At 39.1% G+C, this 72,089-nt stretch overlaps 2 protein-coding genes, 1 long non-coding RNA gene and 1 pseudogene across 5 annotated transcripts; 1 reads left to right on the top strand and 3 right to left on the bottom strand.

The window, feature by feature from the left end:
* Positions 1–2,853: 2,853 nt before the first annotated feature.
* LOC122647776 (F-box protein PP2-A13-like) lies at positions 2,854–5,854 on the bottom strand. The gene is made up of 3 exons (XM_043841095.1): positions 5,430–5,854; positions 5,207–5,325; positions 2,854–3,448 (listed from the first exon to the last, which is right to left on the bottom strand). Exons 1-3 carry the CDS (start codon positions 5,745–5,747, stop codon positions 3,043–3,045), a joined length of 843 nt encoding a protein of 280 aa, XP_043697030.1. The 5' UTR covers positions 5,748–5,854; the 3' UTR covers positions 2,854–3,042.
* A 20,794-nt stretch (positions 5,855–26,648) lies between these two features.
* On the bottom strand, positions 26,649–68,833 carry LOC122672035 (E3 ubiquitin-protein ligase BIG BROTHER-like). Of its 3 annotated transcripts, none has more exons than XM_043869547.1 (7): positions 68,564–68,833; positions 68,209–68,461; positions 65,737–65,795; positions 65,591–65,635; positions 53,966–54,093; positions 29,094–29,202; positions 26,649–26,813 (listed from the first exon to the last, which is right to left on the bottom strand). In XM_043869547.1, the coding sequence occupies exons 1-7, from the start codon at positions 68,822–68,824 to the stop codon at positions 26,775–26,777; spliced, it is 894 nt and encodes a 297-aa protein (XP_043725482.1). In that variant the 5' UTR covers positions 68,825–68,833; the 3' UTR covers positions 26,649–26,774. The 3 variants fall into 3 exon arrangements, with proteins under 3 accessions (XP_043725482.1, XP_043725487.1, XP_043725492.1); XM_043869552.1 differs by having other exon boundaries at positions 65,737–65,783; XM_043869557.1 differs by having other exon boundaries at positions 65,737–65,774; positions 68,564–68,832.
* On the top strand, positions 47,296–66,567 carry LOC122672056. Its single transcript, XR_006334430.1, has 3 exons — positions 47,296–47,462; positions 64,024–64,033; positions 66,556–66,567. It is a non-coding gene; the product is annotated as an uncharacterized LOC122672056 (long non-coding RNA).
* A 1,930-nt stretch (positions 68,834–70,763) lies between the features above and the next one.
* LOC122655152 lies at positions 70,764–71,475 on the bottom strand (annotated as a pseudogene).
* Between the last annotated feature and the right edge of the window lie 614 nt (positions 71,476–72,089).

Below are 72,089 nucleotides of genomic sequence, written 5' to 3'. Positions count from 1 at the left end.
TGGCCCTATATCATGGCTTTCACAAGGTTTATGGGACTGGTCAAGACACATGTTTTATGATAAAAGAGTCAGTTATGTAACCGCAAAGCACACTTGGAGGACCAGAAAAAAACCCGCTCTGATACCATGAAAATATTCATTCCATACACTAAAACTATTGGGTGGAAGGATTCACAAATAAAGAGGGGCTGCAATGCTGAATCCAATACCCCCCCTCTTCTTTTCTTCCGCGATTTGTGGACAAACAACAATGACTGCTCAAAGGGGCAGCCACGGGTATTGGTCAAGCGCACACCTAGCCGCAACTGGTTGTTCTCTCTGAAGAAGAAGAAGAAGAGAGATTTTAAAACAATAAATGCAACCAAGCAACAAGCATTCATACTCAAAAATAGAAACCACCATGGCCGTCATCTAATATTGAAGGCAACAACTTATTAAAGGTTTATGTTGTTAGTTCAGGAGCCGTGCTCTTATGCCAATTGAACGCAACAACGGAAGCGATACATCAAAGGGATGCTAGATATTTCAGCAAATGATGATCTCGACGAACATATGAATCAGTGACAATTAAGAATAGGGAAGATTGGGTTACCTAGAACTCACTAATGGTGAGTTTCTCCAAAGAAATGCAACACCTGATGACCGATCCCAGTCGAATTCTCCTTTTCCAATGGCCACAACCCAGGGAAGACTATTTCTTTCACTTGTTGTATTACATCTATTGTAGAATTAGGTTTAGGTTTGAGCTTTTAAAACAAAGTCAATGCTTGGAGATTACAATCTAACGATTTCGATCATCCCAAGTGGTGTGATCTTAAACGGTAGTTCTTGAATTATCCTTAATAATAATAATAATTCTTTTTGCAAACTCTTTACAAAACAAGTACCATGCCTCAGATTTCGACCATTCATAGTTAAATGACTCATTCACTTGGTAATTCTCCCTAATGTGATGACAACATGCGGTTGCCGAAAGTCCGTCACGTATTCTCTACCTCACCCTTCTTTCAGGGGAAGAGAGAGACGAATCAAAATTCGTCACTGAGATTAAGGTCTAGAACCCACATAAAGCACCCAATAGGGAATTGGTTGAACCACCAGTTTTGAGTACTGGTCAAAGTTGCAATTCAGGGAAGGAGTTAGACACCCCGGTCTATCCAATTAAACCAATTTTTCTATTACTATTATAGATATTTATTGTAGCAATACTATTCACGAGTATTGTTCATTATTCATTATTCATTATTCATGTACTTTTTACTACACATTTGGATTATTTTGTTTATCCTTTTATAAAAGGGATGTAAGTCTCATTTAATAGCATCGAGTCCAAATAAGTTGTAAGAGGTCTTTCATCGGTTGTTGAGACTTAAGGGCCTCTCCTCTCCTCTCCCTTTTTCCAAGTCTCTTCCATAAAAAGGATGTGAGCCCCATTTAATAGCATTGAGTCCTGATAAGTTGTAAGAGGTCTTTCATCGGTTGTTGAGAGCCTCTCCTCTCCCCTCGTTCCTCTCAAGTCTTCTCTCCTTTTTTCCAAATCCCCTCTCTCTCAAGTTTTTCTTCAATGTCTCTCGTGTAAGTCCATATATAACTATTTCAAGTCTATAAAAGTTTCTTTATGTATGTGTTCTTTTGTTTGAAGTGTTCACTCTCGTAGCCTTCTCTTCTCTTTTCTTCTTATGTGAAAGCTCTTTCCTCTTTAGTGATATAGTGGTTTCCCTTCTCTCTTTCTCTACACATACATAAGGTCCTTTTTTCTTTGTAAATGGTATCAATGCATTACTATTTCTTTGTAAATAGTAACGGAGTTGTATTTTTTCTTCATCTTTAGATTTTTGCATCCAGTGAATCTTGTAGTTCTTTGTTAAAGGATTGTTGTAAAACCTATATGCATATTCATATTCCCCATACTGCCTTTGTTTGTTGTAATCCCGTTGAGTGAAGGCGTGAAGGCAAGTTGTTGAAAACCGGTTTTAGAATAGATAAATGTACCCTCAATAGTTTAACGGTAGGGAATCATCAAAAGACAATAATAGAATGCATGAGTTCAAGAATAGGTAAGTGTAGTGATGACTTTAATCATGAATTGCATATAGAAAAAAATCACAAAAAAATGTTAATTTGACAGATGATGAAAGAGCTTTCTTGATCAAGCAGATGCGAGACATGTATTCATAGAATGAAAAAATTCTTAATTATTTTGTATATAGTATGGAAGAATATTTTGTTTACTTCACTAACAGACAATCAGTTGCTTCTCTGATGGTCAACAATTTTGAACCTACTCTTCAAGAATAACTTTTATATGACTTGAAAATGGAGTAGATCATTCCTTATTTACGCAGGTGATAGGACTCGAGCCATTGCAGAGATTTTAGGATAAAAATCCTCTACAGTGTAGGCATCTGCATGCGGTGCACAGCAGTGCGGGCTGGCCCGAGAGCTCGACATATAAAAAAAGCTTCCTCCAATGATGTGAGCTCAATGTGAGATCTTCCACGTGTTGAGGAGAGCTCAACACTGCAGTGCCCCGCAAGATTAGAATGTAGAAGATTTTTTTTCCAAGATGATTCTATAATTTAAAAATGACATCCAATCCAAGGTTGTTGACGTGTCAATTAGCTTGGGCCTATGTCAAAGGCTTTCCTCTTCTTTTTAAGAGGTTGGCGTTAGAGACACTTGTGATAAAGGGAAGAGATCAAAAAAAACTAAAAAAGAGAGAGTGAGAGAGACAACTAGAGGAAAGCTTCGTTGTTTCATAAAACCAACCAAAAAAATGTACTCCAAGATCAAAGCCTTTGGACAAAGACAGAGAGAATAGCATCGACAACCATTTGTCGATGAACAAATTAAACAAACAGAAAGCAAGATACATACATACACATTCCATGCTTTGCTTGCAAACCCTGTATCTCCTCTGTGGCTTAGATGAACCAAAAGAACCCAAGCCGTATCTGATTCTCTTCTACATTTTGGGGCTACTCCCACCATCTGTGTTCCTATACAGGTCAACTACAAACTAAAAAACGTGTTAACCTCTCTCTAAAGTTTAGACCCACTAGGGCATATCAAAACTGAATCTACACAAAGGCCCCCTTTGGTGTGTGTACAATCGATCTGGGTCATTGAAAACTTGATTTTTGTTGGCACATTGGGGTTCTCCACAATGAAGTCTCCAGCATAACAGTGACTCCAGTTCCCTGGTTCACTCAAATAGCACTGCGACTGCGCATGCTGACCGTCTGATGTTGACAGCTGGAAACGGACAGGCTTTATGTCCCAACCATGGACGTGCTCCGGGTTGCAGATTCGGCGGCCAAGTCTCTTAGAGGCCCTGCCCAGCTGAACCCTGAAGAAAAGGCTATATGTTCCCACTGGAAAGCAGAACTCAACTTCCCCTCCTACCTCAAACCACCAGATTTGATGAAGATAAGCCACCGTGCGGAATCTACAAGCAACAAAAGATTACCCAGATCAATTCTCTTATTTTTCTTTCATTCCACAAACAAAATCTAGAAGATGTGTAACTGAGAAGACTAGAATCTATTAACATTTAGGAACTTGGATCCATAATTCCAACTGAATAAAAAAAGGAATAGTTCCAGATCAGTCGATAAGACCCAACACAGTTTCTCAACAAGTAGGCAAGGATATATTGGTTTCCTTCATGAGCATCCCTAGTTACTAAAACACATGGCAGAGAGGAATCCAAATTCCAAGCTAGCATGGTATAGAATGAATTTATAAAAAGAATGACTAACAGTTTCATGTTTCCCATCTGGAATTGTTCCAAAAGTATCTGATACTCATTCCCAGATAGCCGTACGATTTGAAAGATACCAAAATGTCCTCCCTCTCTAGGCACAAACTACTCCATCCAAACCCACCCAGTTCATCCTTTTCCTTGTTTTTCAGCTTCTAGTGGAATCTAGTCCCATTAACACATCTTAATCTGGCCTCTTGTATTGGGAATCTGTCCCTTTCCCTTTATTCTTCCTAAACTTGGAAGACGCCAGTCATTAAAAAAGAAAATTATTTGCCCTTCTCTACAATGACTGAAATAAAATAATTAGTGTTCTTTCCAACTTGGTAAATTAATAATTGAATTCTTCCCTGCGCAGCAAATCAATTTACGATCCTGCAACATACCGGAATTAATATATCTTTGAACATATTTCAACAGAAGAATTCAGTCAAATTATTCATAAAAAAATTAAAGAAGAATGATTGTTGAGGAACCTAGAAGTGTTGAATACGTTATTACATTAGCAAAGTCAGTTAATCGGTGAGGTTGGTAATCTTGAAACATAGAAATGTTGGATGTGAAGGAAAATTTTCTGCACATAATCATTCTTAATACAGGGATGTGACTTACTAAATGGTGCAGAATATTGAAATGAATGTTTAAACCATCATCAGTGTTATAAAATCAGAAGAGCTAGGTGGATTTAAGATTAATATGTGCTTCAACCCTAAAATTTAATCAACTCAAGCCATATGATGAACAAATGGAAATGGCTTCTACCATTTTAATTTTTTCAGAAACAAAATTTGGGGGGAAAAAAAACTGAGCACTCTATTGCATTTGGAACCTAATATCATAAATATGAGAAAATGCTGATATATGTGATTCATCTAAGCTCATTCTAGGCATAACAAAGGTAGGTCACTCCATTACATGCAATATGTGATTCATCTAAGCTCATTCTACGCATAACAAAGGTATGTCACTCCATTACATGCACATTTAAAAGACAATAGTCCATTTTTTATTAACTTCACAACTTGACCAATTCACAGAGCAGGCTAAGGCACCAAGCAGCCAAGAACAGAGACTGACGCTATATACAGTAAAAGTTATTTTCCAAATAAACCACCGTTAGATATTGCAAGTAACTTTCACATATAATGGAATTTTGGTTTTCTTCCCCAAAAAGAACAAAATATTTTTCTTCCTGAAAGCAAAAGGGAAAAAGAAAGACATTTTCCTATTAGTTTTAAAGGCTTTTTAATGAACAAAATAGTTGATATTCTGCTTGGGCTCATGATTTCCCATCATATCGTATTTTGGCAGGAACTCAACAAACAAAATTATCAAGTCCATGACTGAAAGCTTTAATAAATATTAGGGAGGTTGAGAAACTAAAATTCACCGGATTTCTCGGAAGAATTTTAAGAAATTGTTTTTTGGGTACTTGTATGGTACCTAGATTCCTCAGTTGGAATGTGACTCCAATATCTCCGATCATCTATCCCGGTTATTCTCAGCGCCTTGGAAGAAATCGACAAGAAAATCGCGTTCGTCCTCGGGTCCAGCCAAGCCTCCTGAACAAAATCACGATTTCCCAAACTGTAATGACAACTGGGGCGAAAAGATCTAAAACTCAAACAGCCATTCAGATTTCAGAGATGAACGATGATAACCGTACCTTAGAACCACCATCAAAACGGTTGTGGTGACAAAGTCTGGCGTAAATATCCTTCTTAGTCAAATTCACGGGAACCTTATCGAATAGTTTGTCGATCAGGTAACGATAATTTGAAGGCAACTTTGTTTCCCAGACGAAATCAGCGGAGGAAGCACCACGAAAGGCTCCATTCAACCGTGCCAATTTACAAATATCAGGTGGATCCAAATACATAAGAATTGAAGAAACACAGCTCTCCGGTAAGTCTCCCAGACCAGGCTTCGGAAGAGAATCACCTCCTTCACTTTCTGCTGCAAAACCAGAGAATCCAGCCCCCATTAACAGAAGAAATAAACCCTAGAAATTTCCTAAAGCTCAAATCCAAGCCCAAATCTTCACTCCTGGTCGAAGTTCCTACATTGGATGGGAAGAGATGGAAGGAAAGGGGGGAGGAGGAGGAAGAGGAGGAGGAATTGGCGGCGGGGGTGGTGGTGGTGGTGGTGGCGGTGGTGTGTGCGTTTTCTCCTTTTACGGACGCGTACCTTGTTCTCTGTGTTTGTTTCTTCTTTTAAGCTTCAGAGGAGGAGAGAGAAAGAAGGGGCAGCGCAAGTTGGTCCGAAAAGACGTGTAGAGCGTACACTTCGCTCCACAGACAACTGAATTGATAGAGACTTACATGAGAACGTCTCTAGGATCGTCAGATCAGAATAATATGTAGGACCCCAAAGAAAAATTATTCCACAAGAACAGTTTTGATTGGATTTCTCACATGAGGTGGTCGCTTTCCTTGTTAAATGCCATTTTTTTCTCATTCGATTTGGATTAATGATATTTAAGATTTCGATTAATGATGTGTAAAACAGGATTAGGATAAGTTTAGTAAGTTAAGGGGACAGTGGAGGTTAGTTAAATGACTGAAATACCCTTTCCTTTACTGTTTGCAACTTGCCAGGTGTCCTTCCTGTGTACGAATCGTCTCCGTTGGCGGTTGGCCCGACTGGATAATAACAACTACTGGATCAACAGTTTTATTCTATTCTGAATTTCTGATATTCACTCTCACCTACAGCTATAACCCGAATCCGAACCCGAAACCATAACCCGTTCCTATCACGATTCACGCCTGTCTGTCTTGCAGTCAGACCAAGATATTATGACTCATCTCCGCGTCGGCATTAACTAACCCGGTCAAATTTATTTTTGGGTAATTTACACATACCCCCCTGAGGTTTAACGAAAGGATATTTTCAACCCCCAGGTTTGGAAAATTCTGCATACCCCCTTGACGTTTGCAAATGGTAACAGATAGGTCCATTCCGTCAGTTCATGACTAACACTGTTAAAAAATAGACTTGAACTGACGGAATTGCCCTTACACAAATTAAAAAAAAAAACACCTGCAACTCATCTTCCCCAAACGATTTTGGGGAAGATGAGTTGTAGGTTTCAAAACCCTTTCAACCCTTATTGAAATTAGGGAAAATTTTCAAATCCACTCCACCTGCAACTCATCTTCCTAAGAGGAATCTCATCAGGAATGAAGTGAAGACATGAAAAAAGAGAGAATTTAACAACTTCAAGATTGCCATGCTTGACACAAAAATCAAAACAGATAGAAGTAGGCCAATGTCAGATTAAGAAATAGAAGAGCCTTTCCAGAAATTAGAGATTAAGAAATAGAAGAACCTTTCTTCTTCTTCCTCGATGAAAGACTAGGCGGTAGCTCCAAACCTCGAAGAGAAGAACTCCATGCTATGAGGTTCACTCGAGCAGAAATTTTGGACTCAAGTACTAAAACCCATCTCTATTGGAACCAGCCAACAAACTCGAGGTTCAGCAACCTAAAAAATCAAGGGGTTAATTTGGCAGGAAACAGCACCTGGCGGAAGATAAAGAAGAAACGGTCGCCATTAGCTATAAGGTTTTCTAAGTAGAAGATTTGGGAAGGTCAATCAAGCGATCGCAGAGATTTCAGAATTTGGAAAATCCAAAGCAAAGATTGCATTTTTCGTCCCTTTTCCTTTCAATTTGTGAGAGAAAGAGAACAGAAGAGAGCCCAAAAAACCAAGGAAGACTTATCCCTTTTATGAAATTCGAGATTCCTGCAAATATTGGAAAACCACTTAGCTAGTAAAAATTTACAGTGTCAGATCTCCAGTGATGTTGCCCTTTTCGTCGGTTAAAAGATCTTGGCTTTACAGTTCTTGGCTCAGATCTTTGCTTCCGAATGGAATGGGACTTATGGACTGTATCGAAGGATACAAACAAACCGTTAAGGACCCACTGTTTGTGAAGGGAAAATATCTTCTCCCACGGGATCTGACCCTCTGGAATGGAGAATGACATTTTTTATTTTTGGTGAAGATGGACAAAGATATTTCAGACAATGATCTTGAATCCAGAATAGAACGACTGCTTAAATAGTAGGTGGCGATGGTGGAGCAGCAATTCGATTAGGTTTTAGAAGAAGAAGGAGAAGAGGTAATGAAGGGGTGAAGAGATTCAATTCATTTATTTAGTTTTGGAAGCTCCCAATTTTAATGGTTTTTTCCTTGAATCAGTGCATCAACACCGCAAAACCTGCAAATCATCTTCCCCAAAATCAATTGGGGAAGATGAGTTGCAGTTGTTTTTTTTTTTTAAAAAAAAATTTGTGTAAGGGTAATTCCGTCAGTTCAAGTCTATTTTTTAACAGTGTTAGTCATGAACTGACGGAATGGACCTATCTGTTACCATTTGCAAACCTCAGGGGGGTACGTGGAATTTTCCAAACCTGAGGGTTGAAAATATCCTTTCATTAAACCTCAGGGGGGTATGTGTAACTTACCCTTTATTTTTTAATCCAATTCAATATTCAAGTTTAGAATATAAATAGAATAGGGAAATCATTTTTTATTTTTTTTGGTTGCTACAATGGTGTGTGAACCTGGGATCTTCGGCTTGGCTAATTAGCGAGAGCATCAGTGTAGATCCCATGGGTCATGGCTCATTACGTTAGATGCTACAAAAATGAATATCTATTCAGACGCCGTGAGGATTTTCTATTGCTTTTTAAATATATCTAATATAAATCTATTTAACAAAAAAAAAAAAGAATTCCAAGAGATTTCGATACCATTGTATGCGATAGGGTTCGTGTTAGATGTAAATTTAAAAAAATCCATTTTTTTTGCCAATATTCTTGTTTTGTGTCGATATCCTTTCAGTATTAGATAGGCAATATCGATGCGTATTAATCATATGAGCGCTCCTTCCCCTTCTTCAAACTTTGATTCATATTTTTCATATAGAAATCTTATCAACGATAAAACAATATAGGATTTCTTATACGCATAAGTTTGTTTTATTGGATCAAGTTTTTGGTGATTCTATGATCCATATCCAAATCAAGTACCATTTTTATTTTGATCTACTTCTTTATTTTCTCTATGGATTCATAGGGAATAGCACATGCTCGATTCCGGTCATTGTCTGTCTAACTGCCCATGATCAACAAAAATTGTATAAATAGAAATCCAGGAAAAGACGGACAACTAGTCTAAATGCATTAATTTGCGAAAACTTATGAAATTAAAATTGCTTAAATTTGATTACATATTCCTTGGGGAAAGGAAAAGACCTATTCCTTTTGGAAATATGGGATTTATATAGTTTAATTACAACTCAAAGAAGAATAACAAACCCACCCACCACCCTTTTATTAGCTTAGTTGCTTGTTTGTAAACTATGAAAACTAAAGAGTTTAAGCTCTCTTATAGGGCATTGGATTCGCTTGCTAAAAAATCCCACTTTTGATGAACAGATGTCGTGTTCAATTATGATTCATACTCAACTACGTGAATAGAGTTTATGCACTAATCATTTCTATACATTCGATATGATACGGATACGGTATACCTTGGTCCATGAGCACAGTTGGAAAGGTCTCATGTTTGAGAAAGGAGTTAATATTTTGATTAAACCTTTTAAATCCCTGTTTTAATAAACTCTTTTGGTTTATGGAGCCTAACCTAGTCCCAATACAACATGTTTTAGACTTAACCAAAAAAAAATGTTTTAAACTTAATACACTAATTAAAATCCTCTCCCTCCAGCCCAAATTGGTTTAAGAAAAAGAAAAGAACAAAAGAACAAATAAAGTGGAAAAGAGAAAAGGACCACAGTGGTCCTTTTCCTTAATAAATTCAAAGTGGGGCCAAATTTCCTTCCTTTCTCAGTTGGGTCCACTGTGGATTCTTCTTAATATATTCAAACAAGTGGGCCATATTTCCATTTTGGCTAATTCTATTCTTCCAATTTTCCCCCTTTTTTTATTTAGTTTTTTGCCCAAGTGGTTGGATACTTGGATAGGATTATAGGAACCCCATTTGATTAGCAACAAAGCAAACCCAGTCCTTCACTGGATGACTCAATCTATGGCATATAAGATTGGATTGCTTTTCGCTCCGTCGATCAGGGTTCTATATACCCAAACCTTCTATTGATCATGCGACTTATTTTTTTTCAGTATCTTTTTATGTATCCTATTTTTCAATTGGTGTTGGGCGTACATAAATGAATAACTCTGTTATCTATCAAAAAAACAAACCCAACCCACTCATGAACTGTGGAAGGCAAGAAAAAAGAAACAAGAAAGAAGAAAGAAACCAATTGTACCCAGTGCACAAGACTCTCACCACTGTGAGTTTGAGGAGGATTATTATGTACACAGCCTTACCTCGCTTCATAGATCTTTTATCTGTTCTCTAATCTTTATCTATGAAAAACGAGGTTCAAGATATATATATATTATCCATTTTAAATTGATGTAATGGGTGGTGGTGTCATGGATCTTAAAATTATTAATCCATTTTGTATATAGAAAAATAAATAAATAAAGACCATATGAGTAGGATAAGAATCAAAAGGAGCTAAAAGCCTAAAACCAATCCTACTCAAACGTGGATCCAAGTCATCATCACATATCCACCACGTCACAGTCTAAATAACAAAGCTTCCATACATGTGCCCATCCAATGCAAAAGAGAGAAAGAGATTGGTTGTCTCCATTGACTCATTGATGTTGAGATGTTAGGAATTAAAGATTTATATTTTTACATCGGTTATTGTTGGGATCTTTTTTGAAACAGTTTTTTCGCAAAGTGGGGGTAAGACTACGTGCATTATCACCCTCCCTAGATTCGCAGTGGCGAGAGCCTTTGGGTACATCTTTTTTTTTTAATTGTTGAGATCTTAAATGTGTTTTAATATACCTTTGAATTATCTCCACTTTATGGTTTAATTTTTTGAATTAGAATCCTTATGTCGTGGACTTTATTTAACCACATTAATGCTGAGAGCTATTGAGAGTATGGTTATCATCATCAACATCAAGCGTGGGGTCAATTGTCACGGTCACATATGAGTTGAGGGAGTTTACCCAAAAACAAAAAGAAAAAGAGTTAAAAAGGGAGGAAATTGACCTTAATTTTATTGAAGGAGAGGATTCTAAAGAGTGCACCAATAAAAAGCAACGAAATGATTTTGTATATGGGGTGAGGAGGTCATTTCATGTGAGGAGAGAGAGAGAGAGAGAGAGAGAGAGAGTGTGTTATGAATTTTCATCATCTCAAGTGGGATGCTCTGCCTAGTGCATCACACTTAAAAATCCAACCATAAAATTATGGGCAGTTGCGTCTTTTTATCCTCTCAAGTGTTGGGTGTATTTATATTCTTAATTGTGGTGCATTGGACAGTGAGAGGATAAATTTCCTGGGGTTATGTACCCATCATGATCAACTTGGAAAATTTTCTCTTTCATCAATGTGGAAACAAAATTCTCTGCCTATATGCAATATGCTAGGTTGCTAGCATACTCTCTCTATTTCTCTCCTCATCCCATAAAACAATATCTTTACCCCTTATTTATGAAACTGATTTGTCCTTCCTCATTGGTGCACTCCTATATGCTCGCTTGCTCAAAGAACTCTCATCGATTCATCCTATTTTAATAGGAAGGGAGAAAGAACGTTATTACCTGGGTGTGTGCGGTGCATTGCCCTTGCGTCCAAACACAGGGGCGTGCAAAATGACCGCCCCACCTCCAAGGAAAGGTTGAAATTTTTGGGGCACAACGGCCATTTCACACACCCTTGTGCCTAGGCACGGGGCAACGCACCACACATGCCCAGGTAGGATTTTCTTTTTTCTAATAAAAAATATAATAATAAGAAAGAATTCCCTACATCGCCAGTATGAGAGGACTCTCCCATGCCATACAAGTCTCAACATGACAAACAATTTCATCAACAATGGTTCACATGGCAAGAATGAATCAACTCACCATAGATCATCATGATTAGAAAAGAGAGTGTATCAATGTGGACTTCACATGATCAGAATGTAAGAGAACATAGGAAAAGATATTCCCACACACTTGGTGTGGGAATCTTTTTTCTATCAAAATAAAAGTGGAACAGTAGAAACAATGAGAAAACAGGAAACTCAAAAAAAAAAACCTTCTGGCGTCCATGTGGGGATCTTTATCCTCTCAAGTTCCCTGCCTAGTACCGTTCGTACAGTTCCTCTCATAGAGTAGCGGAAATAACCACCTTATCTCCTGCCCCCAAATGCACTGCTCGAGTGGGGTCCATCCCCCTCTTATTAGAAGCGCTAGGAAACTATTCCGAGCAAGAAACCTGAGAGGATAATTTTCCGTCCATGTGGTGTTGCACCGTCCCGTTCTTCCTCTTCATAAGAAATAGCTTAGAGTACGTCAAAAAGGGCTTTCCAAGTCTGAAACAAATGCCGACCATTAGATAAGTAAGAAATAGGGCCCTAACTAACTAACTTCCCATTTAAGTAGATTTAACAAGCTAATTAACAACTAATTTGTATTAAAAACGAGTTATGGTTTTGTAGTTAGTATAATCAAAATATCTCTGCCATGTGATAATATTGACCGTGTCTTCCTCATTTATCTCCAACATAACCGTGTACATTCCCTCGACCATATCACTGTTTTGGATAAGTCCTGATTAGTAGTCTAGATAAGTTATAGTTCATTCTAGATAAGTCATACACAAGTTCAGGATAAGTCATCACAGTTGCATCTTACTTAGGCTATGTTTGGTATGCATTCCCGATTTCGCATTTTCCGATCATCAGAAAATATAAAATCAAGTTGAAATGCATACCAAACGCAGCCCAGATTGAGGAACAAACTCCTCTTTACTATACATAAATACAGTTTACAATAATGAAAAGAGCATTGACTCAGTTCACCAAAGATTCCATTTTCACGGATAAGATTATACTAAAACAAAATTTGGTTGGCATGTAGACCACAAGGAAACCTATTCATATGATGAACGCCAACCACAATGTAGTTGGTCAAATGACAAAATAATATTGGAATTTTTATTTATTTTTATTATTAAGATTCAAAATGTTATTTTGTTTTATAAATAGTGTGTTAGAGGTTTGAGTCATTTTCTAATACACCTAAATAACCAATGAGTGTGTCTATTGGAAGACTTGTTTGAATGGTTACCAACCAAACCTTGTAGGAAAAGACATATTTTGAGGCATAACTTTCGTAGAGAAGAGCTCTTGCTTATTTTTTTAAATAGTCTTAAATTTTTGTTTCCTCTCTATCGTAGTATGTTTATGTCACTAAGTTAGTGAGTATAACCTTCGAATACTGTCTGATTGTAATCACATTTGGAGTGTTGCCTTATATGATTGAGAGTTGTTTTATTTTAAAGGTGAGAACGTACGGTCAACCCGATTTGCATAAATTTGGGGCATTCAAATACCTTAAGGAGAATACGTTTGATACGACTCAACTTTACTATCTTCTATTCCAATGATACAAGAGGAGGTATATTGATGTTGTCAATCCCTATATCAACTTCTATATAAGGATATTTGGATGGCATACAAATTGTCATACAAAACAGACAAGTCTTATACTTCTACCCATCTTATTATTTCCTAACAAATAAAAGTCTGAAATTCAATACATATAAAAGTATTTGATTGAATTAGTCTCTCAAATTTGATACGTGACAAATGCACATCATGGTCTATCTATACAAATTCAAAATCAAATTTGGATCAACTTTTGGGTGATTTGAATCAATCGATCCTTATCCCATTTCTAGGGTTAGGGCTAAGTATGACAGATTCTAGGGTGTCAATCGATTCGGATTTAACTTTTCAATTTGGTTCAAGATGTAACATGTGGAAACCAAAATTGAATAGGAGCATGTGTTTTCGAACTTGACTTGAATTTCAGTTCGAGTTTTATTTGCTTGTGTCCGTAATTCTATTGAGTTTAAGCCTTATTTTAGATGTTTGGGCAAACTTTTAGATCTTCACAACAAAAGAAACCCTTGTTTCTTTTGGTTTTTTTTTTTTATGAGAAAATAAATTTTATATAAAAACTAATTATAAATGTACATCATCATCAGGATTGTAAATAATCATGTGGCCTATAAACCCCTGCAGGGCTAAACCAGATAACCAAAAAATGACAGATTTGTCCTCAATCCATTTCCAAACAGTAACTTCCTGTACAAGGGTGTGTATGTAAAACCATAAAGGGAGAATATGCCACGGCCAAGCCACCTTCTCTGGTTTAGGGACAAAATCGAGCACAACTTTAGTAGTGAGTCGAATTTTCTTCAAATTGATCTGCATTGTTTTTGTTTGCTCCATTCCTTTGAGAATAGTCGTCACCTCAGGCTCCAAAACATGGTGCGCTGTCATATATCTTATAACACCCAAAATAATATGACCGGGACAAAAGAATCTCTGACTTTATCAAAGAACCCCTTGTTTGTTAAGGTTATAATTAATCAAACTTTTTTTCAAACATTTAATTAAAATATTAAAAAAAATAGAATTTGGGCTCATCCAAAGAACTTTTTGCCATAATTAATATTTGTCAAATACCATTCTTTGTTTGAAACATAATTATTGGCTAAGTATAATTAAGCCTTCACAGTCAAAACAAACTCTTGTATGTTCAATTAAGTATGTTGGTTAATTGTCAACCACACAATTAAGAATCCGTGGTTGGCCCTACTTAAGTCCTAATTAAGCAAAAAGTAAGGTCTATGTTAGGAATAGAAGAGCTAAGCACTACATAATATGCTCTCTAATCAATCGAATAAAAGCCAACCTAAGGAGGAGACATTACTTATTACCTTTTGAAGACATTTGCATCCACTCACTTCCACTAGGGTGCAGATGAAAGATATGAGCCTTTACTTTTTGGAGAATTAGAAAAATGTTAATTTTGATTAAAGGGTCTAATCAACAAATCAACAAGTATTAAGGGTACAGTGAATCTATTGATGTTGACTTCATCTTTGTAAATTGCAAGGAAAAGCTGAGATTAAGATTTGGATTTTAATATACTCTCTTTTTAATTATTAATTTAACCCTGTTGTTAATTGTCCGGTTGTGAGCATCAGATATGGGTTTGGATGTTTTGTATCACTCAAAACCTGTATTACAAATGAACAATTTGCAAGTCATGTAGAGCCCACATTTACTTAAAAGTTTAAAAGTATGACCAACCCTTCCCTACCTGTTTCAGACTTATCAGAGGTTTTTAATGTATCATAACTAAGGGTGTCAATCAGTTAGTTCGGTCCGGTTTCAGCCTGTTACTAGGCCAACCTGAAACCAAATTGTTAAGTTTTGGTTTGATCTGGTTTCTTACTCATTTTTTGTTATCAGTTTGTAATCGAGCTACTATCGGGTTTGGTTCAGTCCGGTTTGATTATACATATATACACAAAGAAATCAATGGGAAAATTTTGTTATTTCTTTGGATTTTCGCTTTCTTATCGAGTACTATCTGTCCAGTCTCAGTTTTTATTACGTGCACCGATATACTAGAGAGCAATAGGAGAAAAAAAATATACAAATAGAAAAAAGGAATAGAAGATAAGAGATAAATAAAGAATAGATAGGGTTGATTTTACGGCGTCCCAATGTAATTTGAAAATCGACAATTCTCTTCTCAAGATAATCTCAAGAGATAAATTTAGGATTTTCATTATTGTTTCTCTATTCGTAAGAGCCTATAGAAGTAGGCTTTCCAAACGGTTACAACTTACTTGATTACAACTACACCTATAACCCTTAATTATCTATATTTTCTTTCGGTCCATGTCAAGAATAAACTCGAAAGATGGTTGTTGAGGGACTACAAAATATTACACTTTTAAGTCATAATCATTTAAGTACATGTAGTTGTCATGTATATAATTGATTTTTTTTTAAATATCTCATTATAATTTATATTATATGGTACAAACACATACGTTATCTACATAGTATTGAATATTAATTGGATAATTAAACTAATATAATAAAGTGACCAAGATAGTTTAAAGCTTTTTTTTTTTCATCAACCAGATTATGATAGAAGTTTCATTTCAGAATAGAAGAGAGAAAATAATAAAGAATCTCATGTGGGAGGGAAATAGTACTCTAGCGTCAGGGGAAAGTTTTTTTTATTATCTTAATTTTTTTTATTGTATGTAAAAGGAAAAAGAATGTGGCTGGATTGCGTGGAGCTTGCATCCAAATACAAGAGCGCACGAAATTATCGCTCCATCCCCCTGAAATAAAAATTCTATCCATGTTGATGCTCTTACGCTACTGATATTGGGCCCAACATTGGTGCAAGGGACATGCAGCCAAACAATGATCTCTTGCCCAATATATAATTTTTCATTATAAATTTGGAAAGAGATAGCCACTCGAACAGAAGTTAGAACAAAGGTATAGATTTGTAGTAACTAGAAATACAAAAAATAAAAAAAAAGAAAGCATGTGTCGCCCTTGTGTAGAATCCAATATACCCCTCACAAGATAAAGAGTGGGGCCCTCATTGGTGTACCATGCAGATTCCTTCTCACACTAGCATCGTGCGAAACCCTCCCCCAAACAGGAAAAGGAAAAAGATCTCTGTCCGGGAGTATGGCCTATGTCAGCACTCCCATGAGTCTATCTCTTTCCTCCCCATGTGAAAAGACACATTTGCCCCCTTGTTTTAAGGAGGAGAGAGATAGACACATGGGAGTGCTGGCGTAGGCCACACTCCCGGACAGAAAACTGCTTCCCAATATAGAACTTTCAATTGGGATCCTTGGGATTCAAATTGGGACGGTTGGATCAGGTTGTGTCAATTCTAGCCTGGCCCATCCCATCCCAGCCTGCTATGGGAAAAATATCCCCATGACTCAGAGTGGGAATTCCTTCTCACAACCTCTCACATAATGAGCCATGGGTCCTACATTAATACTCTCTCAAACAAAATATGGGTCTTATTGAACAAAACTATTTCCCGCCCTCTCGTTGGTGCGGCTTCCCACTCTAGCATGGGGGGGGGGGGGGGGAGGAACCTCCTCCCTATATAACTATAGGCCAAATGTTCTCTGTGTAGCAGCACAGGTTGCACCCAAACACATGAGGGTGGGCAAAATGACCATCCTACCCCTCTGAATGGGCAGCCACTGTGTCTGGGCACAGCCTGCACCGCTGCACAAAGAACTTCCGCCCATAACTATATCATTGACATGCCAAATCCCCTACAATCACTGTTTTGAAAATTGGAATCAGATTGATTGAATCAATCCATTCAAATCGGAATCAGCCATGACTGAACCTAATTTTGGACGTTCCAGAACGGTCAATTTAGGGTTTTTGGGAGTGGATCACAGACTTCTCAGATCTAAAGGGCCAATTGTAGGGATTGGATCGGAATATGCAAGGATCAATTCTACCTCCGATTCTGAGTTTTAAATCCTTACCTACTAACTAGTTTTATTTGACATAAAGCACCCAGTGTTGGAGGGATTATTATCCTCTCCAATTCCCTACAGCTTGGCAGTGCAACAATGCTAGTGTGGATGTTCAACACGTGGCAGCTCAGACATCCAACGATCTGAGCTCAACATAGTCAATGAGCTCGGACCGTTGGATCCACACTAGCACTATCTCACTGCCCGAACTATAGGGAATTGGAAAGGATAATTTTCCGTGTTGGGGCCAGTTCGTTCTGAACTTTTCTCTGTTTGTGGATTTAAACTAGAAAATCAAATGGGGCATTCCTGAAGTTGGATTTCCTACTCAAAAGTCAAAAACAGCAAGAAAGCCGCCCTGGGAGGGCATTCAAAAGATGAAATATTCTTAAGTATGGTGAAAGAAGTGATGAGACTTCCACCTTCAGGGTAAGGGTATCAAAACCAAACCATTTAACATTGTTCGATTTTGATTTCAAAATTAGGACCGTTTAATTAAACGATTTAAACTTAATCAAACCATTTAAACAGGCAGTAAACCATTTAAAATGTTAGGTCATTCATGGTTAGAAATTAGAATAAACAATTATGATAAGAATAAACAAATCCCACTAAAAAATTAAGAGACATTCAAACCGTTTGAATAATTATAAAAATAAAACACATAATAATAACTAATTCAATTAATGTTAATTACTACGTCTATTTCAATGAAAAATTACAAGAAGACCGTTTGAATAAAAAATAAAAACATTTAAAACCATTTAAAACTAAACATAAAAAACTGTTTACTAAACGGTTCGATTTTGGTTTTACCTAACAAATCTGGCACCGAACCAAATCAAACCATTAAACACCCTTACTTCAAGGCTTCTAGAGTGGCCTTAACCAATTTCACCTATGAAGGTTCTACCATTTAAAAAGAATGGAAGGTGAGTTGCAATTTTGTGCAAGTGAACAAGTGATTTCATGTTGACAATATGACATCAGAAAAAATCCTTCAGGCGTTTCAAACACTTGTATATTTCCACACTCTCTCTCTATTAGATGATTCTGAAGTTATCCTGGAGTTCACAAACAACCCACAAAAAAATCCAGACTACTTCAAAGATCCAGAGAAATTTGAAGGAAATGAACCTGTGCTTTTTATACACAATGTGGTAAGAAGGTTTAGATGGGAGAAGAAGCTTCCTTATGAAAAAACTGTAATCAAAGTATAGACGTGCTCCAGCAAAAAAGGACTTCCAATTCTCATCCAATCTCAGAAATCATAATCTGCAAGAAAATGGAAATTTTCAGATTGCAATTGTAAGGAAATTATGGGAGTAACCAAATTCTAGATCAGCTTGCAAAAGCATGGGTGCCATGGATATCAACTCACTTAGTGTGACTATAGAACCTACAAACCAGAACATGTGAAGAAGAAGAGAAGAGCACAATGGAGATGGAGAAGAGGAGAGAGGGTGAACACGGTAGGAATGTAATGAAATACCTCTATTGTGGACAGCCGCTCTGCACAATATTAATGAAGCAACCATCTCTTAGTAGGAAGCCTACTATGAGTCTAAATCTAATTACAATAGAAAGTAATAATAACCAGGTCTAAATACAATAAAGGTAAATGACTAAAAAACAAAATATAACTCAGCATTATCCTATTATCCCACGGTATACAGTACCAAACTACCTCGTTACACAGTACCACACAACACACTTTAACAGTTAGGGAACTACCCATTGCCACTGTAGCTGTGGTGGAGAGTGGAGAGTTCTGTTTTGCATCTTTTGTGATACACAGGGTGAAATCTGTTGTTTTCCTTCTTTTAGTATGTAAATTGGCTGAAAACATCTAACATCAGAGACTTGCACTTTTTCTTGGGGCAGCTACCTACATGGTATCCTTTTAGGATTTTAAGCAATGTTTGGTGAGGATCTACCAACATACTCTTGGCTTTGACCTCTTCTGTGAACCAGGTTTGGTCAGGTTTAAACAACACTCAGTATTTTTTTTTTCTTTGGGCCAGGAATCATGGTTCTAACTTCTAAAAGTTGATTTTAAGTGAACCTAAAATCAAGTCATTTCGGAGTACTTCGAGAAAATAATCTGTCAAACCCCCTCTTCTCAACCACAGAAGATTGCTCATTAAGGGGAAAAAAAAGAACCTGTCGTTGGCCTGAAGTCAGCACTTAGAATCCAACTTCAACTCTCTAACATATGAACAGCTTTAACTCATTACTTATAAGAACAAAAAAAGATTTTGCTCATATATATGGTTTGCCTCCTTTTGAAACAGATGATTTTGATACAGTAGGAAACAACTGAAACAAAATTGAAAATAAACGGGGGGAAAAAAATTTAGTTCTTGTGCTTCTAGAATGAAAAAACAATTAAAAGAAAAAGGGACCATGGCAAACATGCGCTAGTGAAAATTCTATAAATGAAAGACTAAAACCCTAAGCCAGAGTTTAAGAATGAGACTTTGCCATCTTTTTGGGTGAACAATGGGAAAAATCATATTCACTCCCCATCAAGAGACATGAAAGAGTGCAAAGCAATTACACTTTGGTGATAAAATTTGTGAAGAGAGTCACTTTATCGGGTTTACATAATGTATCCATAAGTTAATAGGCCAAGTTAATTGGGGAGTCCTTTGGTTTTCAGTAAACTAGGTTAGCTTTAGGCCAGGCCAGAGTGTTATGAACAGCATTTGTACTACAATCCATGACAAATCCAGAACATGGGTGGGTTCTCATCCAGGTGCTTCTCAGTTGTTAAGGATGCACTGACCTGCAAGTACCTGCCTTAAGTAGTCCATGGCTCCCACTAGTCTATTACTAACAATGATGAGCACCATAAAATAAAACAGTATAGAAGCTAATATCTTCATCACTGGCTACAGAATTATTATTGTTAAAGTGTGTCTCGACTTGGGGAGGGGGGTCCATGGAGCTTGTATCGTAGGATCATGTCTAAGTGTTTTAGCTTGTTTAATTTTTTATCTTCCTATTTGTAATTAGACTTTAGGTTTAGCTAAGAGTTTTATTTCTAATTGACTTTTACGTAATAGGTCTTTGACTCTTAGTAGACTGACTACTAAGAGTCTGTTCTGATTGTTATAAATAACAGGGGCTGGTCATGATAGAGGGATACACTATCGCACAGCCTTCTCCATCCTCTTGATCTCTTCCATCTTCTTCCTCTCTTTTCTCTGGTTTCAGCCCTTGGTTATTCTAGTTCTGATATTATCTCATAAGATTGATCATGAGAGCTCTACTCCTGTGATATAGACATGGCACAACTGAACATGAGTCCAAACTATCGGGTAGAATGTTCCTTACTAATGGGTCCCCACCTGAAACTAATCAATGGAAACAAAACTTATCATCCAATCCAGAGTTATGGAATGAATATGGTGTAAAGTAAATAAACCATTATAGGATTGACAAATTAGCACATGGATGAACGTGGAGTACCTTGTGTAATGGGTAAGTTTGACTCGATGGTTCAGGATCATCTTACCTTTGAAAATAAGATGTAACTTAGATGCCATATTTCTCATTCTCAACCAAATAAAAAGTAAAGAAGCCAATGAATAATGAAAAACTCGTGAAGTAATTGTTCAGTCGTCACTATTACTGAATAATGGAAACCTTTTATATAATAATCTGCAGAGGAATCAACATCGACCTTTTTTCGATCAAACATCAACCCATTTAAGTTGTGCATAGAATGTGTGCTCTAATACATTCCCGGTTGTTAACAAAACAGGTTTGTGGAATAATGCTTGAATGATCAATGAGATCAGTCAAGCTCTCTATTTATAATAATAATAAAAGAGATTACAAGGGGAAACACTATTCACGACACTGTTCACGTGAACAGTGTCACAGCCCTAATTACATTTCTACCCTTGCTCATAAATACATAAATAAAACACCCAAAAGACCAGAATACCCCCATGGTATTCTGGTGTACATAATTTAACACTCCCCCTCAAGTTGGTGCAAATATATCAATCATGCTCAACTTGACTAGAATGGGATGGAACAATTTCCCAGATAATCCCTTAGTGAAGATATCAGCAACCTGATCAGCAGACTTCACAAAGGGAACACAAATCAACCCTTCTTCCAGCTTTTCCTTGATGAAATGTCTGTCCACTTCAACATGTTTAGTGCGATCATGCTGTACCGAGTTGTGTGCAATGCTGATTGCAGCTTTGTTATCACAGTACAACATCATGGGAAGATGAACAGGAACACCAAGATCTTGTAGCAAGCCTTTCAACCAAAGTAACTCACAAATGCCTTGTGCCATAGCCCGAAACTCGGCTTCAGCACTAGAACGAGCCACCACATTCTCGCTTCTTGCTACGCCAAGTGACCAAATTGCCACCTACAAAAGAACAAGACTCAGAGATAGACTTCCGATCCAGAGAACCAGTCCAATAAAGATCGGTATACGCCTACCCATAGGTTACCATTAGGAGACAGAAGAATGCCTTTTCCAGAGCCGACTTCAAATAGTGGAGCATCCGAAGAACAGCCTCCATGTGAGAAGAATAGGGATCATGCATGAACTGACTCACAGTATTCACAGCAACAGCAATATCTGGACGAGTGTGTGAGAGATAAATCAGCTTTCCCACTAGGCATTGGTACCGGCCTTTATCAATAGGTTCACCCTCCTTTTCTTTGAGACGAACAGTAGCCTCCATAGGAGTATCTGAAAGGTGACATCCTAACAGACCAATTTCAGCCAACAAGTCTAGGACATACTTCCTTTGGGAGAGAAAGATGCTTTTAGAAAATCTGGCAACCTCAATCCCAAGAAAGTACCGTAGTGGCCTTAGATCTTTAATCTCGAATTCCTGCCCAAGAAACCTCTTCAACCGGCTGATCTCATCCCCATCATTGCCTGTAACCACAATGTCATCCACATACACTATAAGAACAGTGAGCTTCTCACCAGCCCTCTTTATAAAGAGAGTATAATCAGCATTACTTTGCTTGTAGCCAACAGATGTCATTGCCTTGTGGAACCGACCAAACCATGCTCGAGGTGACTGCTTCAGCCCATACAATGCTCGCTTCAATTTGCATACCTTGCCTTCATTATTGTCAGAAGAAAAACATGGTGGAATATCCATGTAAACCTCCTCACAAAGTTCCCCATTTAGGAAGGCATTCTTCACATCCAACTGTTGGAGATCCCATCCAAGATTAACTGCACACGATAGTAAAACCCGAACTGTATTCAATTTTGCAAGAGGGGCAAAAGTCTCCTGATAGTCAATCCCATATGTTTGGGTGAAGCCCTTTGCAACCAAACGTGCCTTATACCGATCCACAGACCCATCAATCTTTTGTTTGACCACAAACATCCACTTACATCCCACTGGTTTTTTTCCTGGAGGGAGGGTTACAAGATCCCAAGTGTTGTTTTTTTCTAAAGCTCTCATTTCTTCCAACATAGCTGCCTTCTACTTTCCATTTGTAAATGCTTCCTGCCAGTTTTTAGGAATAGGAACAGAAGAAAGAGAGGACACAAATGCACGAAAAGATGGAGAAAGAGAACTATAAGAAACAAAGCGAGAAATGGGATGCAGGGTGCAAGTCCTAGTACCTTTTTGATGAGCAATAGGTAGATCGGAAGGAGAGGTCTCACCACAAGGAGGAGGAGGATCCGACTCCTGGGTTGGCAATTGGATAGGTATTGGTGCCACAGTGGATTGATGCTGCCCTCTGTTGGAGTGTCTCTTGTAGGTGATGATATTAGAGTTGTCAATTTTCTTCTGAAAGTCACTGATGGTTCTCTGGACTGGAGTCAACTCCCCCTGATAATGATCATTACTACCATTATTTCCTACATACTCCCCCGAAAGGAGTCCCTACAGGATGAAGGGACAAAGAACTAAAGGAGGCTGGACAGCATCGGTAGGAGGCTGGGCAGCAGGGTAGGAGGTCAGGCAAGAGCCAAGGAGGAATTTCAAGGGGAGGAAACACAAGCACATCTTCACTGGAACCAGAATTCTCCCCCTGAAGATGTGTAGACTGATAATAGGCAAGACTTTCATGAAAGACCACATCCATACTGACCAAAGTACGACGAGAAGGAGGGTGGTAACACTTATAACCTTTCTGGGTTGGAGAATAACCTAAAAAAATACACCTTAACCCATGAGGATCAAATTTGGCATTAGGTTTAGTGTCTCTGGCATAACACACACAACCGAAAACTTTGGGAGGAACCACAAAGGTGGAATTCCCATGTAAAATATCGGCCGGACTGCGGGAGTCAAGAACACGGGAAGGCAACCGATTAATAAGATAGGTTGCAGTAAGAATAGCATCCCTCCAATATTGGGAGGGAACATGGCGCCAAAACATCAACGCCCTGGCCACTTCCAACAAGTGTCGGTTCTTCCTTTCAGCCACACCATTTTGGGTTGGGGTATCAACACAACTTGTCTGATGAACAATCCCATTATCAGCAAGGTATTTCTGAAATTGAGTCTCTGTATACTCAGTCCCATTATCACTTCTCAAGACTTTGAGAGTAGCATTGAACTGAGTTTTGACCATGTTATGGAAATGCTGAAAATAAGAAAAAACTTGACTTTTAGTGTGTAAAAGATAAACCCATGTGTGTCTAGAATGACAATCAATAAAAGAGACAAACCAACGGTGACCAGAAACCGAAGTCTTACGACTGGGGCCCCAAACATCAGAATGTACTAAGTGAAAAAGTGAAGAACTCCTTTTATTAGAAATAGAATAAGTTGAACGTGTCTGTTTGGCCAGAACACAAGCCTCACAAAAGAAATTGGTCTTATTTCAATGTTTGCCCAAAGTAGGAAATAAAGATGTTAAGATGCTTAAGGGGGGGTGACCTAATCTAGAGTGCCACTGATAAATTTCAGAAGATACTAAGGAATTCTGATGTAGTGGTAGTAATGGAGGTGGAGTGGGACGTCCATCGTCAAGCAGGTATAGGCCACCATGCACTTTACCCAATCCAATCGTCTTCCCAGAGTCCAGATCCTGAAAAACACAATGGGAAGGAAAAAAGGTTACTTTGCAGTTAAGATCACGAGTTATACTACTAATAGAAAGAAGGTTAGCAGTAAAATTTGGAATATGTAAAACATTGAACAAAGGAAGGGAAGGAGTGCAGTTAATGATTCCTTTTCCAGAAATGGAGGAAAGGGAACCATCAGCCACCTTGACTTTGTCTTTCCCAGAGGTAGGAGAATAACGATGGAAGAGGCTAGAGGACCCGGTCATGTGATTTGTAGCTCCAGAATCAATGATCCAAGGATGGGAAGCTACAGAGGCACAATGACCACCAAACGAAATACCTGACCGAGCAAAGTGTGAACTTGAAGGAGTAGACGAAGTGGCAGTAGCTGGTGTAGTAGAGGCAGCAGCAGTGGAAGACTTTAGCACACGTAGGAATGCCTGTAAATCCTCCTGAGATAGGCCAGTGTCAGTAGTAGGGGCTGCAGTGACAGACTCAGAGTGATTGGCCTTGGTTTTTGGTTTTCGCTTGGCAGCCCGTTTAGCCTCAAAGTCAGCAGGCTTCCCATGAAGTTTCCAACATTTCTCCTTGGTGTGATAAGGCTTATGACAATGCTCACAAGTAATAGTGCCGATAGTAGTACCATCCACAGAGAAAGTGCCAACTGGTGTAGAAGGAGCCGGTACAGTAGTCTGAAGGGCTGATCTGTCAGGGACAGCAGGGTGCAACATAGCAGCTTGGCGATTTCCTTCAGAGGAGACCAAGGCATAAGAGTGCTCAAGTTTGGGAAAAGGGGAATGGCTCAACACTTGAACACGAATTGGGTCATACTCAACATTCAACCCAGCCAAGAAGTCATAGACCCTGATTTTATCCACATGTTTCTTATAGGCAGCTAGATTAGTAGCATTATCAGGTTGGTAATCAGAGAAGTGGTCCAATTGTTGCCAAAGGTTGCACAGAGTAGCATAATAATTAGAGACTGTTAAGTCCCCCTGAGTAGTATGAAGAACCTTCTTCCTGAGTTCATAGGCCTGTGCATCATTACCAAGTTGTCCGTACGTTTCCTTACAGGCTGACCAAACCTGAGAAGCTGTATCAAAAAGGAGGAACTCATGTGCAATGTCCGAAGTCATAGAACCAATCAAATAAGACATGAGAACACCATTGTTGGCAAGCCAGCGAGTCAGGGCAGCACCTAGGGCAGCAGGCATGGGAACAGTGCCATCAATGTGGCCAGTGAGACCACGGCCAGCAATAGCAAAAGAGGCTGACCAAGACCACAATAGGTAGTTGGTGCCATCAAGTTTGATGGGATTGGGCTGAAAAGTATGATAATCTGATTTTTCCTGTCCAGGTTGATTAGAAGTTGCAGTGGAATCAGCAGAGTCACCCATAGTTGCAACAAGGCTGTGGAGAATGAAAAACCAGCAATTACACCAAACCAAGAGCTGAAATCAAGATCGAGTGGGCCAATATGAAGGGCAAAACAGCTCCCAAAAAATCAGCAGCAGCAGAGAGATCCCTTCCACAGAGATCGGCAATGTCAGGGTTTTGGAAGAGAACCCGAAATTGGAGATCGATGTGGTGATGGGGATCCAAAAAAAATTGACGAAGAAGCTTGATCGAATCTGTCCAGGAACCTGTAGAGGATGTCCTTGATGAAGAGAAGAAGCTCCAATAAAAAAACAGCAGCAAACAACCCAATACCCAAAAATCGATAATGATCAGGGTTTTAGAAAACCCTAAAAAAGAGGAATCGATTGGGAGAAGGGGTCTTCAACAACCAAAAAAGGCTTGAGGGCAGCTTGTCCAGATCGCAGATGAGTGTCCAATATGCAGAAAACCAGCCTTCATCAATGGTAGTGGCTAGGGCTTCAAAATTCTGGAAACTCCAAAAATCACAGACAGGAACCAGCAGCAATCGAACCAAATAAATTATCTCATAAAGGGGAAAAATAGAGGTGGGAATAGGGCAGCAACTAGATCATATGATCACCTCTGTAGTGCTGCCCTTAGGAAAGGAGGAGAAGCAAAAGGGAAAAAAGGAAAGAAGAGAAATCGAGAGAAGGGGAGGAAAGAAAAAAACGATAGGAAGGGGGTGGGTTTTGAAAACTTAGATCAGAGAAATTTTGGCTCTGATACCATGTTAACAAAACAGGTTTGTGGAATAATGCTTGAATGATCAATGAGATCAGTCAAGCTCTCTATTTATAATAATAATAAAAGAGATTACAAGGGGAGACACTGTTCACATGAACAGTGTCACAGCCCTAATTACATTTCAACCCTTGCTCATAAATACATAAATAAAAAATAAATAAAACACCCAAAAGACCAGTGTACATAATTTAACACCGGTCACACCAGATATTTCATTAACATAGTACAGACAAGAGGGAACTTCCGAACCAAGCAATATGTATGTCAAATTATATCATTAGTTAATCCATGATTCTGAACATAAGTTGGAACTACAAGAACCATCATGTTTTACATACCAAATATGATCCACAGCTACCCAATATCAATATTCCAGGGTTAAGACCCAAATACTTCCTCATTGCACACTGGACATGCCTGAAACAAAAGAAGCACCAATTCCATAAGATTAAAGTCCATGGAATGAAAGGAATCTACATTCAAGAGTGAGCACTTCACAAAATGTTGATCAGTGAGGTGAGAAGCCTCCTAGCTCACACCTTATGATGTGCAACAATTGTAGTCACTAGCTTATTACTTGTTGGTTGGGAACACCAACCAAGGAATAAGAGGTATAGGTTGCTTCCTGGCTTCATTGATGGACTGAACATGAAGCAATAACCAAAAATATGGAGTTATTAAGTGATAACCAGTAACTATAAGGTAGGTGATCATACAACTTAATGTTTTCTTTCATTATCAGTAATCAAATTGGGAATTCTGCACTGTTTAAAGAGTATCAGTTTGGAAATTTGAACCAGATTGTGGTCAAAATGAGCTAATATTTTATACAATTAAAAGAGAACTTTAAGGTTATGCACAACTTACTCAGACAGTATTTTACATCAATGATAGTGATTTTCTCAACAACAACTAGAGTAGCTTCTCAGAAACGATGACTCATCTAGAATTTTTTTAATACATTAACAATTTCTCTTGTTTTAAATTGAAAAACTTGATAACATTTGACATGTAGTTTATCCACTGCTTCACTAATTCCAAAAAATAGAAAAATTTGTACAAATTACAGAATCAATAAGTTACCTGGCCGGCTGGGCTTCCAGTTCACCAACCTCATAATACTTCCTCCCCCCCCCCAACAACAACAAATTTCCTCACCACCAATGTTTCATTGAAATAATTTCAAGCATGGCCCATATGTTGTTCCACTAGTTTCTTTTTACCTTGAGATGAGGTAATTAATGAATAGAAGTCTCATCCACCGCTCTAAAACTCAGTCCATACAGACAGTCTTCATCCTCTCCCAATCACATTTTCACGTCATTTGGTTATTGATCTAAAGTTATCATAACCAAGACAAACTGTCCAAGATATCTGGTTTTATTTTGAACCAGTTAGACTTGGATGGTGAATGGTTTGGTTAGGTGCATGACTGATTTTGGATTTTTTTGTAAGGACAGACAAATTCTTTAAACTTCTCGATAAAAGGGGGCATTATTTAGCCCCTTGATTGATGGGGGATCAGTAGACAATCACTTCTCTATTGCTCCGTAGTTTCAAAACTTCAAATAGTTCATCTCTTCATTGGTAACATTAGTAAACATTTAAGAGAGGTAACATGTAATCTGCCTGGACTTAATGGGCAAATTTGCTGCAACAAACCGGGCCCCCCTCTTGGTTAACCTTTTACATAGGTTTTAAAGTGTTAAATTATTTATCCACTTGTGTCCCCCTTTGGATAGTCCGCTGTGTTAGAGCTCCTGTATGATATACATATTGTTTCCTCTCTTTCCTACAAAGTCAGCCTTTTAGAGGAAGCAGTTCCAACATAGTATCAGAGCAGGCAGGGGTCACGGTATGTCCCTCTGGGAGCGGGCAAGTGTTGAATTATTTATCCACCCGTGTCCCTCTTTAGATAGTCCACCATGTTAGAGCTCATGTATGATATACATATTATTTCCTCCCTTTCCTACAAGGTCGGCCTTTTAGAAGAAGCGGTTCCAACATAAAGCATTGGTCTTATCTACTGAAAAGCTAGTTTACTTTTTAGCTCATACTCTATTTTTTTTACTTGGTTTTAAAACCTGAAAATTTGAATCAACTCGACCTGAAAGTTCATCGAAACATGTGTATACATTAACTTCATCTGTACAACAGTTTATTTGGCTACGGGAAAGTCACTTTCAGTACCAATTAAATGATCTAAGATTCTCTCCCCCTTATTACATGGTTTCTGGCTTCTTGGAATGGCAGCAATGCCTCACAATTTGGCTTGGGTTACAAGTAAACAATATGGGGGATTCAATCTGATTGAGTCAACAAACTTTAGTCGAAGTATGATCAAAATACTTTTGAGTCAGGGTTGAGTTGACTCATCATAGTTATCTTTTGAAACAGTAATGCATCTCATTGCAGATGTGATTGAAATGAAAACATATTGGTTTCGATGCATGCCATCTTGGAGAGAGGTCCATAACATCTCTCTTGGTAGGGTCACAGGTTCAAACTTGCATAAAGGGAAAACATACTGGTTTTTTGTGATTGTACAAAGATTTGAGATTTTGTGATGTTCTCACTGTTCTGGCAGGTTTAGGAGGAGGGATCCCAGCAGGTATATCATGCCTCACTGGTCAGACCTGTCTTGCCTACACAGAAAAAATAGTAAAATGAAGTGCTGACATAATCAATGTGAACTACCTTATTTTGCTTCAACCACCGTGTGATGCATTTTGAATGATATTGGTGTTGGCATGGCAAGATAATCAACTTATCACGATTTTTGTATTCCATATAACAGATCACGCACCTGCAAGCACCAAACTGTCAGAAACAAGAAAAAAAAATCTCAAATAACATAAACAATGAACCGAAAAAATGGGAAGACAAAGATAAAATTTAAAAATAAAACCCTGTAACATCTTTTCATTTCCAAATTCACAGGACCTGGTCCTAGATGCCAACCATTGACTGCCCATAAAAGTTACCAAGCTTCAACTTTCTTGACTTATGAAAGGTAATAGCATACAACAGAAAATGATGGAGACTTTACACAGTATATAACAGTCCCTAAAATCATGATTTTAAACTTACATAGCAGCCCCCTAGCTTTCAAGATTAAAATGCTCAACTAAAACAAAACAATCCCACAATCATGGTATAAACTAAATCCTAGTATGCATAACTCCCATCTTCCAAAAGCTCTAAAACTTACATAGCATTGAGAATCATAAATCAAAACACTTTTCCTTCAATCATCAAAACATGATTCCATTCTTAATAATATTAAATAGCATATTCGGCATGTGAGTCATAGTATGGTCCCTTCTTTCATTTTAGCACAAAACAGCCCCATAAACATGCTATAAACCCAACATAGAGTGCTTCAAAAAATTCTAAAACATACATAGCATGTATAATAACATAAATCCTAGGCATGAATTCTAACAAAAATAAATAAAATCAAACATGCGTATGAAATTACTAGGAAACATCTCACGAAAAGACAAAGATACCCCATTTTACTAGACCATAGAAATGGCTATCTTCTTCTTCCTCTAACTCAACCTTCTCTTTCTTTTCTTTTCATTTTTTCTTCTTGTCTCTCTTTTCTTTTTCTCTCTCTCTTTTTTTTTTTTTTTGAAATCAGTGGCTGGGGTCACAAAAGACCCCACAAACCAACATTCCTCACATCGCGCACACGCACAAACAATGGGGGGAGGCTGGCCGGCCATGGTGGCAGCCAGCCATATCTCGGCTGGGCATGCTGTCCCAGCCCCACTCTCACTTCTTCTCCACATCTCTTCTTCTTCCTCTATTTCTCTTTTTTGAAACCCCATAACAAAAATTAAATTAAAAAGATGACTCTAATACTAACCTAGAATTTTGCAGCAAGAAGAAATGAAAACAAAGAATCAAGAAGGAAAATAGAGCATCGTACAAGGAAACAAGGAACCTAACCTCTCAAGAGGATAGCTCCTCCCAAGCTTGAGCTTTTCAAACCACAGTTCCACACTTCAACTGCAAGCTCCAATGTTGAAGAATCAAGTGACTTCTTCAAAACATCTTCTATGCAATCCAAAAATACACCCTTATTTCCTTCTCAGCTTCTTCTTCTCCCAAGCTAAACCTCAAACTAAAACTCTCTCAAAACCCAAGTGAAGAACACTCACAGCCCCAAAGGAGAATGCTCATAAACCTAAGTGAAATCTCTTTAAAAAATGCCCTCTCCCCTCTCGTACGATTTTCTCTTCCACCCCCTTCTCTCAAAAATTCAGTTCCTCTCCTCTCTAATTTCTTCACACAAGAGTTTTGAATGTGAGAATAATAGAATACTATTACAAGTTTGATTCCTTTCAAAAGCCCTAGGAAATGACTAAAAAAGTCCCCTTTGACCAAGTCTTTCCTCCCTTCTCAACCAATAGGGATCAATGACAAAAGGAATAATGGGTACCCTTGTCCCCTAGAAATTACCACTTACCAATGGTGCATTCGATCGATTTTGGTTTCGGAATGAAAGGATGGCAAAGGAACATGATCTATGGTTTGTAACCAAGTCGATAGAACATGAGTGTAAGGTGAGCATGAAGGACACTAATCAATTCCGGGTTTATGATAGGTTTGAGAATCTAAGTTGGCTCCCAATGTTGTGGTCGGATGAGGCGTGTTACCCGAGATTGGTGCGTCACTTTTATTGTAATTTGACCTACACAGAGGAGGATGAGGAAATCACTATCCATAGTCTCGTGAAGGGAATATTACAATAGAAGTGGCGCACCAATCTCGGGTAACATGCCTCATCCGGCCACAACATTGGGAGCCAGCCTAGATTCTGAAAACTATCATAAACACGGAATTGATCCGTGTCCTTCATGCTCACCTTACACTCATGTTCTATCGACTTGATTGCAAACCATAGATCATATTCCTCTGCCATCCTTTCATTCCAAAACCAAAATCGATCAAATGCGGATACGAGGCTGGGGTGGTCGAGGTGGAATTTTGACCATTAAATTACCATGCAACCACTTGACAAAAGTGAGAATGTGAGATTACCCATTCACCCTTGCCTTGAACAAAATATAACTTTGTTACCCTTTGACCCATGTGATATTACTTAAATGCCATTGACAAGTGAGGAACAAGTTAATGCCATAACCAGCTCCTACATGTCCCCAAACTACTATCCCAGACCTACTTACCCAGATCTCCAACTCGAAAACAAAAAAAAATTCTCTCAAGCTAATTATCAAAGCGGCATCATCTATGAATGGAACATAGATGGAATGTCTGATTACAATTTAGCCAATAAACTTCAAGAAATGACCATGGTCAGCAATGCCCATCGAATCAAAGAAATTCCTGACCAAGCCATTGCAGAAATACTTATTTCTGGATTTACTGGTAAACTCAAGGGATGGTGGGATAATGTTCTTAGCCAAGCTGAAAAGGAATCAATTTTAAATGCAATACAAATTACTGAAACAGGCCTTCCCATCATAGTCAATAATCAACCAATCGGGGATGCTGTTAATACTCTTATTTTCAGTATCACTAAGTATTTCCCAGGAGATCCTATCAGACTCAAGGATAGATCCTCCGAACAATTATCAAATCTCAAATGTAAAAAACTCCATGATTTCAAATAGTATAAAGACACGTTTATGACAAAAGTCCTAACCAAGGAAGATGCAAATCTTCCATGTTGGAAAGAAAAATTTATCACAGGACTTCCCAGTCTGTTTTCTGAAAAATTAAAACAAAAATTAAGAGACGAAAACAACGGCGATATTCCTTACCAAGATATTACATATGGAGACCTTATAAGTCTAGTTCACAAAGAAGGACTAGCCTTGTGTACAGACATTAGACTCAGAAAACAAATCAGGAAAGAATCTACATTTTATAAAAAAGAGCTAAGTGGATTTTGTGAACAATTTGGGTTTACATCCAAAGAAACCTCACATAAAAAGCATAAAACCCATCGCCATATTAGGAAATCTAGACATAGATTTTACAATAGGGAACAAACGCCAAAGAAAGAATCCGATAATAAGAGAAAAACATGGCAACCTTCTAAAAAATCATTCCAAAAACCAAAACCCACTCAAAAGCCTAGATGTTACAATTGTGGTAAACCAGGACACATTGCCAAATACTGTAGGCTTGCCAAAAAGATAAATTCTCTAATTATGCCTAATGATACTAAAATCCAACTTTTAGCTGACTTAGTAGAAATCAAATCCGACTCAGAAATTGAGTCTGAAGATAATGAAATTAATCAAGTAGAATCAGACAATGAAGAACCAATCTCTCCTTGCACTTGTAGTCAAGGAATATTTTGTGATAATTCTAACGATTCCGAAGAATCCAAATCTATTAACATGATCCACACAAGTCTAGGAATGAAGAATTTTGACAAACCAGAAAAATTTCTTAATTTCGTTGATCAAATCAAAGATAAAAATAACAAAAAATTATATCTTCAACATGCCCAAGAACTAGTACAGCAATTATCAAAACCTAACACACAAACTAAAGCCACCTCTTACGATATCAAACAAATTTATAAAAGATTTGGAAAAACTCCCATTGCTTCACAAACATCAGACAATATACGATTCATAAACCTAGAAGCAACCACCAATGACCTTAAAACTGAGATTAAAAATATCAAAGCTGATATAGCAAAATTGAAGAAGATCCAACAGACCAATACTGTCCAAGAAGAAGAAACACAAACGAACAATGAAACAAACATTGAAGCAGAATTTGTTGATATTATCAACAATGTTTCATGTCAACAGTGGTATGTAAATGTAACACTTGTAATATCTTCTTCCCACAAAATAAGCACTGTTGCATTAATAGATTCAGGAGCCCAATTAAACTGTATACGAGAAGGACTAGTCCCCACACAATATTTTGAAAAATCAACACAAAAACTAACAGGAGCAAATGGATCTAGGCTTAATGTCAATTATAAACTCTCTGATGTTCACATCTGTAACCAAGGAACCTGTCTTAAACAAGTCTTTATCTTAGTAAAAGATCTAAATACTGAAGTAATCTTAAGGCAACCATTCCTCGAATTAATTAAACCTTTTACAATAACCAACCAAGGTATTTCAACCCAAATCTTAGGAAGACAAGTAAATTTTGAATTCTTAGAACCAGCCCAAACAAAACAAATTGACCTCCTCAAATCCGTTGCTCTTTCTACACAACCAACTGTTAATTTAATCAATAGCAAACAAAAACATCTTAATTGCCTAAAACAAGAAATAGCACATAGACATGTTGAACAAAACTATGCGACAAAGCCATACAAAAGCAAATATCTAATATCAAAGAACGATTTGAAAAAGACCTTTGTCTAAATTTCCTGATGCTTTTTGGTTTCGACAAAAACATGTTATTAGGTTACCTTATGAACCAGGATTCCTTGAGAAAAACATTCCTACCAAAGCTAGACCTATCCAAATGAACCAAGAACATCAAGAAACTTGTAAAAGAGAGATACAGGACCTCCTTGACAAAAAATTAATCAGTAAAAGCAAGTCTCCTAAGAGTTGTGCAGCTTTTTATGTTAATAAAAATGCTGAAATCGAAAGAGGAACACCCAGGTGAGTCATCAATTACAAACCTCTAAATGATGCTCTACAACGGATCCGATACCCTATACCTAACAAGAAAGACCTGCTTCAAAAACTTTACCAATCTACTATATTTTCAAAATTTCATATGAAGTCTGGTTTCTGGCAAGTTCAAATCCACAAAGACGATAGATACAAAATAGCTTTTACTACATCTTTTGGCCATTATGAATGGAATGTCATGCCATTCGGCCTAAAAAATGCCCCCAGTGAATTCCAAAACATTATGAATGACATTCTAAATCCGTTTGGCAATTTTATAATAGTCTACATCGATGATGTCCTAATATTTTCCACATCCATCGAACAACACTTCAAACATTTAAAGAGCTTCTTTCACACTATGAAAATTAGTGGTTTAGTACTCTCTCAGAAGAAAATGGAATTATTCCAAATAAAGATCCGCTTTTTAGGACATTATATCCATCAAGGCAGAATTATCCCTATTGAAAGATCTATTGCTTTTGCAGACAAATTCCCTGACCAAAGACATCTCCAACGATTTTTGGGCAGTCTCAACTATGTAAGAGATTTCATTCCCCAAATCAGTCATATCTGTAAAAATTTATACTACCGACTTAAGAAAAAACCTCCTCCTTGGACTACTGATCAAACTACAGCCGTTCAAAATATCAAAAAACTTGTCAAAGAAATCCCCTGTCTCCATCTTGCTGATCCTACCTTGTTCAAAATAGTCGAAACTGATGCTTCAGAATTAGGCTATGGGGGTATACTTAAACAAGTCCAGGATGATAAAGAACAACTTGTCCAATACACTTCCGGATTATGGAACCATGCCCAACAAAACATTGCTTCCAAACAGATCTTTGCTCGTTGGCAAGTACTTTTATCCAGTTTTGATTTCGACATAACTTATATAAAAGGAGATATGAGTTCCATTCCTGATTTCCTCACTCGTGAATTCCTGCAGGGCCCAAAAACCATTTCTGTCATTATGGTTCCTAAGGAGCCTCCTAAACCCACAGTCAAATCCAAAGATTCCTATGCAAAGCCTGCCCCTTCTAACCAAATGATCAAAGTCTCTCCTTCCAAACAAGTCACCCCAAATATTCCTTTCAGCCAAATTATAGCAACCAGTTCCACCCAACTAGTCCCAAGTCCTCACAATCAATTGCTCGACCAAGTTCTTCCACTACAGTCTCTAAACCAGACCCATCTCAAAATATTCCTCGGAGCCAATATGTCCAAAAGTCCTTTTATCAAGATCTTTTTACCCTTGATGAACAATTTACCAAAGGATGCAAATCTCCTCTTGAAGTTGCTCAAAGAGTTTTCTACCAAGGATAACATTTTTTATTCCCCTAATAACACCAAAACCCAAGAGTTCTATGAATTTATCCTTGTTGATACAGACTCTGTCCGTATAAAACAAAATTCTGATAAAAATGATCCCCATCTAGTCTCCCATACTTCAGTAACAATCCTCCAAATCCTTAGCCCGAAAAATTGGGGTACTCACCCTCTCACTACAAAAAGATTCTCTCAAAATTACCAACCCCAAGACTATCACTATTTTGACTACATGGATGCTTGGCACCATGCATTCTTCTACCAAATTAGTAAGAACCAACATTCCTGGTTCTTTTGTTTTGACTATAAGTTTTCTAGCCCAATTCCCCATTAGTTCCCCCGATGGTGGGCCGGCTTTGGCCCAATTATTGATATCCTACCAGATCCGGTTTTTGAAGCCTTTAACATTTTTTGCCAACATACTGAGCAGATCCCTGAATAGCCAGACCTCCTCCGTTTCTTTATCCAATGTCACCTGGCATGGATCATGTATTGGGAGTATGCCATTGAACAAGCTGAAACTCCTAAATACTCTATCCCTATACTTATCAGAGGATTCAAAGTAAAATGGTGGGACAAATGTGACCTCAGCAAGTGCTCCAAAGAAACTCTTATCAAAGCCTTAACTACAATCAAACCTAAACACCAAGATACTTTGTCCTTCAAATCTGGCGACAGTAAGCGCCTACAACTTAAAGCCAAACAGGCTGAGATTGAGGCCTAGCTTGCAGCCTTAGACACTGAAGAAGAGGATAAGGATGATAAAAGATCCAGTATTGGGTCCATTACACCTCACCTCCATGAAGGCCAATTTGCTCAAGATCCAGATGAAGGGCTAGAATTTATTAGCCAGCAATTTTCTTCCTCTTCTGCAAGATCCACTAGAAGGTCCATGGGCCAAACATTCAAGAAGGCTCCTGAGAAGCCCTAGGGCTAGTTTCCAAGCCCTGATGTTGGAAAATCATCAGCCATGACGACAACAAACAAATGGCTAAGCAACTGACACGCGGTTGATTTCTAAAGGCGTGTCTCAGTCACTATCTCTGATCATAGATAGCCAAGCCACCATTGGGCCCATTCTAATACAGCGAACATCCTAAACCAAACCAATGAGGAAAACAGTGTTTTTACATGTGGAATGCCTCGGTGCGGTTTTTAAAGTCCTCTCCAAGATCCACGGCTCAAATCTTCACCGACACATTGATGAATAGTTAAAAAGTCAAATCTACTGTAGCACTCCAGTCCAAAATTACTTTCGGTGCCTCGAAAGTCAAAAGTTTTCGTCTCTACTTTCGGCGTGTAGGCTCCACTGGCCTCCGAAGTCAAAAGCAGCCGACAAGCCCATGTGCTCTCTGTCCAAGATTCCTTCCGGATAAGGTTCTTTTTTCGATGGAGAAGTAGCAAGTTCTCTATTTATAGACTTCTTCGTCTCAAAACAAGGGGAGGAGAATTCGAGAGAGAAACCTAGAGCAGATCCTCTGCAACTCATCTCTTTTCGAAGACTTCATAAAAAATAGGAATTAAGTAGTTCCTCAAGTTTCAAATTTTATTTGTAATCTTCCGAAGGAGAGTCTCCGACGGTTGAGCATCAAGTAGTCCTCTAAAAATTCAAGTACCCTTCTAAGCTTGTCTCTTAAGCTTACCATTCACCAACGATGCCTAGTAAGTTAATTTCTATTAAGTTCTCTTGTTTATATCAAGTTTCCCAGTCCTTTATTCTCTGCAAGTTTCAAGTCCTATGTTTGTATCAAGTTCTCTTTGTTTCATGTTTGTAATTCAAGATCTCCTTTAATATAATATATCAAATTTTTTTGTTTTAATTTCAAATATTTCATATCTACTTGGCCGGCTCAGCCGCCTATTCAAATCACAGCAGAAGACTACCTGCAAAACGGTAGATCGCTGAGGGTTACCCCCTCTGAGTGTGAAAAAGGATCCAACTCTAGATCATCAGCACCTGCTTCGCACACAAGACACCTTTACATTATTTCATTCCTGCATAATTTTATTAAGCATCCTGGTTAACCTACATACCAATAGGTTAACCAGGATGCTCAATAAAATTATGCAGTGATGTGGGTGCTAGAAAGTGTTGATGATCCAGTATGGACCCTTTTTCACACTCAGAGGGGGTAACCCTCAGCAATCTACCATTTTGCAGGTAGTCTTCTGTTGTGATTTGAATAGGCGGCTGGGCCGGCCAAGTAGATATGAAATATTTGAAATTAAAAAAAGAAAATTTGATATATTATATTAAAGGAGATCTTGAATTACAAGCATGAAACAAAGAGAACTTGATGTAAACATAGGACTTGAAACTTGCAGAGAATAAAGGACTGGGAAACTTGATATAAACAAGAGAACTTGAATAGAAATTAACTTACGAGTACTGTTGGGTGAACTGGGTAAGCTTAAGAGACAAGCTTAGAAGGGTACTTTAATTTTCAGAGGACTACTTGATGCTCAACCGTCGGAGACTCTCCTTCGGAAGATTACAAATAAATTTTAAAAAGGAAAAACTTGAGGAACTACTTAGTTCCTATTTTTTATGAAGTCTTCGAAAAGAGAAGAGTTGCAGAGGATCTGCTCTTGGTTTCTCTCTCGAATTCTCCTCCCTTTGTTTTGAGACGAAGTAGTCTATAAATAGAGAACTTGTTGTTTCTCCATCGAAAAAGGAACCTTATCCGGAAGGAATCTTGGACAGAGAGCACATGGGCTTGTCGGCTGCTTTTGACTTCGGAGGCCAGTGGAGCCTACACGCCGAAAGTAGAGGCGGAAACTTTTGACTTTCGAGGCACCGAAAGTAATTTTGGACTAGAGTACTACAGTACATTTGACTATTTTACTATTCATCAATGTGTCGATGAAGATTTGAGCCATGGATCTTGGAGAGGACTTCAAAAACCGCACCGAGGCATTCCACGTGTAAAAACATTGTTTTCCTCATTGGTTTGGTTTAGGATGTTCGCTGTATTATAATGGGCCCAGTGGTGGCTTGGCTATCTATGATCAGAGATAGTAACCGAGACACGCCTTTAGAAATCAGCCGTGTGTCAATTGCTTAGCCATTTGTTTGATGTCGTCATGGCTGACGATTTTCCAACATCAGGGCTTGGAAACTAGCCCTTAGGCTTCTCAGGAGCCTTCTTGGATGTTTGGCCCATTTGGCCCATAGACCTTCTAGTGGATCTTGCAGAAGAGGAAGAAAATTGCTGGCTAATAAATTCTAGCCCTTCATCTGGATCTTGAGCAAATTGGCCTTCATGGAGGTGAGGTGTAATGGACCCAATACTGGATCTTTTATCATCCTTATCCTCTTCTTCAGTGTCTAAGGCAGTAAGGCTGCAAGCTAGGCCTCAATCTCAGCCTGTTTGGCTTTAAGTTGTAGGCGCTTACCAGATTTGAAGGACAAAGTATCTTGGGGTTTAGGTTTGATTGTAGTTAAGGCTTTGATAAGAGTTTCTTTGGAGCACTTGCTGAGGTCACATTTGTCCCACCATTTTACTTTGAATCCTCTGATAAGTATAGGGATAGAGTATTCAGGAGTTTCAGCTTGTTCAATGGCATACTCCCAATACATGATCCATGCCAGGTGACATTGGATAAAGAAACGGAGGAGGTCTGGCTATTCAGGGATCTGCTCAGTATGTTGGCAAAAAATGTGAAAGGCTTCAAAAACCGGATCTGGTAGGATATCAATAATTGGGCCAAAGCCGGCCCACCATCGGGGGAACCAATGGGGAATTGGGCTAGAAAACTTATAGTCAAAACAAAAGAACCAGGAATGTTGGTTCTTACTATTTTGGTAGAAGAATGCATGGTGCCAAGCATCCATGTAGTCAAAATAGTGATAGTCTTGGGGTTGGTAATTTTGAGAGAATCTTTTTGTAGTGAGAGGGTGAGTACCCCAATTTTTCGGGCTAAGGATTTGGAGGATTGTTACTGAAGTATGGGAGACTAGATGGGGATCATTTTTATCAGAATTTTGTTTTATACGGACAGAGTCTGTATCAACAAGGATAAATTCATAGAACTCTTGGGTTTTGGTGTTATTAGGGGAATAAAAATGTTATCCTTGGTAGAAAACTCTTTGAGCAACTTCAAGAGGAGATTTGCATCCTTTGGTAAATTGTTCATCAAGGGTAAAAAGATCTTGATAAAAGGACTTTTGGACATATTGGCTCCGAGGAATATTTTGAGATGGGTCTGGTTTAGAGACTGTAGTGGAAGAACTTGGTCGAGCAATTGATTGTGAGGACCTGGGACTAGTCAGGGAACTGTTGCTATAATTGGCCGAAAGGAATATTTAAAGTGACTTGTTTGGAAGGAGAGACTTTGATCATTCGTTAGAAGGGGCAAGCTTGCAGAATCTTTGATTTGATCAGGGTTTAGGAGGCTCTTAGGAACCATAATGACAGTAAATGGTTTTGGGCCCCGCAGAATTCACGAGGAGGAAATCAGAATGGAACTCATATCTCCTTTTATATAAGTTATGTCGAAATCAAAACTGGATAAAAGTACTTGCCAACGAGCAAAGATCTGCTTTGGAAGCAATGTTTTGTGGGCATGGTTCCATAATCCGGCGTATTGACAAGTTGTTCTTTATCATCCTGGACTTGTTTAAGTATACCCCATAGCCTAATTCCAAGCATCGCTTACTATTTTAACAAGGTAGGATCAGCAAGATGGAGACAGGGGATTTCTTTGACAAGTTTTTTGATATTTTGAACGGCTGTAGTTTGATCAGTAGTCCAAGGAGGAGGTTTTTTCTTAAGTCGGTAGTATAAATTTTTACAGATATGACTGATTTGGGGAATGAAATCTCTTACATAGTTGAGACTGCCCAAAAATCGTTGGAGATGTCTTTGGTCAGGGAATTTGTCTGCAAAAGCAACAGATCTTTCAATAGGGATAATTCTGCCTTGATGGATATAATGTCCTAAAAAGCGGATCTTTATTTGGAATAATTCCATTTTCTTCTGAGAGAGTACTAAACCACTAATTTTCATAGTGTGAAAGAAGCTCTTTAAATGTTTGAAGTGTTGTTCAATGGATGTGGAAAATATTAGGACATCATCGATGTAGACTATTATAAAATTACCAAACGGATTTAGAATGTCATTCATAATGTTTTAGAATTCACTGGGGGCATTTTTTAGGCCGAATGGCATGACATTCCATTCATAATGGCCAAAAGGTGTAGTAAAAGCTATTTTGTATCTATCGTCTTTGTGGATTTGAACTTGCCAGAAACCAGACTTCATATCAAATTTGGAAAATATAGTAGATTAGTAAAGTTTTTGGAGCAGGTCTTTCTTGTTAGGTATAGGGTATCGGATCCATTGTAGAGCATCATTTAGAGGTTTGTAATTGATGACTAACCTGGGTGTTCCTCTTTCAATTTCGGCATTTTTATTAACATAAAAAGCTGCACAACTCCAAGGAGACTTGCTTTTACTGATTAATTTTTTGTCAAGGAGGTCCTGTATCTCTCTTTTACAAGTTTCTTAAAGTTCTTGGTTCATCTGGATAGGTCTAGCTTTGGTAGGAAGGAATCCTGGATCATAAGGTAACCTAACAACATGTTTTTGTCGAAACCAAAAAGCATCAGGAAATTCAGAACAAAGGTCTTTTTCAAATCGTTCTTTGATATTAGATATTTGCTTTTGTATGGCTTTGTCGCAGAGTTTTTGTTCAACATGTCTATGTGCTATTTCTTGTTTTAGGTAATTAAGATGTTTTTGTTTGCTATTGATTAAATTAACAGTTGGTTGTGTAGAGGAGGTCAATTTGTATGGGGGGATAGTACCGATAACCATGAGTCGACTTAATAGGTCAATGTCTTCGAGATTTGTAGGCGAACCTAGTTCGCACAAGAATATCATCAGTAATGAAGTTTTCATAGGTGATCTTGACCAGTCCCTTCAAAATTGGACAATGCCTAAAGTCCCTACCAAAGAAGTCTACAAACAAGATTGGTATAGTTTCTGTGAAACTATCAAGACCGTTGAACAAACTATTAATTATTCACCTGATGTGGAAGAGATCCAACTCCTAGAGCCATCAAATCTTAACAAACTTCTTTGTCAGGGGCATTTAAGTAACATCACATGGGTCAAAGGGCAACAAAGTTATATTATGGTCAAGACAAGGGTAAAAGGGTAATCTTAATTTGGTTAAGTGGTTGCATGGTAATTTAATGGTCAAACCATGGGTAAGTGGAAATTTCTAGGGGACAAGGGTACCCAATATTCCAATATTCTTTTTGTCATTGATCCCTATTGGTTGAAGGTGGAAGCAAGACTTGGTCAAAGGGGTCTTTTGGTCTTTTCTAAAGGACTTTTGAAGAGAATCAAACTTGTAGTAGTATTCTATTATTCTTGCATTCATATCCTTGTCATTTTTGTTGTTGAAGAAATTAGAAAGAAGAGGGAAAAAGTGAATAACCTAACTTAAGCGAGGAGTGGGAGAGGGAGAGGGCTTTCTTTGAAGAGGTTTTTCTCTTGGATTTTGGGTACGCTTCTTGAGAGGGTTTTAGTTTGGGTTGTGTTGGGTGAAGGAGTTAAGGAATGCATTTTAGACTGCAAATGATGATGTTTTTAAGAAGAGATCACTTGATTCTTCATCTTGGAACTTGAGGAGGTGACGTGGAGCTGTGATTTTAAAGATCAAGCTTAGGGAGGAGGAATCTTCCTGAGAGGATTTATTACCTCAGTTTCTCTCCCTCAATTCTCCCCTTCGAAGATCGACATTTGGTCACTCAAAAATCCAACGGCCAGTTAAAAAAAAAAAAAAAAAACCTATTCCCCTAATGCGAGATCATCTCTTCTCTTTCCTCTCTCCACTCCCCTCCCTCTCTGAGAGAGGTGAACCTCTTTCTCACTGCAAAGTTCTTTGCCGGAGTAGCTGTCAGAGATCTGCAACTCGCGTAGCAACCACAGATCAGTCCGCAACAGAGATGATAGAGATCTGAAACCTGCACCGCCACCACAGATCAGTCCATCACTACTCCCACTCTCAGACTCCTCTCACTTCGCCCAGCGGCTCTCACCATCTCGCAAGTGTAGCTGTCGGAGATCTGCAACATGCGCCGCCACCACTCCTCCCACTCTCAGAGCGAACCTCTCTCACTCCTCTCGCTTTCCCCAGCAGCTCTTACCATCTCGCTTTGTCGGAGTACCCTGCTCCAAAAAGATCCTATAGAGCCTCACCATGCTGCGAAGCGATCTAATACTGTTCCCATCTGCTCCAAGAAGATCCACATTGCGACGGATCTGGCTCCTCCAACACACGCTTGGCCTCTCTCGCAAACACTTCTCTCACAGCTGAAACTCCTCTAAAACTCGAATCCATTGCAAGACAAATCGACTACTGAATCTCGACTCCATTTTCCAAGCTACGCACGCACAATTGAAGCTTGTCGCTCTCTGTGCAACTCCATTGATTTAATTAATAGGTAGCTTTGATACTCTTGCTCTTTACATTTGAAGCTCGTCTCTCTCTCTCTCTCTCTCTCTCTCTCTCTCTCTCTGTAACCGTTGCTCACCCTATCCCTGTTCCACAAACCAGAGGTTTTCTCATTTCCCCATTTTTCTCAACCCCAAACCCTAAAATCCTTAAAATGTCATACAATTTCCATCTTATTATTTCTTGTAATCAGATGAACTTAATGGATTTCATTTTTCCAAGGAATAGAGAAGAGAAAGTTGGAAGGTGATTCAACTGATTCAGTTAACTGGTTAAGGTTCTAGTTCAGATTCTGTTTTTAAAATTTAACCTTTCAATTCAACTAAAAGTCCTACTACTAGTGCTACTATACTACTTCGAGATCTTAGTTTTTTGTATTATTGTGTAGTTCTAGTGTCAGATTGCTGTTCAACTGCTATTGCTGAATCTGCATATGGTTTCCGATATGTTCTTAGACCTGCATTGTCCATTGCTTTCAAAAATCCTTGTCTTAACTTTAATCATTCTCCCATTTTCCTTCTCTGTTTTTATCCATTGAGTTTGTTTGTATAATAATTTGTCCATTGCTTTCAAAAATCCTTGTCTTAACTTTAATCATTCTCCCATTTTCCTTCTCTGTTTTTATCCATTGAGTTTGTTTGTATAATAATTTGTCAGCTACATTAAAGGCATGAAGTGAGTAGAAATAGAATCTAACAATAAATGGTTTTATTCTAATCCGTTTACTCTGCACTAGATTAGCTAGGGAGACCGGTCTGACTCGAAACTTAAAAATCTTCAAATTACATTAGTACCATTAGGACCAGAGATTGTTTATCTATTCATCCATAACCTCTTGCTACCCATGTTGTGTCAAATCAATAAGCCAATTCCATCTGTATGATTAGGTTCGATTGCTTCAGTCATGGAATAAATCCCATTAGAAATAGAGGTACTTTTTTGTTAGAGATATGTTTTGCATCAACCGAATCCTCGTAGGAAAAGGAAAACCAAAGACTAGTTGATGTAGATCCAAGCCTCCATGAGCTGAATAAGCCCCCCTGATCATAAGGTTTAAGTAGGAGCCTTAGACTAGTTTATACTTAGTTTATTTCAGTTCTATACTTAGTTTTATTTTTATGTCTTTAATTGAACCGGTTCAAATTGGTTGCATCCAATTGGTTCAATTTAAGTTGGTCTAATTTAAGTAAAGTGTTCCTATTGGCTATTATTAGGATCTTATATCCTATTGGTTGATGAGGAATCTTCTCAGTTTAAGAGTTTTAAGTGTTTTAAGGTAATAGGGGTAGTTAGGACTTTTAACTTTGAGATATTTCATTAAGTCACACTCCATCCACGTTTTTGGAAGAGAGGATTTTAAATTGTATTAGGATTGTGGCCCTTAGACCCTTATTAATAGAAATCGTGGGAGAGGCTCCCCACCAATTAAAGTTTTTAAAAAATTCGTTTATGTGTTGCTGGCTATTGCTGCTGCTGTTTCTCTCTTCTGAGATTGTCTTGTGAGTCATATCAAGACTCCCCTTGTGAGTCATATCAAGGTTGAAGGGCTAGTGGATCTCCAGTGACTCCTTGCATCTTGTAGATCGGGAGGTTCATCTTCAAAGCTGTTCAAGGTTGCTGCCATTGAAGAACTCCTTGAACCAGTAAGTTATTTACTGTTTCAGCATTCCCCTCTTCTTCTTAATCCTCCAAACCAAGCCCCACCTGCCCTAATCGATCCACATTGTCTCTTCCATTAAAAACCCATTGATCCCCATAAACCCTAATTGTTCTAAATTCTGTCCAGCCTTGTTCCTCCATCCAATCCCAACCAAATTTCAACCACAGCCCCCCCCTCATCTGCTCCTTCACTTGACCTAATTTGCAGCTCCATCCAACCACTCAAACCCTAATTAGTCTTGTCTCTATAGAACCCCAAAAGAAAACCCTAAATACTGTATAGCCCAATTCAGCCATTAGAACTACACCATATTACAGCCGAGTACCCTTCCCATTACTCCTAACACTCAACCTTAGCCCCTTGCCCTAATTCCAAGTTCAAACCCCAGTTTTAACCTAAATTCTACCCAAAACCTGAAACCCTAACCCTAATTTCTGTAATTTTTAATTTTTCTTTAAACCTTGTTCAAACCTACCCTATTAGCTTCTCCTAGACCTGCCCATTAAAACCATATATGATTCAACCCTATTCTCATAAACCTAACCCTAGATTTGACCTAAAATACCCCAATCTGCCCCAATCGGCCAGCACCTTTTTGTGGGGGTTTGCTCTACCAGGCTCCTAGTAGGTCTTCTACCTATCTAGGACTACATTACGAATCATATTGGTTTTGTTATTGCATTTAAACATTTATAATCAAAGTGTTCTTAGTTTCTCCTAAATCTTGAACCTTGATCAGATGGCTTCTAATGTGCCAATTGTCAAATCTACTAAATGCAAAAAATGCGGGATCAGTTGTACAACATCCACTGCAAAGACACAAAAAATATGGGTAGGGAGTATTACATATGTCCTAATGGATGTTCTTTTTTTTATGTAGATAGAGGCCCTAAGATTATGCGAATGTGAAGAAGGCCAATGCAAAGTAAGGACAGCGAAAACAGATGAAAACAATGGCCGACAATTCTGGTGTTGCCCAAAATCAACTGGTGTATGACCACTACATAGATATTGTAGATGATTATTTTCTTAGCTCATAAATATGGTAGAAATTAAATCCATGTTTTGGCATGCAAGCTAATAATCGTGGGTGTGGAATGTTCAAGTGGGTAGAAGATTGTCCGGAAACATCGACACATGTAGTTCTTTCACCTTCATCGAAATTTCTCAGAGGATATTTGAGAAGAGCAATGAATCAGACAAATATGTTGAGAGACGTCTTAGACGATGATGTTGACAAGCTAGACTTGAACAAAGGTGGATAAATTAAATTTGTGTTGATCTTCTGAGACTTTGGGATGACAAGCAGTCTAAAGAGAGATTGCTACTAGTTTAGGAAAACTAAAGACGTTAGTTTGTAAACACCTAAGCTGTTGTTTCGAAAGAAACAGGATATCAAGGGCGTTAGCGTGAGAAGATCGAGCACATCAGTAGCAAAACAGTGGAGATGTTTCCAAGTTCAGTCTTGTGTCACAAGGGAGCTTTTATTTTAAGCGACCAATCATTCAGTTTTGGAAGCATAAGGTTTACGCTCTTTTATTAATGGTAACGGTGTTTGAGGCTACAAAGGTCAGTCTATTTGCTAGGGCAGGGGTAGATGAGCGCTAGAGTGAGTGACCCAACCTGACTTACTCTATAGAGCTGTAGAGAAGGCGGTTACACTTGATAGCAAACGACTTATCGGAAGCTTAGTTAACTCCCTGGCTTATACTCGATACACATATCGAACTCGGCCAAGAAGTCTTGCCACCTTGCTTGCAAGAGCAGATAGTATCTCCAAGTGCGTAGATAATGCACTATGATGGTCATTTCCTTTTCTTGTTCTAGTCATACCATATAGGGGGATGTTCCTGGGATGCTGCTTTGACTAATGCTTAGACTTTTTCGTTTAATAACTTTATTTTATCTTTTCACTTCCTTTCACTCCTTTGTACTTTTTTTTTTTTTTCCTTTTACTTTTTTACTCTCTTCTACTTCTCTTATTTCTATTACTGTTACAGCCTCTTAGGATCCATGTAGCCGGCCCCATTTAGTTGGGCAAAGGTTATGGTTGTTGTTGTTGTAGTCATACCATATCTTAGGATAAACTTAATTTATCTACCCTTGTTCAAGTCCAACTTGTCAACAATATCTAAAACGTCTCTCAACATACTTGTTTGATTCTCTGAACCCTTAATTGCTCCTCTCAAATATCCTTTAAAGAAATTCCGATGAAGGTGAAGGAGCTACAGGTGTCGATGTTTCTGGACAATCAGATGAACTAGGTAGAAAAGGAAGGTGTGACATCTACCCACTTGAACATTCCACACCCACAATTATAAGCCTGCATGCCAAACCATAGTTTTAATTTCTACAATATTTATGAGCTAAGGAAATAATCATCTATAATATCCATGTAGTAGTCATACCCCAGTTGATTTTGGGCATCACCAGAATTGTCAGCCAATGTTTACATCTGTTTTTGCTGTCCTTACTCTGCATTGGCCTTCTCCACATTCGCATAATCTAAGGTGCTCTATCCACATAAAAAATGAACATCCACTAGGACATGTGTAATACTCCCTACCCATATTTTTTTGTCTTTGCTGTGGATGTTGTACAACTGATTCCGCATTTCTCGCATTTAGCAGATTTGACGATTGACACATTAGAAGCCATCTGATCAAAGTTCAAGATTTTAGGAGAAACTAACACTTTGATTATAAATGTTTCAATGCAATAACAAAACCAATATAATTAGTCATTGGATTTCCTTTTCCTACGAGGATTAGGTTGATGTAAAACATATCTCTAACCAAACAGTAACTCTGGTTCTAATGGGATTTACTTTGTGACTGAACTAACCGAACCTAATCATGCGGATGTAATTGGCTTATTAATTTGACACATCATGGGTAGCAAGAGGTTATGGATAAACAGAGAAACAATCTCTGGTTCTAATGGTACTAATGTAAGTTGAAAATTTTTAAGTTTTCAGTCAGATTAGATTAAAACTATTTATTGTTGGATTCTATTTCTACTCACTTCATGTCTTTAATGCTGCTGGCAAATAATTATACAAACAAACAAACTCAATGGATAAACTAGCATAGTTATTCGATGTAGAAGGATGGTTGAGACCCCCTCCACCAAGGATTCCACCGTGTCTTTCCAAAAAAAAAATCCACGGATTTTAGATAGACTTTTCCAAATCATTCAATCGCCACCTGTGAGGGAGAGACCTATTACCTTTATCCGGGTTTGGGTCGTTACAGATGGTATCATATATCAACAGAGGCCTTTGGGATGCTACAGTCTGAAGAAGTAATTTATTTCAAATTGAAGAAACTAAAAGAGCTAGAGGCCTAAAATAACTATAGAGGAGGTGGTAAGGAAAGACATGTATAGCTTAGGATTGGAAGCTTGTATGGCTTTTGTTGATATATGGGCCAGAATACCGTGGGGGTATTCTGGACATTTTTCCTTGTTATTTTATTGTTTTATGAGTGTGGTTTAGTCCCACATCGCCAATGTACAGATTCTATTATTTTTTATTCATTATAAATATATGGCTTGGGGTCTGCCTTAGACATCCAAGCATTGAGTTCTAATTCTGATCCTCTTAACATGGTATCAGAGGTGGTTCTTAATTAGGACTCTTATCCACGATCCCCTTCCCTCTCTAATTCTCAATCTCTCTTCTCTTCTCTTCTTCCCTTTGTTTGTTTTGTTCTTCTTTGTCCCATAGGGCAGCACTGATGAGGTGATCAATTGATCCAGCTGAAGCCCTCCTTTATTACCTCACCCCATGATCTGAAGATTTGATCGATAGGGTGCTTGGCCTCTTTGCTGCGAATATTGAAGACTTCAGTCTTCGTTGGACAGAACCCCTCTTTACAACAAGGGATTTGTTCACCATATTTGAGCTCCAGACCTGCAGCAGAATACTATTCCAGCACCTACATCAAGTTCCAGCCCCTCAAGGTCGCTATTTCTTCACACTTTCAGGGTTTTTCAAAACCCTGACAATAGTCGACGTTGGGGGTTCCATATATCAGTTGATTCTGATTTTTTTAGGGGTGATTCTCCCCAGTTCAAGACTAATTCGACTGCAATTTCAGCCTCATCCAGTCAATTTTCAGGCCTCAATTCATCTTATCGATTTCAGCACTTTCAGTGTTTTTTTCAAAACCTTGAAAAAATCGATCTCAAGGTTCTCTCTGTCTGGTGTTGCTGATTTTTGGAGACATTTATTCCTTCATTATTAGAGGGCTTTCATCCTTGTTGCAGCCCTTAACTTGGAGATTTTATTGGGTTTCTCTTCACAACAGTCCCCTTCTGCGATTTGGGATTCTTCACTATCCTCATGGGTGACTCTGTGGATTCGACTGCTACTTCTGTTGGTGATGGAAACAGCAAACCAGATTATCTGAATTTCTCCCCAAATCCAATCAAATTGGATGGCACAAATTATCTGCTTTGGTCTAGGTCTGCCTCCTTTGCCATTGCTGGCCGTGGCCTTACTGGTCATATTAGGGGAACCACTACTATGCCTACTGAGGTTGGAGCTGCTCAGGACAAGTGGCTTGCCCACAATGGAGTTCTTATGTCCTACCTGATCAGTTCGATGACTACAGAGCTACAGAACAATTTTCTTCTCCTTGACACAGCCGCGGAAATTTGGGCTGCTTGCTAGGAGACTTTTGGACAGCTTGGCAATGATGCCCAGGTATATGAAATCAGGAAGAAGGTCCTTCACATTACTCAGGGAGAATTGACAATCTCCAAATATTATGCTACCCTGCGCAGCCTTTGGCAGTAACTGGACCACTTTTCTGACTTCCACCCGAGTACAGTTGCTGATATTGCCTCCTATAAGAAGCACGTGGACAAGATTAGGGTCTACGATTTTTTGGCTGGCTTAAATGTGGAGTATGATCAGATTCGTGTTCAAGTGTTGGGCCATCAGCCTTTCCCCACACTAGAACAATCTTATGCCTTGTTGTCCTCTGAGGAAAACCATCGGGCTGCCATGTTGCATCCCCCTGTTACTGACAGATCAGCTCTCAAGGCTGTGCCCCTGCTATTCTTGGGCCTAATAGCACTGCTTCTCTTGGTGATTCTACCACAGGGACTGTCGTTTATGAGCACTGTCACAAACCCTACCACACCAAGGAGAAGTGCTGGAAACTTCATGGGAAACCAGCTGACTTTGAAGCAAAAAGGGCTGCCAAGACAAAGCCAAAGCAAAAGACCAAGGCCCATCAGTCTGAAAGTATTACTGCAGCCCCTGCTACTGACCCTGGTCTATCCCAGGATGATCTACAGGCACTCCTACATATGCTCCTGCCAGTTCTTCTGCTCCTTCAGGTTCACACTTTGCCCGGTCAGGTATTGCATTTGGGGGTCATTGCGCTTCTGTAGCTTCCCATCCTTGGATCATCAATTCTGGAGCTACAGATCATATGACCGGTTCTTTTAGTTTGTTTCACAGATATTCCCCCACTTCTGGGAAGGACAAGGTCAAGGTGGCTGATGGTTCCCTTTCTGTCATTTCTAGAAAAGGAATCATCAACTGCACTTCTACTCTTCCCTTAATTTACTATTAACCTTCTTTCTATTAGTAGTATTACTCGTGATCTTAACTGCAAAGTCACTTTCTTTCCATTCACTGTGTGTTTCAAGATCTGGAATCTGGGAAGACGATTGGATTGGGTAAATTGCACGGTGGGTTGTACCTGCTTGATGATGGTTGCTTCTCTCCACCACAAGTGCCTTCTCTGCTCCACCAGAACTCCATGGTCTCTTTTGAACTCTACCAGTGGCACTCTAGGTTAGGTCAACCCCCTTTAGGAATTTTAGCTCATTTATTTCCTAGTTTGGTCACCCTTTGTACTAAGGATGACTTTTTTTGTGAGGCTTGTGTTCTGGTCAAACAGACAAGTTCAAATTATCCAATTTCTAATAAAAGCAGTTCTTGTTTTAATTTGGTACATTCTGATGTTTGGGGCCCTAGTCGTAAACCGTCTATTTCTGGCCATCGTTGGTTTGTCTCTTTCATAGATTGTCATTCAAGGAATACATAGGTTTATCTTTTACACATAAAAAATCAAGTCTTTTCATGTTTTCAGCATTTTTATAAAATGATTCAAACTCAGTTCCAGGCTACTCTCAAAGTATTGAGAAGTGATAATGGAACGGAGTATATAGAATCTCAATTTCAAAAATATCTTGCTGACCATGGCATCCTTCACCAAACTAGTTGTGTTGATACCCCTGCCCAAAATGGCGTGGCGGAACGAAAGAACGATCACTTGTTAGAGATGGCCAGGGCTTTGATGTTTGCAAGGAATGTCCCTTCTCAATATTGGGGGGATGCAGTACTCACTGCAGCCTATCTCATCAATCGGCTGCCTTCCCGAGTTCTTAACTCTCGTAGCCTCTCTGATATTTTGCTAGGAAATTCTTCCTTTATTGTGCCCCCCAAGGTGTTTGGCTGTGTGTGTTATGCTAGGGATACTAGATCTCCTGGCAAACTTGAACCTAAGGGCCTTCGCTGTATTTTCTTGCGTTATTCTCCGACCCAGAAAGGTTATAAGTGTTACCATCCCCCTTCCCGTCGTACCATGGTTAGTATGGATGTTATTTTCCATGAGTCCCTTTCTTACTATTCTTCGCCACCTCTTCAGGGGGAGAGTTCTAGTGAAGATGTGCCTTTTGAGATTCCTCTACCAGAGGTTCCTCAGGCTGCTGTCCAGCCCACTTTACCACCACCCACGGCTGCTGCCCAGCCTACTTTGGATACCTCACTTCCTCTGGCTGTTCCTCCCTCACCTAATGGAAATCCTATACAAGGGGAGACCATAGAAAATAGTGCTGTTAATGCTCCTATACAGGGGGAGCTAACTCCAGTCCAGAGAACTATTGGTAAATTTCATTAGAGAATTGACTACTCCAACATCATCACCTATACGAGGGGCAGATCCAACAGAGGGCAGCTGCAACCCACTGTAGCACCAGTACCCATCCAATTGCCGACTACAGACCCGGATCCTTCATCTCCTGGTAATTCCTCTCCTTCCGACCTACCTATTGCTCATCGCAAAGGTACTAGGACTTGCACCTTACATCCCATATCTCGCTTTGTTTCGTATGGTTCTCTTTCTCCTTCTTTCCGTGCTTTTGTATCCTCTCTTCTTCTGTCTCTATTCCTAAAACTTGGCAGGAAGCATATACAGATGGAAAGTGGAAGGCTACAATGTTGGAAGAAATGAGAGCACTACACAAAAATAACACATGGGATCTTGTGACTCTTCCTCCAGGGAAAAAACCAGTGGGATGTAAATGGGTCTTTGTGGTCAAACAGAAGGCTAATGGGTCAGTGGATCGGTATAAGGCACGTCTAGTTGCAAAGGGGTTCACTCAGACTTATGGAGTTGACTATCAGGAGACCTTTACACCAGTGGCAAAGCTCAACACTATCAGGGTGTTGTTATCTTGTACTGCAAATCTTGGGTGGGATCTTCAGCAACTAGATGTGAAGAATGCCTTCCTCCATGGGGAGCTTGAGGAGGAGGTATACATGGACATTCCACCAGGCTTCTCTGGTGACAGGACTAGGGGCAGACTCTGCAAGTTGAAACGTGCTCTCTATGGGTTGAAGCAGTCACATAGGGCTTGGTTCGGCAGGTTTCATAAGGCTATGATTACAGCAGGTTATAAGCAGAGCATTGCTGATCACACCTTGTTCATCAGACGAGTTAGTGACAAGGTTACTCTTCTCATAGTGTATGTGGATGATATCATGGTGACTGGTAATGATGATGTTGTTATCAGAGATTTAAATATTCTCCTTAGCTGTGAGTTTGAGGTCAAAGATCTAGGTTCTCTAAAATATTTCCTAGGGATAGAAGTTGCTCGCTCTTCAAAGGGCATCTTTTTTTCTCAAAGAAAATATGTCCTTGATATATTGACTGAGACAGGGCTGCTAGGTTGTCATCCTTTAGATACTCCTATGGATGCTACTGCAAAACTTAGGGAGAAAGAGGGTGAACCTGTTGACAAAGGTGGTTATCAAGGGTTAGTGGGCAAACTAATCTACCTTTCCCACACCAGACCTGATATAGCGGTTGCTGTAAGTATGGTGAGCCAGTTCATGCATGATCCCTATTCCTCTCATATGGATGCAGTCCGGCGTATTTTGAGGTATTTGAAGTCTGCTCCAAGAAAGGGAATTCTCTTATCTTCCAATGGTCACCTTAAGATTGAAGCTTATACTGATGCCGACTGGACTGGTTCTTCTGACAGAAAGTCCATCTCTGGCTATTGCTCCTTTGTGGGTAGGAACCTTGTTACATGGCGCAGCAAGAAGCAAAATGTTGTGGCAAGGTCCAGTGCTGAAGCCGAGTTTCGTGCAATGGCCCAAGGCATTTGTGAACTTCTTTGGCTTAGAGGATTATTGCAGGATATTGGTGTTGTTGTCCATCTTCCAATGATGCAATAAAGCGGCTGTGACAATAAAGCGGCTATTAGCATTGCTCATAACCCTGTTCAGCATGATCGCACTAGACATGTGGAGGTTGACAAACATTTCATCAAGGAAAAGCTTGAAGGTGGACTCATTTGTGTTCCCTTTGTCAAGACTACCGATCAGCTGGCTGATGTATTCACTAAGGGGCTGATTTGCAAGCTGTTCCATCCTATACTAGTCAAGTTGGGCATGCATGATATATATGCTCCAACTTGAGGGGGAGTGTTGATATATGGGTCAGAATACCGTGGGGGTATTCTGGACATTTTTCCTTGTTATTTTATTGTTTTATGAGTGTGGTTTAGTCCCACATCGCCAACGTACAGATTCTATTATTTTCTATTCATTATAAATATATGACTTGGGTTCTGCCTTAGACATCCAAGCATTGAGTTCTAATTCTGATCCACTTAACAGCTTTGAATTGGGCTGATTGGAGAAATATGGGAAAATCTTGTTGTAACCAAGAAAGCAACTTCACTTTTTTTCCTCGTCTTTTTCTCAAAAGTTATATTAATCATGGGTAAAAAACGGCTTTCAAAATAAATTGAAAATGTTGTATCAGTATGCCATTTTCAAAAGATGTCATTATCCATGTGAAATGACAAGATTACCTCTGCATTAAATAACTTTTAGAAAAAGACAAGGGGCAAAAAAACGTAAGGTTACAATACAACTTCTTGTTGTCACTTACTTGGTGACAAATATATATATATATAGAGAGAGAGAGATAAGCCAACTCATGGGGGCAAAGAATTTGAACTTTTCCCTGACATCAAGACAGCAACAATAATGATTTTAACCAGAAGGGAGTGCGTTAGGTGGCATAGATCTTGGAATATACAATTGAAGGGAGGGGTACTTCTACCAAAAGAGAAGGGGGGGTGAAAGGATTTAAACTACTCATATGATAGCAAAAACACTAGTAAAGAGGTCAAATAAGAAAGAGACTAAGATAAACAGATCTTACTCCTCTATTTTGTCTTTTTTTGAGAAGAACCCCCCTGTTTTATACTTCGATGTTGGCAAATATGAAATAAGCTCTTCTGACAATCCTCTACTCTCAGTGCCGATAGCATCTCCTAGAGATTGCAATTCCTGAGACAAGAAAAATCATAAATCAATAGCACACATAGGAAAACTTAAAAGGCAAACTGGAAGAATATAATAATAATAATAATGCAAAGGATGCTGCTCTAATAAAAATGTTAGTAGAAGTCAGAAATTTGTCTTTGGGGTCTGTTTCCCCCTCATTATGCCAGAGGCTAAGTGACTAACTGAATAAAGACAGGAATTAGACCAAGGTGTAAGATATTAAAACTCACAAACCCATGACTTTGAATCTACTCTGTTGACACAACAATGAAATGGTTGATTTAGAGGGGGCATAAATTTTTCCAAAATTATAACAGATTCTAAAATGCCCCGACCCCGCAATGGCGGGAGCCTCAATCACCGGTTACGTCCTTTTTTTTATTAATAGATTCTAAAAGTAATTAGTTTTACAAAAGAGGGCAAGTTTTTGGCAGGATCTTTTTTTTTGAAAGTCATAAAATTTGTTTTGATATGAATACTGATATGATCAGACTAACAATGATAGAATGCCTTGGATCTCTTGGACGCAAGTTGCTTATGGTCATGGAAATAAGCATACCAGTTTCACTGAACTCTGCTTGGTAAAATCAGGCTGAATAGCAGCAAGAAATTTAAGATCAGAGTGTGTTCCTTCAATGAAAAATAAATTCCTATTTATTGTATGAATTTACTGATTAAAGTGTGGCAACAATACGACACTAGTACAGGTTTCCTATGAGTACTAGAATCCATGTTCCACTGAAGCCAAAGAAGAAAATACATGATTTGAGAACCTAATCAATTTGTGTTCTTACAGGAATCTGACTTTGGTGGGGTTTTCACATTTATTTAGCTTACAGTTACTGTTCTCTTGCGGTGTTGTGTTTGTCAAGATCAGAGTGTGTTCCTTCAATGAAAAATAAATTCCTATTTATTGTATGAATTTACTGATTAAAGTGTGGCAACAATACGACACTAATACAGGTTTCCAATGAGTACTAGAATCCATGTTCCACTGAAGCCAAAGAAGAAAATACATGATTTGAGAACCTAATCAATTTGTGTTCTTACAGGAATCTGACTTTGGTGGGTTTTTCACATTTATCTTAGCTTACAGTTACTGTTCTCTTGCGGTGTTGTGTTTGTCAAATTTACTTGAGGGGGAACAAAAAACTGTTCACATTGAAACTGAAATTGTGCTCTGATCTGTCCCCCCCCCCCCAACACACACACACACACAAAAAACACCCTTCTTTTTTTGATACATCCCACAAAAGCAAGTTCTGAAGGGTATCAATTGGGAGGTATGGAAAAATATGAATTATGGCTTGTGACATTATGATCACAGCCCCACTTTATTTATAATGAGTGTAGGAATATTCTAGAATAGGTACAAGGACTGAAATACCCCTTATGACAAAAATACCCTTGAACCCATATTACAACACTCCTCCAACTTGCTAACTATAGAACACACATGCCCAACTTGCTAACTATAGAACAAAAACTTTTACTACTAATTCCCCTAGTGAGAATATCAGCTAACTGCTCACTAGACTGGATAAAAGGAACACAGACGACTCCTTGTTCTAGCTTCTCCTTGATGAAGTGACTATCAATCTCAACATGCTTGGTGCGATCATGTTGAACTGCATTATATGCGATACTTATTACTGATTTACTGTCACAATAAAGGTGCATAGGCAGATCAACAACAACACATAAGTCTTGAAGAAGCCCTTGGAGCCAGAGGAGTTTGCATATTCCATGGGTCATAGCCCGAAACTCTACTTCAGCACTGGATTGAGCAACAACAGCTTGCTTCTTGCTTCGCCAAGTAACCAAGTTACCTCCAACAGAAGAGCAATACCCTGACGTAATCTTCTGCCATCTAGACACCTTGCCCAGTCAGCATCAGTGAAAGCCTCAACTCAAAGGTGATTGTGAGGAGAGAGAAGCATGCCCTTTCCAGAAGAAGACTTCAAATACCTCAAGATCCTATATGCTGCCTCCAAATGAGTAGAATAAGGATCATGCATATATTGGCTAACTACACTCATTGCAAAAGCAATATCTGGCCGTGTATGGGATAGATATATCAGAGGCCCAACCAATCTTTGATAGTTGCCGGTATCCACTAGCTCTCCATCCTCACTCTTTAAATGAGTATTTGGTTCCAATGGTGTAACAGCAAGCTTACATCCCAACATTCCAATGCCAATCAACAAATCAAATGTATACTTTCTTTGAGAGAGAGGAGATACCTTGAGCTGAATGAGCAACCTCAATCCCAAGAAATTATCTAAAGCTTCCCCAGGTCATTAACTTCAAATTTTGTCCCCAAAAAAGGTTTTACTTTGCCTATTTCTTCAACATCACTCCCAATGATAACTGTGTCATCCACATACACAATCAATAAGGTATGATCAGCATTGCTTTGCTTTTACCCAATAGACATCATGGAAAATTGGAAACAACCAAACCATGCTCTAGGGGAATGTTTTAGGCCATTTAAAGCTTTCTTCAGATGACCCATCTTTCCCTATGACTCTAGGGCAGAAAAACCATGAGGTATCTCCATGTATACTTCTTCTTCTACTTCCCCCATGGAGGAAAGCATTTTTTACATCAAGCTGTTGAAGATCCCATCCTTGGTTGACAGCCCAGGAAATAATTACCCTAACAGTATTCGTCTTCGCTACTAGGGCAAACGTTTCCTGATAATCGATCCCATAGGTTTGGGTAAAGCCTCTAGCAACCAGCCTAGCCTTGTATATCTCTACTCATCCATCAACCATCTATTTAACAACAAAAACCCATTTGCAACCTACGGGTTTCTCTCCTGGAGGAAGTGTTACCAATTCCCAAGTGTTATTTTTTCTCAGGGCACTCATTTCTTCATTCGTTGCTTCTTTCCACTTCGAATTAGCCAATGCCTCCTGCCAAGTGTTAGAAAATGAAACAAAGGTCAAAGAGGAAACAAAGGCACAGAAAGAGGAAGAAAGAGAATTATATGAAACAACATTGGAGATGGGATATTGAGTACAGGTTCATTTTTGCTTACAAATAGCAATTGGTAAGTCAAGTCTAGGATCAAAAGCAGACTTATACCAGAAGGAGAGCCTGGAACAGGTAATGCCGATTGAGTTGGAGCAGTGGTGGTGGTTCTTTTATGCCAAGTTCCTCGAGAAAAGGTCTTCAAGGTGTCAGGCTCCCCTTGAATTAAAGGCTGCTCCTGCTCCCTTGGATCAAAGGTTGCTTCTGTTCTTGTCTTGTTATACTATCCTCAAGTTCTATAGATGGGGCTTCCACTGTAGGTGCATACACATCCAATGGCGCAATAAAGGGGCACCTCTTCAATTACAAACTCCCCCTGAAGAGGTCCATGGGTAGGGAAATAAGCCTCAGACTCCCGAAACTTACATCCATGGTGACAAATAACTTCCGTGTAGGCGGGTAATAACATTTATACCCCTTTTAGATAGCAGAGTAGACCAAAAATAATGCAAGCAAACATCAAACTTCCCATGGACATGATGATTGCGAGCGAACATGATACAACCAAATACTTTAGGAGGTACCACAAATGAAGAAGAGCCCAATAGAACCTCAAGAGGGCAGCAGGTTGTGGAGCACCCGGGAAGGCAGCCGATTTATGAGATAGGCAGCAGAAAACACAGCATCATGCCAAAAATCGAGGAGGAACAGCCACTGTGAACATAAGAGACTTGGCCACTTCCAAGAGATGATGATTCTTCCGTTCAGCTACATCATTTTGGGCTGGAGTATCTCTACACAAGAGGTCTAGTGTATTATCCCGTGAGAAGACAGGTAGGTCTGAAAGGAGCTGTCCATGTATTCCTTCCCATTATCTGTCCAAAATATTTTTACTTGAGCATCAAATTGAGTTTGAACCATTTTGTGAAACAATTGAAAGCAGGAGAAAACATCACTCTTTTGGTGCATAAGGTAAACCCAAGTAGTACGACTAAAGCAATCAATAAAGGTGACAAACCACCGATAACCAGATGTAGAAACACAATGAGCAGGGCCCCACACATCAGAATGAATTAAACCAAATGGAATTAAACTTCTACAATCTCAAATGGGATAAACAGCTCTAGTTTGCTTGGCAAAAACGCAAGCATCACAAGAAAAATGGTTTGAATTACAACTCTTAACCAAACTGGGAAATAAAGTAAATAAATCTCCTAGAGGAGAGTGGCCTAGACGACGATGCCACCTATATAGTTCAGCCAAAGCTGATGACAAAGATTCAGAGAGAGAAGCCCGAGAGACCAAAGCCGATGGCACTGATGGAGAACTATCAAGCATGTAAAGACCACCAACCACTTTACCACTGCCAATTGTGTGAACCGTTTCCAAGTACTGAAAAATAAAATGGGTAGTAAACAAAGTCACTTTGCAGTTCAAATCTTGAGTGAGACTACTAATAGATAGTAAATTAGTAGAGAATTTTGGAACATGCAAGACAGATAAAAGACACGAGGAATGAGTGTACTTAATGGTGCCCTTCCCAAAAACAGAGAAAAGGAAACTATCAGCGACACAGACTATACTGTTACCAAATAATGGAAAATTTTTAAAGAATTGAGTAGAAGAACCTATCAAGTGATCAATGGCACCGGAGTCAATGATCCAAGAGTTGGACATAACTGTGGTAGGGTTGCCACTAAACGAAATACCTGGTGTGGATGAAGGTGAAGCAGAAGGAGCGGAAGATCCTAGCAGGGAGGTAGCAGAAGCAGCAGAAGGTGTTGATGAAGAAGTAGTGTCAAGCCGAGTCATCAAATGACGGAGATGCTGAAGTTCCTCCTGTGAAAGAGGTTGATTCAAAGTATTGTCTTCCGAAGAAGTCTAATTAGCCCTAGCTGAAGTAGGACGACCTTGCCCACGTCCCTAAGTATTAATGGGACGCCCATGTAATTTCCAGCACTTGGTCCTTGGTATGTCGTTCCTTCCCACAAAAATCACACTTCACAGGAGCACAATCAGGAATAGGACGGTCACTAGTACCGCGGGAAGAACCCCCACAGGGATGAACTCTGTGGGCTAGAGAAGAGTGTTGATCAGTAACGAGTAACTAGATGAATCCTGGCATTACAACGGCTGTCCTCTGATTGAACCATGGCATAAGCCTGCTTAAGATTAGGGAGAGCATCGCAATTTAGGATATGATCCCGAATCTGGTCAAGTTGAGGCCAACAAGAAAATCGAATATACGAAGACCATCTTCCCATTTCTTGAAAGCAGTAACATCAACATCGCAGGTAATTGTTTCCGCATGCTACGCAGCTTGGACTAATATTGAGAAAGAGATAATTCCTATTGCTTGGTAGCATGTATCTTTTGGCTTTTTTTCATAGCATTGGGCAGCATTAACAACCTGGGAATAAGTATCCTTGGAAATCTTCCAAATTTTGGCAACTAGATCAAGAAGAAGATAACCCCCAGCAATTTCAGGATCCATGGAGTTGATGAGGTAAGACATCACAAGAAAATTAGATGTCATCCATTTATCTTGAGCAGAACCAGCATCGGTAGGCTTGACATGGGAACCAATTGCCAGAAAGCAGGATCGGGACCACATCAAATAATTGCTCCTATTTAATTTACTAGAGCTTGCAGGGAACAAAAGAAAATCACGCTGAGTAGCTCCTTCGTGTCTAGTAGATACAGTGGGCATCACAGAATCACCCATAGTTGCTGGTTAGGGAAACACTTCAACAAATCATCAACATTCCAAGGAATCCGGAGAGAAACACATCAACCAATCCAACGAATAGGGATTTAAAACATGCTGATCGAGATAACCTCCCTTGGTGAGAGATAACTCACCACCAAGGGTGACTGAAAGAAGTCGGCAGCAGCCGGTGTTGCGACCGAGAGGAAGAAAAGAGGTGGCAGTTGATGGAGGCACTGGCGGTGAGACCGAGAGGAAGAGGAAGGGACGGCGGAAGCTGGCGGTGGTTCTTGTGGTGGTTGGTGGCGCTAAGGAGAAGACCACGAGAGAGAGAGAGAGAGAGAGCGGCGGAACCTGTGGTGGTGGCTGTCGGCGCAAAAATAGAGAAGAGGGAGAGAAAGAGAGGCTCTATTAATGCTAAAAAATTGATCAACATGTTTCTCCAGGGCATCCTCTTTTCACATGGTGAGTTTGGGCCAACCACATCTACTACAAGGCAGAAAGAGCTTTTTTCATTCTAAACCTTACTTATTTAGGAAATTCAAAATAATTCAAGAAAAAAGGCTATTATTGACAAGGGAAAAATGGATGACTGGTTTGACAAGAGTACTATACATTAGGCCAATCCAAAGAGCACTCTCTAAGATGGACAGACTATCAGACAGTTAAAACCTCCAAGTGGCAGTAAACCCTACAGTACTGCAGGCTTCAGAGTTCCACAAGATTATAAGAGAATGAATATGTCCCATAAAAAATTTCTATAATCATATGAGCATGTGTCTTCCTTAAACAATTGCATGTATTCAGAGTCAGGGCAGTCAAATGAATCACCTGAGCTTTGAGTTGATAAGCCTAAAAAGTTGTCTCAACAAGGCCAAATCATCATGCAACTAAGGATAATTCCATATTTCGCAGCTCTTAGTCGATATTTCGACCGAGAGCTGCTGAAATTCAAATTTTCTCTCCTCTTCCTCCCTTCCAAGCCTCATCCAAGCATTGTTGAAGCTCCTTGTCGCCGGGAAGACGTCGGAGGGTCATCTAAGCTCATCATCCAAGCCTATTTTTATTATTTAAGGTAAATTCTATTTCTCTAAAACTATTTTTTTTAAAAAAATTTTGTACAAATGTTGTTGGATGTTGATGATATTAATATATGTTAGACACCGGAGGCCGATCTACAGCCTCACGGTGTCGAAATTTTTTTCCCATATGTATTTTTTTTATTTTTTTTCTGGTTTTAAAAATTTATTTTCCTACAACTAAAATAGGAAATAATTAGGGGTAATATGACTTAGATGGTAATGAATTAAATATATGTTAGACACCAATGGCCGATCTACGCTTCACATGTCGGATTTATTTTTCTGCTCTTAAATAATTCTTTTAATTTTCGAAAATTAAGAAAAATATATAAAATATTAAAAAACAGAAATAAATAAGGAAAAATATGAAAGTTATTTCTATATGTTTTGAGATGCATTACATGTATATTATGTTTACTAATTTTTGGTTTTGTTGTGTTAGGTCAATACTTATATTAACATTATTTATAAAAAATTGGTTTTAATTATGTGAAAAATATAAGGGTTAGGGGAAAAATATTAAATAACTATACAAGTGTATTAGTAATCTAAAAGTGTCAATTGAAGTGCATCTACATTAAGTTTTTTAATTATTTATGTTACTTACATTACAGTAAACAAGTATCATTATGGCGGATCGTGATAGACAACGTGCGAAGGGCAAGCAAAAGGTGGGGGAAAGTAGTCAACAAAGGGGGCGGAGGGAACAAAGAGAACAGAGGGAACAAGAGAGACCAGCCAGCCAGCATAGGGGTGACATTGCATGGTTACATGGTACTCCCATTGATGGGAATAAGAGAAAATCTATATGTAATTATTGTCACATGCAATTTATGGGAGGTGGGTCCAGTAGACTTAAACAACATCTGACTGGAGGATCTAAAGATGTTGTAGGTTGTCATATGGTCCCCTCTGAAGTAGCCAGGGAGATTGGTGATAGTTTGAGGGGAAGAAAGAAGAGGAAGGCTGACAAGCAAAGGATAAGAGAACAACTTGAGGATACAGTGAGGAGTTCGATGGGAGGAGGAAGACGATACAATGATGATGATGATGATGATGATGATGACATACAAACAGCAGAGGAGGCTAGGGATTTTAGGCGAACTGTTCAAGGAGCAGAGTAAGTTTTCAAGATGATCGCAGAGACAAAGAGTAGGGGGTAGTGGAGGAGTCAGCTTCTCGAGGTCCTAGAACTTTGAATCCTTTTAAAAGATCACAAAGTGTGAGGGCAACCCCAACACCTCTACCAGTACCACTACCACCATCAACATCTGATCCTAAATAGCATAAGAAGAAAGGAAGCAGTCAACCCAGAATCAAAGGACCATGGAAGGGGATGAAGGGATTGGTTAAAGAATCAATAGCTAAGTGGATGCTATACCATACCATCCCAACAAACACTGCACAAGGCCCCCATTATGATACCATGATAGATACCATTGCAGAGACTGCCCAGGATTCAAGGGCCCCACCCCATATGAGGTAATGAATGTTTATCTACCTCAACAAAAGAGTGAGATTGATGAGTACATTAGTGAGATGAGGAATATGTGGGAGACATATGGGGTGACTATAATGGCGATGGATGGACTGGGCCTACAAGAAAGTCCATCATCAATTTCATGGTTTATTGTGATGGGAGGACAAGATTTCCTCAAATCGTGGATGCATCCAAAGCAGATAAAGGATGCAAAATATATTTACATATTGTTAAAGGAAGTAGTGGAAAAAGATGTGGGTATTGAAAATGTTGTCCAGTTATAGCAGAACGACAATGGAAGTAACTTCAGTGGCGGTGAGAAGATGATGAACAATAGTAAGTACCGGCTCTTCGGACTCCTGTGCAGCCCATTGCATTGACTTAATGCTAAAAGATATGGGAAAGTTAAAGTTGGTGAAGACTGTGGTTGAAAGTGCAAGACAAGTCACCAACTTTGTATACAACCACTCCTATGCACTCAATCTATTGAGGGAAAAATGTGGGAGTGACTTGGTTAGGCCTGGCATCACAAGATTTGCCACCAACTACATTGCTCTCAAAAGCATTGAGACAAAGAAGGCCGGCCGAGAAGCATGTTTGCTTCGAGGAGCGGTTTGAATGGAAGGGTTCCAAGACCGCAAATGGGAGGGAAGCACAAACAACGATGTCATCTCGAGGACTTCGGACCAAACTAAGCAAAGTGGTGAAAGTTTTAGAGCCGTGGTTAAACTTCTACACGTTGCGACTCCGCTCGAAGGGCCCAACCATGCCAGTCCTATATCTGTGCAATAGACTTGATGAAAGATAGTGTCTATAGTGTGGCTCCTCGCGAGCAAACACTTCTTAGATATCATAAATGCTCATTGGGAGAATCAACTTATGCATCCACGCATAAAGTGGTGAGTAAATTTGTTTTATGTTTACTAATTCATAGTATTATTATTTACTAATTACCTATGCATTTGACAATACCTCTATTCTATATGTCATATTTCAAAGATATAACTGAACCCTAAGTATCAATATAACAATAGGCTTGGGTTGGAAACTCAACTTATTGATGTTTGAAACAAGTAGTGAAGAAGTTGGAGCGGATGGTGCACTACAAGCAATTTGCAATAATGAAGTGAGTTCATTTGGAAACTCAACTTATTCATGCTTTCAAATAAGTAGTGAAGAAGTACTTACTAATTTTCCACATGGGTGTAGATCAAGGTATTTAGGAATGCATTGGGAAGTTTTGGAACCGAGGTCACGATACAGGCGAGCACGTGGTGATCTTTGGTAATTCTTTTAAGTTTTAAATTACATATGTATTGAAATTTGAAAGTTGAAAGTTGAAACAACATTTGACACATGTCTTTTTGTTGTAAACTTGTAATGCATGAATGGTGGGTGTTGTATGGGGAATCGGTGAAAACTTAAGAAGAATAGCAATTAAAGTCCTTGCCCAAACATGTTCCGCATCCGGTTGTGAGAGGAACTGGAGTACCTTCGCTCATCCACTCCAAGAGGCGCAAGATTGGGGTCTCAACGTTTATCCGACATGGTGTATGTGCACTGAACTGAGGCTGAAACGCAACACATAGCATGGGACATGTGGGGCAGAGGAGCACCATTGATCTAGTGACATCTTTCAAGTTGACTCGACGATGAGGACCCTATTGTGGATTGGGTGAGGGATAGAGGTGAGCCAGTGTTGGATGAGGAGGGAGGTAGGCCCGACCCCATGATAACTTCCGAGATTGATGCTTGATGTGGGCGAGTATATGGCGACGAGGTCGATACATGCGAGGAAGCCTCACCCATACCATTCCACCCTTGGTGGCAATGTTCGCGATGATGAACACGGTCAAGTCCTCAAATGATGATGATGATGGTGATGATGGTGATGTTGGTGGTGGTGATGGTGGTGGTGTGTAATCTTGGTGGTGGTGATGTTGGTAGTGGTGATCTTTGGTGAAAAATTTGACAAGATGCAAGAGCGTTATGTGGTAGGCCAGGAGGCCCGGGATACGGCACTGTAGAGCCACTCCGATTCACCTGAGAGACAGTTTGATCATGCCACACAAGATACGGACCACGCGAGCACGTGCCCCGCACCCCCACCCTCGAGAGCCCCTACATACATACAACAGAAGCGTAGGGGTCGACAAACACAGATTGCAACCTGATCACATGGACATTGATAACCTATCTAGCTCGTTGGTGGTTTGAGTATGGGTGATAGGGAGGAGGACCGACCGGACATTGGCGTGCCCCATCTTTTGACGCACATGCCACTCCATTGCATCGGATTATGGTGCATCACAACCTTACGGTGGATATGGATATGGATCATCATCATATGGGCGGTTTAGTGGGGTAGGGGACTATGACTACAGTCCAGTCCAGGGACATCTTGGATCATCTTTTGTAGATAACATCTTTGCATACCCTAGCGGACCTAGCTACCAACCTCACCACCATACATGCGCCAATGCCATCGCCTCTTGACCGGCGCCAACATCATATCACAGGGATCATCTTCTTCACGGATGGATCGATTGGTAACCCTAGTTTATATCCTAGGATAGGTTACCTACAGTATGTTGATGATTCCATTTACGTGACACTTGTGGATGACTACACTCGTTTCTTCTCCGAATCTATACCGTGGTCCACATATGTCCTTCAAACAGAGAGCAATGGACATCGACTCCAGCGAGGCATGAGTGGGATTGATCCAGGGAGGCACAGCAACTACTATTAGCAGTTTAGCACTTGTAATTTGTAACTTAAGTTGTGATTTCATTAATCTATGTGTATTTAACTATTTATACATTAGGGTCGGCGACCGTATGTCAATCAAGGGTGCAAGCCCAAAACACCAATTTTAATTCACATTTTTACAATTTTATGGTTTAAATGTGTTTATTAAGCTTAAATAAGGCTGTCCATGAAGTTTCAGGCCTAGATATGGCCAAATACCCCCCGAGATGGACCCCCGAAATATTGCAGAAAAAATGCAATATTTCGGGCATATTTCGCGATATCTCGGATATTTCGGATATCTCGGTAGGCCCGAGATACCGATATATCGCGAGATATAGTACTATGGTACCAAGATAGGTTGGTTATGTGTCAAAATTACATAAACAGTACAAAAGAGTTGTTAAAACAATATGTTCATTAATTGCCTCAGATGTCTGGATGAATGGTAGCTAATGCTATGATATAAACAAGAAGGGGAGAATTATTCATCAACATACTGACCTCATATGTCATGTTATCTGGATCAATGTTGTCTTGTCTCACAACCTAAATTTCGACAGAGATATTTTAGGATCAAATATAAAATCAAGAAACTGAAAACATTAAAAATGTAAACAGAAAAGCTTAAGAAGACAAATTATATATACCTGGGCAGAAGTGCTTGTGGAATTGACCTCTCTGTTAACTGCAGAACATGGAATTGTGGCTGTTTGTATATCATTCATTTAGAAGCACACACAAATGCATTGATGGGTTCTTGGATGTGTGTGTGCACATACACACACATGCATGCATGCATGCACGCACAGACAGACTAACAGCTATGCACAAACTAATAACAATTAAAAGCTATTTAATGCTATGAGTCTTTGTTTAAATACACTTCGATAGTAGTCGGTTTAGTAAGGTGTGCCACAAAACTGCATTTCATATGGCATTGGTTATGGTTCTAATACATATTTATAGAGATGCTGAATAAATTGTAGGCATGAAGCAACAGGGAACTAAGGAAAAATGTGAAACCGTTTTCAGGAGATATAACTTACCAGAATAGCAAAATTATGGTCTGACTGGAAAGCAACTGAATTGGCTTTCAAATAGCACTAAAATCATGTTAAATGAACAAGTTTGAACCTTCCAAAAATAGCCCTAATAGGAAGTGACGAAAGTAATCCACATAATGAATTGAAATTACAAAATAAAATCAAATGCGCTGTTTCATGAATACACGTTCATCTTTGAGTTGACTGCAGACGCTTTAAGAAGAAAGAAACATTTTGAAGCATGAGATGTTTCCACATCACTATCTAATCCCAACTGAATGAGGGCAGTCACATGAATCATGTTTTGGGCACTCAATTTGAAATAACAGCTAGTATATCTCTGCACCTCTCTCTTCAAATTATGTTTTGGAGTAGTTATAGCTTATTGTGGCAGGTTGTGTTTCACTTAAAAAAAATTGTAAGCATCCCAAGCTGGTGTATTTTTGCACCAAAGTCATGCTTACTATCTTTACACATTATGTTTTGGGGTAGTTACTAATTGTGGTAAGTTATATTGTATTTTAAAAACAACAATAAGTTTGTTCAACTGGTTCAACAACAGGTATCTATGAAGATATAGCCAAAAATAGAAAATGGAAGTGTCCTTATTCTGCAGTCTGAGATAAAACCTGGGCCCAAACAACAAATGTAAAAGTATTAAACATGGTGAAATGTCCCACTTGAATTTCTAACGACTTTAAACTTCAACCAGAAAGAAATTTGTTTTTTACCAAAAATTGCAGAGAGAAACTTAAAAGGATGAGAAAGAAAAACTAAGAAAAATTATGTACACTACTACACTTCTTTAATTTTGCTAGGTATCCAAGACTCTATTAGGTTTTAGATTGGGAACTTATGAATCCAATATCTGTTACACTTATAGAATGGGAATTCTCTGTTATTAGGATATAGATTGAGAACTCAGGAATCCAATATATTTATGAGGTTCCATACAAAATTTGAAGGTAACCTCTTGGTGGGTGATTTTGGAAGAATGATGGTGAAATCATTCACCTTAGAAATAGAAATATGACTGGTCTCAGACACGGTTTCTTTGCAGAACCTCTTGCACTGATTTCAGTAGAATAAAAATTGTTGGGGTGTCGTTTCCTGTTGAAGCTTAGGAGTTTAGATAGAATGGGAAAATAGAAACAGATGTAGCTCTCACTAACTGAAACAAAGTTTATTATAAGGAAATAGTTTGAAGTAGGAGCTATAGATCCCCCTAATGAAAAGAAAAAGATAAAGATGGCGGTGGAGAAAAATTTCTACTCCCCTTTTCCTTTTAGTCATTCATAAACCATATACAGAACAGCGCCTCAGCAGGATTGGAGTTTTATGTTTGAGAGTCTGTCTTCAATATTCCTGTACTCCAATGAAAGAAAACAACTACAGTTCCTGAAATGCAGAACATCCCAAAAAAATGCAAGGGGTTTCAAAGATTTGAACAGTTTCATCTCAACAATTGTCTTGTTTTACTGCATAAATGAGTACAGGTTCAGACCCCATAACATGCAAACTATAACAGTAAAGACGGAGTGTATGATATTATCAACAAAACAACAAGAAAACCAATAATGTCACTAGCAGTCTGCATAAATGAATCATTGAAGGCTGAAACAAAAATCTGCAATCTATGAACCGGCCAGAGTAGAGGAGAGAGGAAGCTTCTCTCAATAAGAGCATGGTTCAGATCTGATAATAAACAATTAATGATGTTCAAGGCTGATTGCATAATCTATTCAGTAAAACAAAAAACCGATAATGTTAAGAAGGTCAGCTTACCATCATTTGTTCAAGGTTCAAAGACAAATATGCTATCTATGAGTCAGAACCAGAGTAATAGGAGGGAGGAAGTTTTTCTTGATATTTATTCAGATGATAAAGCATTATTCGTTATAACAGCAATTTACGACATAATATTTGCATCCAGAAACAGTATGAACAAAAGAAATGTATCAACCACAATCCTAATTTTGAATATGAAGTCGAACACATAAGCAAGAGATAGCTGGACCCGGTCTGGTAGCTACAACATATAATTTATGTAGTTTTTTGGAAATCGTCTCTTGATACCTGCTTCAGTTCCAGTTGATTCGCTAAGGGAGGAAATGAGTAACTGATTCTCCAACTCTTGCAAGCTTATAGCTAAAGTTTCATCCAATTCTAATTGTGATTCAACATCAGCAACGGGTGAAGATTCTCTCTCTTTTTCCACATCCCGTTTCACAGCACTACTTTGGCCATTGTTCACATTAGAGCCACCACTTGAAGAAGCTGTGGTCCTGTCATTCCCATTACTTTCTCGGAGTGACTGGTACACAGTTTCCTGAATCATAATCAAGCAAGCATCTTGATAAAACCTTTGTAAGAAAAGTTATAACTGGTTTATTATGAATTTGAAAAAAATTGTTATTAGATCCTTGCCAACCTGATCTTGGAGAACCTCTTCAAGAGACAGATCCCCCTGTTCAAGGTAAAATCCTTCGAAATTCTCTTCAACTCTGCCGGGTACACCGGTAGTTACATAGTGGACATCAACTTGCCGCCTTCCTGTTGTTTCAAAGATGGCCCTCATGGCCATGTCTTTTGTACGGAGACCAGGAGCGACCTTCACTACTTCCAGATATTGGGGAAGCCCTGTGATCCCCCTCCTCTCCTGTAGGTTTGAGCACCAAAGTGAGTCAAGCATACAACATCATAAGACCCTCCAATAAGATTAAAAAAAGTGACAGAAAGAGCGACCCATTGAAAGTATGAGAAGCTAATCACTTTACCCGCCCCCCCCCCCCCCCCCCAAGGCCCTCAACCAGTAGGGTTTTTGTTTTTTCGGAAGAAGTAAAAAAGGAAAAAACTGGGTAGGTCAGAACTCAAACGTAGAGACTACTGCAAACCACCTTGAGATATCATAAGTTCAGCAAGTGACTCTTCTCCGATACTAATGTAAAATGTAAATCCTACCCATGAAGGACATGAACATGAATTTGAAGAAATATAGTTATAATCAAGATCAAGAAACAGGCCTGAAGCATAAAAAGCAGAAGAAAAAAAATGAAAATTTCAAAATGGGTTCTTCAATTAGTTTAGTCTGGTTTCAGAAGATAAAAGATGACAGTGAGTGAGTGAGTGAGTGAGTAACCTGAGATCAAGAAAATGGAAGGAGGCTCTTCGCTCGCCACCAGTTCAAGGAGAGAAATGGTGAGTGAGTAAGAAATGTCTACACTCTACAGTCTATAGGACTGATGGCGAGAGTGATGGTGACGAGAGTGGGGGGGGCTTCTTTACGTATTGCAAATTTGTACAATACGCAACCGATGGTGAGAGATCTCACCGAGACCACGACACCTACCTATCGAATCTGATCTTTTTTTTTCAACTTTCCGCCCTTTATCTGTCTTTCTAAATAAATTGCCTTTTGTTTTCCTTTTCAACTGTTAGCCGCTTTGCCAGGAAAAGAGAGAGAAAGAGGGGTTGAAGTCCATGTCATGTTACAGACTTACAGTGGAACCAAAATTCTTTGGTGGTGCACAACTCAACGTTTGTAAAATTTGAACGTTTAGAATTAAGAGAGCCGTTGTTGGCCATGGGAATTGGATTTCACTAACAGTTTTTGACAATTGAAGGGGGTTCAACTTTCAACAAGGACAGTGTAAGGCCGTTGGGCTGCGTGTTTTAGCACTGTCGGCTGTGCGCTACATATCATGTCGTACTACAGAGAAGGGATTGTATGTTACACCAACGAGGGATAAAATAATGGCATCATCCATATGTGGGCTGTGGGCTGTGGGCTGTGGGCAACATATCATGTCGTACTACAGAGAAGGGATTGTATGTTACACCAACGAGGGATAAAATAATGGCATCATCCATATGATGTTCACATGGGACCCACATGGTCATATAAATCTGTCCTCTCTTTTCGGGAAAAAAAAAATATTGCATCTCTATATACCACCAGGGAAACTATATTTTGACTAAGAGAATTATCACAATGAACAACTCCACTACACTACACCATATAGGATTCACATGTTGTACCAAGGAGGGATTAGATAATAGCATCATCAATATAGGTCAACATGGGACCCTAAATCTATCATCTCTTTTACCACATAGATGAAAATAAAAAAAATAAAAAATAAAAACAATATTGCACCTCCCAATGAAACTATGCCATGATTAAGTGAGTTATCACAATGAATAGCTACCGTATGCTACACTACATCACATAGGATTCACCCACTGAGCACTTGCATAATCCTAGGGTTGCAATAGGGTCGGATTAGGCAGGGCCTTTTAAAATCTTATCCTAACCCTGAATCCCCTGACTCAGGCCAGAAAAATCTAACCCTAGCCAACCTTCAGGGTCAAGCTGGGCTGACCCTGGTTGGTCCTGACCATGGGGGAAAAAGGGAGATGCACGGGTTGGCCATTTTGGTAAGAGGAAGAAAAAGAATGAAAAAACAAAAAGACATGATAGGGTTGGGCTCAACTCGAGGCCTCAATCCTGGTTCAGTCCGGCCCTGATTCAAGGCCAGAAATCCCCAACTCTAACTCACCCCTTAGGGTCAGGATATCTCAACCCAGGTCCTATTCGGGCTTAGGGTGGGCTCGGGCCATCAGGGCCAAACTCACACCCCTACGATTATATCTCTGATCTCCCCAACAAAAATCTCTATGTTGATTCTAACCAAGCTATCTAATGGCAGGTTAGAATCAATGGAGTCAAATACGGCAGAGTAGTACTTAAGTGAATTAGAAACTCTCATCTCCAAACTAGAATCATTGTGCATGGCTTCTTGCTCCGCCATAAGAAAACTGTGGGGTTAGTACTACATATCAAACCTAACAGATCCCTTAGGGCTCCACCGGTTTCATCATAAAGTATCTTGTGTAGTTGAAAAAACACAATTCACTACTACACTTCCGTTTCCTTTCACATGAAGCATCCACAGTCTAACATCCTCCAACCTATCCACAACAACATAGAATTCAAAATTGTAGATTCAGGGCTTCAGCGAATCCCGCCAATCTATCCCCTGTTTCTTGGAGTTCTTGTTTGGACTCTCCTATACCTGTGACTCTTACATGGCTTGGGGAATTGGGTTTAGTGGCTAAACTCTAAAATAAACCAGGCCATTGAAGCCCTTGTTTAATGTCAAAATCCATAATATGTACCATCTCCTTTCCTTCAAATGCTCTCAGCAAAATCTCACTGGGGGTAAAATGGAGGAATTTTGGAATTGGGCTGACATGGTTTAGAAGTTGAAGTGCAGTACCCATGTTATCATCAATCCAATCAAGCTCCCTAGCGGCGGCAATTTGAAAAATATGAGGCCAGTGTTAAGAAAACAAAGCCCAGAATGGCGACTTGCAGAAAAAATACGAAAAATAGAGATGAACATGCACACACAAAACACACAGGATTTACGTGGTTCACCCCCAAGATGGAAGCTACATCCACGGCCGAGCAACAAACGAATTTCACTATTCTCTGGAAATGTTACAAAAACCTCTCTTACAGTCCTCTCAGAGATAAGAACATTATATAGAGAAACCCTAACCTGAAGAAGTACAAGAATATCCCTAGACCCAGAAATTGCCAAACCGGACAAGGTCGGACCAAAACACAACATATGTCCCATAATATATTGTTTCGAAGATCTTGACGAGCCCAACACAACACCTGGCCTCTGGTGGGGACGTACGCCATTTTTGGCAATCCGAGATCGTTTCGAGGCCGAAATGGCCCTTCGAAGATCTCAACCGCACATCCTGGACCAAAATCAGGCTTCACCAATAACAGCCAGAGCCTTGCAACTCTTAGTGCCAAAGCTTCTGTAAAATAAGCAGTGACACCTTAATTTTACAAGCCCACCAATTATTATGTTTTTTTTTTACTAAAGTTTTCTGAGAAAGCAGCATAGAGGAGCACATCAATGAGGTGCATACCTAAT

Source organism: Telopea speciosissima, chromosome 1 (assembly GCF_018873765.1).
Source record: "Telopea speciosissima isolate NSW1024214 ecotype Mountain lineage chromosome 1, Tspe_v1, whole genome shotgun sequence".
Taxonomy (NCBI): Eukaryota; Viridiplantae; Streptophyta; class Magnoliopsida; order Proteales; family Proteaceae; genus Telopea; species Telopea speciosissima.
This window is presented reverse-complemented; position numbering and strand designations above follow the sequence as displayed.

Coding starts and splice junctions, on each gene's coding strand:
- LOC122672035 (XM_043869547.1), bottom strand. CDS start 68,824: ATGCTTGACTCACTTTGGTGCTCAAACCTACAGGAGAGGAGGGGGATC. Junction 68,462..68,563: donor AAGAGGTTCTCCAAGATCAG/GTTGGCAAGGAT, acceptor ATTATGATTCAG/GAAACTGTGTACCAGTCACT. Junction 65,636..65,736: donor CCACAAGCACTTCTGCCCAG/GTATATATAATT, acceptor GTCGAAATTTAG/GTTGTGAGACAAGACAACAT.
- LOC122647776 (XM_043841095.1), bottom strand. CDS start 5,747: ATGGGGGCTGGATTCTCTGGTTTTGCAGCAGAAAGTGAAGGAGGTGAT. Junction 5,326..5,429: donor GTTTTGATGGTGGTTCTAAG/GTACGGTTATCA, acceptor GATTTTGTTCAG/GAGGCTTGGCTGGACCCGAG. Junction 3,449..5,206: donor ATTCCAACTGAGGAATCTAG/GTACCATACAAG, acceptor TGTTGCTTGTAG/ATTCCGCACGGTGGCTTATC.